Raw genomic sequence first — 68,969 nt, forward strand, 5'->3', positions numbered from 1 at the left:
GCGCTTGCCCATTCGTTGCGAGGCCGTTCGTTGCGAGGCCGTTGTGTGGTCGCGGTCGTGGGCCGCGAGGAGCTGCGCCGGAGTCTTGCTGCCACTCCCCCGCCTCGGTTCTGCCGCTGGACGTGGCGGCGCCCCCTTCCTTACTCACGTCCCCGTCACAGTCACGGCGGCAAAGTCGACTGTGTTGACTTCGACTGTGGCTGCGGAAATGTGGGTAGCGGGCTGCTCTCAGTACAGGTCTGTTTTATTTCCTGGGGCAAGGGGGTGGGGGGAACTGATACACGAGGGTCCGTTCTTTCTGGAAGTCTATTCCCCATCAGGATCCTCCAGTTCTCAGCCCCCCCCAGCTTCCCTGCCGCCACCCACCCCCCCCGCCCCCCGCACACACACTGGCCTGGGCAACACAGGCAAGACCACATTCCCACTTTCTCAGGCCACGAGCCTTGGGACCATCCTGGACACCCCTCCGTCCCGCTCACATTCCGGCGTCAGCAGGTCCTGCGGCTCTGCTTTCAGGGTGGGTCCAGCACCCTAACGACGAGGGTGACCGCCTCATCGCACGCACTCGGGCGGCCCCTCCTCTCCCACCTGGCCCGTTGTCGTGACTCGCGAACGGGTCTGCCCGGTCCCCCCGCCCGGGCCTGCAGTCCGTTCTCCAGAGAGCGGGCGGCCAGAGGTCTCCCGTGTCCCTCGTCCCCAACCCCCGTCCACACCCCTCCCGCCTGTGACCTTCTGCCCAGGCCACCCCCACCGGCTCTGTCAAAGTCCTCCTCCTCAGACCCCCACCGCCCTCAGCATCCCCCACCTGCTTTGTTCGCCTCACGGCACGGGCGGGCAGCTGACAGGTTGTGCCCGTGTTTCTGGTCTGTCCTGCCTCTCAGGTGTCGACCCCGTGCCGCGGGGGTTCCCTGCTCTCGTTCCCTGCCCGTCCAGGCCCCCTGTGCTTGATGTGCGCAGGGCCCGGGGCACCTGTTGAGGGAGCACGCTGGGAATGGCCTTGTGGATCCCCCCGGACTTGGTGACGGTAACGGCCGAGAGCTGTAGGGCTCCTCTCGCGAAGATCAGGCTCAGGAGGTAAATTACTTTTCCGGAACCACCGAGGAGTCGGGAGGTGGTTCCCGCAGGTCACGTTCATCCAGTCACGGCAGGGCGTACGTGGTTCGTTCTTGAGCGCGGGGGTGTGGGAAGAAGGTATTAAGTCCGGATCTCTGAATACACCGGGGCCTGCCGACGGGCCCCTCAGGAAGGCGTGCACACAGGAGGCAGCTGTTGCATAGATGCCTCCCAGACGTCAACCTCTGCGGTCCTTGCTCTTGGGTTGACGGTTTTTCTGGAGTGCCCCCCGCCCACGTTCCAGCTGAGGACGAGGAAGAGGGCGAGCCGGGCCCCAAAGCCCAGCAGGGAGTGGGTGAGAGGCATGTGTGGTCTTGGGGCCCGGCATGCAGCCTTCAGTAACGGGTGATCGACTGACTGATGGGCTGAGGCGGCTGGCGCTCGCCTTGCGTTGTGCTCTGGATCCCCGTCAGAACGGAACCCCTGCCTGCGCCGGGCCAGAGAAGGGCCCCTGAGACACTCCCGCTGCTGGGGATTCCTGGGCTCTTCACTCCCTAAGCTACCGGAAGGTTCTCTTTCTGAACCAGCATTTTTCCAGCAGCGCCCCCCCAACACTGCCGTACGCACGGAAGTTGCAGGCTCCTAGGCTTCGCTCTTGGCCGTGCGGACCCTCCACCCTCTCAGCCTGTGCGGCGGTCACCTTCCATCGGAAGGCGCCTCCTCCACCGGTCCCTCTGGGTTTGCCCCTTCTGTTCCTTTGCTCGCATCTCGGTTTTGCTCAGGGGCAGAGAAAAGTGGCACACGTCGTCGGTCAGATTTAACCAGAGCTGTAGACTTGTTTCCAAAGTTTCCAATTCTATCTGAGAGAAGCTCAGTTAGTCATTATTATGACTTTAACGCCTCTCAAACAATTGCTGGTCTCTTTCTTAATGAAGGAAGAGGAAGCCGCAGGAAGCAGGGGTATCTAACTGGAATTTACGCACAGTGTGTCGTTTTCATTGTATTTGTCTTCGTGGATTCCTTGGTTTGTTTTTTTTTTAAAAGCAAATGATACTGATTCCCCATTGGTAGTAGTGACAAAAATTTCTCTTTAAGATAAATTTAGATGTTTCTGAAAGAAGTTGATTTTAAGGAAACACGGTAAGGGAAGAATGAGGTAGGTATTATTGAGATTTGGCAAATGTCATCGGAGGGGTACATAAATGATTGGTGTTTGGGAAACCCTCAAATAGCAGGAAGTGCTCTGAGCTTCTGCTGGGCAGACCCGAACTCCAACCCTGGCTTCCCCTGTCATGGTGGTGGACCCCTACCACCCATTACAGATCATTTGGGGAATTCAGTATGAGGTCGATACGGATTCCTTACCTGGGAGCACCTAGAGGGGTGTGGAACACGTTTTGGAGATCGCTGTCCTAGGAGCTCGGTGACAAGTACCCGTCCCTAACTGTGCCACCCCGGCGCCCGCCCACCTGGCACACCCAGCAGCCCCCAAGGCAGAGACCTGCCATTAATTCCTCCAGGCTTACGATAGCTGCTTCCAACATACATACCAAATAGTGATACCAATAGCCTTAACCCCTGTCGCCAGGCACGGTATCTCCATCATCTCTAATCAATATTGTCCTCAAACGTCAGCCTGGGGAAAATGCTCCTAGTCTGTGGTTAAATAAGGACGTTGCAGAGTTTATAAATTGCCGTAAAGTCCACAGCTGCCCTACCTTGGGGAGAAATGCCCTTTATCCTGAAATTATGTCCTTTTCGTTATTTGATGAAATGATCATGTTAGCAGGGGGTAATAGATTTTTAGCGTTTTTAGTTAAAATGTGGAAATAACAAATTATCAACCTGGCATTAAACCAAAAAACTCATCTGAAAATTTTACTGCTTTGGGGGCATCTGATTCTGGCCAGTCTGGAGCAACTGGAACGGGCTTACTTGCCACTAGATTTTCACCCAGAAAATGGGGTGAGATCGACAGAGCACGGCCTCACACATCGGGAGGCGAATGATGTGAGGAGGGAAGCACACAAGGGTCCCGTGACTGCACCAGCCCCTCAGGAGGGAAATGAAATAGAGGCGGCAGGCTCACCAAGTGGGGACACTGGAGTTCGGGGAGGCCAGATCAGCAAGAACTGAGGGCAGGGGACCGGGGGCCTGTAGAGGGACTCCACAGCGTTGTGCTGAGTGCCGAGTGCACCTGTGTGGGGAGGAGGTCCCCGGAGGGGCAGGCGGAACAACCCTGGGAGCTCGCGCAGGACTGGCTAGTTTGTGTTTACAGCAGGCAGAGTGGGAAGGACCTTCTAAGACGCTGGCATTGGGCGGAATCTCAGAAGAGCACTCTCTGCATGATGGTGGTAAATTAGCTCTCACCGAAGTCCGCTCTGGACCCACCCTAACAGCATTTAAGAGCAGATCTCGGGAGGATATGACCGACTCCAAACGACTGGACTGCACACCTGAGTGAAATCCATCACTCTTTAAAAGAGCACAACAGAAGCCAGAAAGCAACCACGGACACGGGCGATGTCTGGCATTCGATCAAAAATAACCAGGCATGGGAAAAAAAAGCAGAAACTTAAGACCCATAATCAGGGAGAACATGAATCAACAGAAAGAGACCCAGAAGCGGCAGAGGTGATGGAATTAACAGACAAGGTTAATACAGCTGTTGGAAATATGCCCCACATGTTCAGGAAGGAAGAGAAATACGTAATGAGAAATGAAAGATATAAAAAAGTGACAAATGGAACTCTAAGGGATGAAAAGTTAATATTCGAAATGAAAAATGTGCTGGATGGGGCTCACAGCAGATAAACACCGTGGAATTAAAGATCAGTGGGTTTGAAGCTATAAAAATGATCCAAAACAAACCAGAGAGAAAAAAGACTGAAAAACAAAATAACAGAAGCCTGGTGCCCTGTGGGGTAATATCCAGTCCTCCAGCCCATGTGTAACTGGGGTTCTGGAAAGAGGAGAGAGAGAAGCAGGGACAGAGAATGTTTTGAAACAATAATGGCCAGAAATTTTTTGAATTTACTGGAAACCATAAACCCACAGATCTAATGAGCAAAATAAACCCCATGTAGAATAAACATTGAGAAAGCACATGAAGGCACATTATAAACAAATTGCTGAAACCCGGTGATAAAGCAGAAACAGCCAGAAGCAGCTGATAAAAACAGCACTGTGGATGCCCGAGCGGAGCTGTGAGGGACAGCAGACCTCCTGCCAGGAACCATGCCACCCGGAACACGATGGGGCGACGTCTTCAGTGTGTTAAAAAGGGGGGAAACTGTCAACTAAGATTTCACTGCCCAGTAAAAATGTGGTTCAGAATTGGAGACAAAGTCAACACTGTTCAGACGAGCAAAACCAGGTAGAATTCATTGTCAGCGTATCCACCCGATAAGAAACGTGAGAGGCGTTCTTCCCGCGGAAGAACGGTCCCCGATGGAAACAGCCCGACACACAATAATTGCACAGGTGACCGGAAAATGTGGTTTTCTCGTTTTTCTATCTCTTGAAATGGTAATTTGCTGTCCAAAGCAGAAATAATACCAACGCATTTTGGGGTTCATATTATACACGGAAGAACCATCCCCGATGATAACAGCACGAGGGACGGGAGGGGGACATGGGAGTGTGTTGTCCTCACACCGTGCGTGACAAGGCGTAACAAGATGAGGAGGCAAACTGTGATGCGTTTCACACGTACGTCGTGACCTCCAGAGCACCCACTGAAAATAAAACGTGAAGGCGTAGCTGATAAGCCCATGGTGCGGATAAAGGAGAATCATTAAAATACGTCCCTCAGTGAACCCACAAGAAGCCATGACCGTGGGAGCAAGAAAACAAGGAAGGGACAGGAGAACAGAAGCCAGATCACGGGGACGGTTTTAAAGCGGCTCGCACCGATAATTACGTTAGTGTCAACCGTCTAACGCTCAAAGCAGACACAGACCGCGAGACGGGACAACGCGGGGACCCCCAGGAAGCGCTGCCTGCGAGGCGTGTGGCTTCACTAGGAGGGCACACGTAGGTTGGAAAAGACAGACCATCTAAACCAACCAGCACGAAGCTGGAGGGGCTGTGTCAGTGCCGGATGTCGCATCAAGGAAAGTTTCCGGGGATAAAGAAGTCGATTCTCGGCATAAAGGGGCCAGTTTGCATAGAAGACACGAATGCTAAAAGTGTGGGTCCTTAGTAACAGCTTCAAGTGTGAAAAGGAAGCCTCAAGAGCGTTGTGGGGACACAGGGAGAAATGCATGTTTTTAGCCAGAGGCTTCCACACCTGTGCCCTGCAGGGTCGTAGCTGGAGGGGGGGGGGGGAGTCCACAGCCAGGGCAGGTGGGGGGGGTACCAGGAAGAACACAGAAGTGGCTCGTGGGGTGGTGGGCCGACCAAGCAAGCCTGACGGCAGGGGTGCGGGCACAGGTACAGCCGGCACTGTTATCCGTAGGGAGACAGTCTTCTTTCCCCGCAGAAGCGTCGGCCTGCCTTTCAGAGTCCTCCGACGGGGTCCCGCGGGCCCACGCAGGCTCCTCCCCCTTACGTGAAGCCAGCTAATTAGGGACTCAATCACATCTGCAAACCCCCTTCCCAGCAGCGCCTAGACGCGGGTCTGGCCGCCCGACTCGGGCTGTCGCCCAGCACAGCCAGCACAGCAGCCCTGTCCCAGCAGCTAGAGGACAGGCGGACAGAAGATCGGTGACGACACAGGAGACTCAAAACACGTTACCAATTAACTGTACCCAGCTGGCACCCCTAGAACATTCCAGCCCACGGCAGAGCGCACGTCGAGCGTTCATCCAGATGGGCCATATTCCGGACCATAAACCAGATCCCAATAAATGGAAGATTCGAACCATACAAACTGTGTTTTCCGACCAAGGGGGTTAATTGCAGAGAGGTCGGGAGACTTCTCCAAGACCAGGTCGCTAATAAGAGAGGAGGCCAGGGTTTGGACACAGGCTTTCTTCCCACTTCCTGTGCCCCTGGCTCCGGGCGAGCGAGCAGGTCTGTGCCCCGGGGATGGGACCCGGCTGGCACCGGGGCAGCACCTGCGTCTTGTAAAATGCTCCACGTTGCTGGTGACCGTGTGTTATTGGTGCCAGGCTGCACAGTCGGTCGTCGAGCTCAGCGTCACACACATCGTCAGAAGGGCCTCACGGGCTCCACCCCGGGTGCGTTTGTCTTTGCAGACAGACCCCCGGCATGCACTGACGTCGTGGGAGTTTCTCTGGAGGACCCAGAGAGGCGGCGGGGACAATGTGATGGATTGGAGCTGGCTGGGGACCCTGTGTCCCTCCTGGAGGTCCAGAGGCACCCCCCAGACACTGCCAGAGTCGTCTCCCGACGGAACACGGGGTGGGGAGGCGGCGGCCGCCTGGGCCGGCGTGGAAGCCTTCACCAGCCACCTCCTCCCCTGTGAGATAACGGAAGAGGTCCTGCCCCAAGATGTCTTGACCTTGGAGCTCTAGCTGAGATGTGAAGGTGGGGACTCTTTCCCTGTTATCACTGAGTCTTTGTCCCTTGGCAGGCTTCCGGGCTGCCTGTGGTAGGTAGTTCTGGGCCCCGTCCGTGCAAACACAATCCCATCATCCACCAAAACTCAAATGACCCAGCACATCGTCTCGCTTACTCATCTGCTTTTGTGGCAAGTTCGGGTAAAAAAGCGGCTGTGAAAAAAGACAATTAAATCCAAACCAGATGTTGCACGAAACACGTACGTGAACCCTAGATGACGAAGCGACGTGCCCAAAAAGCCGCGGCGGGACGGGGACGTGGCCGTTCACGCATGGCATGCTGCACTGAGGTCCGGCGCCAGGACCGCGTGAGCTTTTCCGAGGCCACAGAAATCCCGAAGCCGAGGCGATGTACTTATCTGCTGATTGGCAGGTGATAATGCTTTATTGGAGCACAGACATTTCCGGAGTAATTTATCCCTTCACTCATCTGGTTGGGAAAGGGGAGCACTGCGGGGAGAGGGGGACGTGGAAGCGGGTTAAGGGGGCCGAGGTCGAACTCGTTTGCCAAACTACACAACTACAACGAAACGCTGAATTAATCACCACAAATTAAGACACTGTTTACCGAGGGTTGGAGGGGTCCATCGCTTAGTAACCGTGGGGTTTCCTGCGACCCCCCTCCCAGCCCCCGCTGCCCGCTGGCAAGCCGGCGTGTTTTTCTTGCCACGTGAGTCCGCTGGAATCGGGACTCGGGTTCTCTTGGGAGCAGCGTGTTCTGCGGTTACTCTGAGCGGGGACAGGGCGTCAGTTCTCCATCGTGGTGCTGAGCGTCCCCAGCGCGGCCACGGGGACACCCCAGGGAGCCCCGCTCCTCTGGCCGACAGCCCCTGCGTGGGGCCTGGGGGCCTGTCTTCTGCTGCGCGAGGTTCTGTCTGTGTGGGCTGCAGCCCAGCGAGGTTCTGACCACGGTGGCCCCGACTTCTGAAAGCCCCCCCCCCACCCGGCCTGTAATGGGCCCACGGATTCCACTCTCCTGGGAGTGTGTCCGCTCTCCTGGGAGGTTGGTGACTTTCCGTTCCTTATTCCAGTGGTCACCCCGCCCACCCACCCCATGCTGCAAGACACAGAGCTGGAGAAGGGCAGGGGCTCTGCCCACAACGGGTGCACAGGTGGGAAGGTTTGGGGGGGCCCTGGTAGCAGGGGCTCCGGGAGGCTGCGGGGTGGGGAGCAGCGCACTGCAGGATGGGGGCCCCCAAGGGGCTGGGATGCAAGGGCTGCGTCTCGTGGACACCGGCCCAGGCCACTGGCCGTCCCTCCCCAGGGACACCAACGTACAACAGGACGGCCCTCAGTTCGCCACCGGAGCGTGGCGCCTGCTTTGGACTCTGCGTGTGTCTCTTTCTCTGCTCCTTCCCAGCTTGCACTGTGTCTCTCAGAAATAAATAAACGTTAAAAAAAAAATTTTGAGAAAAGAAAGTAAAAGGACAGAAAAATTGCGGCCTGAACACAGCATATGAAGTGGCTGTCAGACGGGGATTACCAGACGGGAGGATGGACGTTTTGTGGCCCAAGCGTCGTTCTGCACGTGCACCAGCCCCACACCTGAGGCCTGAAGCTCGTGTCCGCCAGCTGTCGCGAGGCGGGGGGCAGGCAGCCCGGGGGCAGCAGGGTCCCGGCACAGCACCGTCCACGCGGACCTGCCAGACATCCACGGGACCGTCCTCCCCCAAATCAGCGGAACGTGCCTTTTTTACGAGCGGGCACGGAACATCCGCCAACGGGCCACGTTCTGGGCCATAAAACAAATCTCAGCGAGTTTCAAAGAAATGAAATTCTGTGGCACGTGTTCCGTGGCCACAGCAGAGTCAGAGTGGAAATCCGGAGTATCTCCACCCACCCCGAAGACTGCCCGGGACCCCGCCTCGTCCCACTGTAACAGGCGCAGCGGAGGACGGAAGCCGCGAGAAGCCACAGGCGGGCGAGGGCCCCGGTGATGGGCCCACAAAGAGTGGCCGAGTGGCAGAGAGGGTCTGAGTGGAGGCGTCAGTATTTTGCCGCAGAGGGTGGGACAGACGGAGGCTGAAAGTCAGTGTGTCTGTGCCCCAGTCCTGTGTGGACAGGGTGGGGGGGGGCATCTGCGGGGGGCCACGTGTGGGTCGGAGCGGCCGTCCTTCCTGCCCGCGGGAGGGAGAGCCCACATCGCCTGCATCGACTCTGCGCCTCTGCTCCCCATCCTGGCTTCCCCGGGGCCTTCTGGGTGGCTCCGTGGCCCCGTGGGTCCCCTGCCCGGCACCAGATCTCCCAGGGACACGGGGCGGGTGCCGCTGACTGATAAGTAGCACCTCGCGGTCTGCCTGCCGCTGGAAAACCTTCTGGAAAGTGGGAGGAACCAGCTATTTAACATATTATTTCTGCCATGTCCCCAAAGATGCAGCCAAGGAGAAAGCTATTTTAGCAAGAGACTGGAAAGAAAAAGGCCATTTTTCTTGGCCGCGTGGTCTCAGTTTCCTCTGCTTCTGGCGATGGGTCTGTTTTCTCTCTCCTCGCTACGGAACGGCAGCACCGCCTGCGTCCGCCGACCCGTGGTCCTCCCGCCTCGGGCTGTGGGCGGTTGAGGTCGCCTCCGAAGCTTCCAGTAAAGCAGGCCTGCTCCGCGGTGACCCGGGGGCCATGTGCGCGGGCCGTCCCGTCACGAGGGTGCTGGACCCTGATCAGGAAGCACGCGCTGCTCACGGGCTTATTCAGGGGACACGGTCTCTCTCAGCCCCGTGGCTCCTGCCTGCCTCAGGCCAGGCTCGTGCGGAGACACGCGCGCACGGGCTCGCAGAAACATTCGCCCACTCTGACACACGCGTACACGCGCTCACGGGTGGCGGCCTGGGGAAAACGGGAGAAACGTCCTAAACTCTCAGATTAGCCATCACCCTCCACCAGTGGATGCCGTTGGTAGTCGTTTCTGCGTATTCCTCATAAAACCGGATTCGAGAAGGGGGTGCGGCCTGGCCCAATGGCCTTCCTTCTGGGACGAGCTCCCAACCCCAGGCCGCAGCGTTCAAGCGTGTCTTTTTCCGGTGGGATGCTGGATTTGTTAGAGGGTCTAGATCAGGTCCTGTTGACGGGTGTCCACGGTTGGCCTTTTTTCCCCCCCCTTTCCTTATAAGTCGGCCGGTAATGGAAGGCCATCCCCGTAGCCAGAAGCCTCTGGACACCAGAGCTGCTCCCCCCGAGCCGGAGGATCTGGGCCGGCTACCCCTGCAGGCTCCCGCGCGGTGATGTGTTCAGGGGAAGGTGAGCCAGACTTGTAGCCGGAGAGTTGTCTTTGGCTCAGCGTCCTCACGAAGCATTTAGCCTTTTCTCCGAGAGACCAGCTGGGGCGAGGAGTCAGAAGACATCCCTAAAGATAAGTGCCAGCCGCGGTCCCCCCAGAAGGCCGCAGGGGCCCCCTTCCTCCTCACAGAAGTCAGCTCAGCCCAAGAGGCACCGGCTGCTGCCGGAATGTGCCAGCCGGGGCCCTGCCGCATGTGCTCAAGCCTCTTTGTGTGGGAAAAGTGTATGCAAAGTAAAATAAACAGGGCTGCGGTTGGGCTGGGGGCTGTCGCCTGTGATTGAGTCGGGGCGGGTCCCAGACCGGCCGCTGCAAGACAGACCCTCGGGGAGACATGGACTCCGGACACTCGGCTCGACTCCCCCCTGCAGGGCGGAGGGGGGGGGTGGTTCTGGGGACGGTGGGGTGTGGAGGTGCCCCGGCCAGAGGCGGGAGCCCGTGGGAGTCCGGCCTGCCGGTCCCGGGATGCGATCGCTGGGAGGGCCAGGTGGGCTTGGCCCAGACAGGCCCTCCGAGCCGGGAGCCTCGGCGGGGTCCCCGGAAGCCCGGCGGCGGCCTCCGCGCCCGCGCCCTGGGGGGACGCCGAGCCTGCCCCGACGCGTGGCTGCAGTCTTGTGTTCAGCCTGGGAACGCGCGTGTCAGCGCAGGAAGGACAATCCCCGAGTCTCCTCGGTGCAGCCCCACCGTGTCTCTGTAATGAGAACGGTGCCGGGTGATGCCTCACTCTGCGGGACGATGCTGTCTGCGGTGACGTCTTCCCGCCAAGGAACCGGCCACACCGTCCCCCGCCCCGCGTTCGTTTAGGGGATTTGGGACCCGGAGAAGGCTCTGTAAGTTGAATCTCAGAAATGCTGAGAGCATCCCAAATGTGGTTTATAGAAACAGGCTGAAGTGGTCCAACTCAATGCCAGACTGCCTGCATTTTCTTACATCTGTGAAATCAAAACCAGACAGAATGCTTTATTAGAATGCACTGCCTGATGCTATTTTTTTCCCATGGCGAATATAATCGGCCCCAACTTTTTTGTTTCTCTGCGTGTTTATCTTGGAGGGTCTCGAGTCCCGTGATAGATCCTTCCTCCTCCTCCAGAGCCACTGCCCAGCCTTTTCTCCCCGGCGGGGTCTGGGGAGGGGCCTGGCAGGCAAGCGGGTAGGGGGCCTGACCCTGACCCCCCTGCAGAGATCACGGCCTCCACCCTGCACCCGCCCCCCGCGGCCTCTCTCACACAGGCCCCTGGCTCCTGGGCTCGCCCTTCTTCCTTCCGGGACCTGGCCCACAGGGGAATCTGGTCTGGCCCTAAGCGGATTCATGCGCCCTGTTTCCAAGCAAAGCCTGCTGTCCACGCTGCCCGGACCGCCCTCCCTTCCTGCCCTGGGGGCTCCCACTCATCCTCCCCCACCCCGAGCCGCTCCCTCCCCCGAGCCCCCATGACACTTTGTGCATCCTGTGATTGTAGCATCCACATCGCGGGTGGCCGTCTGTTGTCTGTCTAGCGTGGACCTGGGACGCCACAGCTGTCGTCCTGAGGGCCGGCTCCCGGGGGCGCCTGAGCTGCCGTGTCGAGGATTCACGGAGCGTGTGACTCAGCAGGACAGGACATTCTTGTTTAATGATGTCATCGTGTGCAAGGGAGGAGGACATAGTCCAGACCCTGCGACGCTCAAAGTCGCTAGAGCATCCGAATCCGCTGGAGGGCTCGTTAAGCCTGGACTGGCGGCCCCTCTCCCCAAGCTTCTGCTTCCAGAGTTCTGGCTGGGATCCCAGGGGCTGTCGGTCCTGCTGGTCCCCAGGCTGGGGGGCACTGACCTGCGTCCCAGGCCGGCAGCCTCAGCGTCCCCTGGGGCCCTGCTAGAAAGGCAGAGCCTCACCCTGCTCAGACCTACTGCATACGAATCTGATTTTAGAGACCCCTCGGGGGGCTGCTGTGTGTGTCAGAGGTGAGGAAACGCTGGTTTCGACCCTGAGCTCCCTGGTGCGGGAATCACATACCGTTCATCCTGTGCCCTCTGCACGCGGAGGCCCCTCACACACACGTGTCGACTGAATGCTCAGTAAGCCGAGTGTCCCCCGACTTTCCCTTCGTTCCCAAGTTGTGTATGAAGTGTCCCCGCCGCGGGGAAGACGCTCTGTCAGAGATACCGGAAGGACACTGCTTACGGCTTGCGCGTGTTCAAGGACACGTAGCTTCAGCAAACACACGCAGGCCTTTCCCGGGCCTTCCCGAGGGCGGCTCGGCCACCGTCATTTCTGAGGACAACCAAAATCTGAACGCACTTCCCCAACTAGTGCCAGAGGGAAGAGCTAGAAAGATAAACTCGGCCACGTTTGGGGGCCCGGACCCAGCAGCAGAGGGGCGCAGAGGCCTCGGACGCCACCTTGGTTCTTTCCGGTTGAGTCTCTCGTGGCGCCACCTGGTCGCCATCAGGGAGGGATGTTGGGACCTGTGGCCACGATGCCCGCACGGCTCTGGGAACCCCTCTCTGGAAAGCACTGGGTATGTTTATGTATGCAACGTGCGTTGATTGTGCTCCTGCTGTATACGGGGCCCTGGCCGGGGTTCAGGGGGCCTGCCCTTCACAGAAGGCATTGCTCCCCGTGCCGCTTGCCACTGTGGAAAAAGCCACAGGAGTATCAGCCAACCAGGATGGGACGTTCGAGAGCCCCATCTGGACCCCGTGGCTGCCCCTCCCTTTCTATCTCGTCTCCCCCTCTGATTCTTTGTGCTGGGAAGTAGGTTCTCATACGTGGGACTGTGGGCTTTGGAGCAGTGGGCGGGTGGGTCCCGATCCATATACATAGCTAATCTGGACAAATCAGGCCCAAACTTTCCCGGTTTTCCGGGCATGTATTTTCGTGTGTTCTGGAACATTCTGAGCATCGTAGACTCACGGGAACAGGGAAAACGTTTGAAGGCTAATTTCCGATCGACGTTTTCTGGAGAAGAAAGGAGGAGCCCATGAGCCCCGGCCACGCCAGGCCCAGTGTCTTCCGCTCTCCCGCCTCGGCCCCTGCGCACCTGGCACCGCGCCAGGCCTCACCCTCTTCGTCATGCGCTTTGTGACATTAGCGGCAGCTCGCTGGACGAAGGAAGGTGGGAAGGAGGGGGCGCAGACACTGAGCTAGAGAAGTAAACTGGGGTGAGATCGCCCATACCCCGTAATGTGCTTCTGAGATTAGTTCTTGGCCTAAAGGCAGTAGGGAGCCATTAGAGACTCTAGGCTGGGAGCAACCCAAGCAAAACTGTGTGTTTGGAGCATCCCTGTCGGATGTGGTGGGGCTGAGCTGGAGGCTGAGGTGAGGCGGGTGCAGAACCCGGGGGAGGGGCGCCGCTGGCTTGAACTGGGGAAGCGTGGGTCTAAATGCACACACAGAATGATCGCTAATTGCTACAAAGTCACGCTTCCGGTTGACGCAGTCGTGGTGTTCGCTTCTTGTTGCCTCTGTAACAAAGGACCACAAACCAGGTGGAAGTTTATCCTCTTGTAGCCCGGATGCCAGCAGCCCCAAATCAAGGCGTGGGCAGGACGGACCCTCTCCAGGAGAGGGTCCGTCCTGCCTCTCCCAGCTCCTGGGAGCTCCCGGCACCTCCTGGCTGGTGGCCGCGTCCTTCGCGTCCCTCCAGCGTCTCCCTCCGTCCCGCAAGCACACTTGTGGTCACAGTGAGGGCCCACCCCGCCACCGGGTAATCTCAGCTCCCGGGACCCGCCGGGCAGAGCCTTGGCCACGTCGGCAGCCCCTCTGGGGTGTGGGTTGGGACGGGGTATCTCTGGGGCTGTGGCTCAGCTGGGCTCACGCGGCCGGCACTCCGTCCGTGTGGCGGCTCACCGGCAGCTGGAAGCGGCTTCCACGGTCGGTGACTCAGCGGGACCTGCCCCCGGGAGCGCGTCGGGGCCCACACCTCTGATCCTCTCAGCAGTCCGAGGAAGGGCCGGGCAGCTGCACCCCTGCGCGGGCAGCGGCGGGACAGGCTCCGGGGGGGCCCACACGCCGCCCCGCGGCACCCAGCCAGAGGCGCGTCCACGCTGTGAGCGGGCCAGGGGCGGAGCGAGGCCCGGGGCTCACGGGCAGGGCAGCGGGGAGACGGGGCCGCCGGGAGGGGCGGTTGCAGAGAAGCCGGGCTACCCCTTGGCTGGGGAGGGGGGCCGGCGGAGAATCTGGGCCTCGAGCACAATCGGAAATGCTGACGGGGTGTCTGCTTCCGAGCTCAGGGGGCACGCGCGGTGGAGGGTTTCCAGCCCCGCTTCCTTCTTGAGACGGCCCTGGCCTCGCAGCGGCAGCATGGCCTCTGGAAGCTTCCGGTCCGAGCCCCAGGGGCGTGAGCCGCTTCCTCGGAGGTCCCCAGCCACGCCCCGGCACCTCATCCCGTGGGCCTGACTTGGGCCACGGCCCCCGAGACCAGGTGATGGATGCTCTGACGGGCTGGGCCCCGCGGCCGTTCTCGGAGCTGCCCCGGTCCGCCCGACCTGAGGAGGGGAGCGGGGAGGACACCCGAGGAGCCGGCACGGGCGGCCGGGGCACGTGGGGGTGTCCGGCAGGGCCACCGCCGTCGGACCAGCACGCCTGCTGGCATCTACGGCCCCGGCAACCACGGCCAGCGTGCACGGGGCAAGGCCTCCAGTTTCACGCGAAATGAATTCGTAGAATCACACGCGTCCAGGGGAAGGGGGAGGGGAGGGAGTGTTCCCTGGGCACGTACCGCGTGGGAGGCGCCGTGGCCCCGACGGAGATCTCGCTTAATCCTCGGCGACCTTGAGAGGAGGGCGCAGTCATCCCCAGGCCCCGGTGAGGACGGCCAGCGGCAGGTGCTACGCCGGGATTTGAGCCCCGGGAACCCGCGTGGGCCTGTCAGGTGCCTCTTGTCAGTCAGAACGTCTGCGTGTCCTCGTGCGCTGCCGGGTGAGGACGTCGTCACCTCCTAGACGATCTCTCCAATGCCGTCCCTGCCCAGCAAGGGAGCCAGGCGGGGCTCGAGAGCCTCTGTGGCCCTCGGGTGCTGGTGGAAGCCGTCTGGGGAGAGGGCTCCATGGGGCTTAGCGCAGACACTGCCTTTAAGGGGTTCTCCTGGGGGAGCGGGGTCTGGATACTTCGGGAGAGTCTGGGGGCGGACGCTGTCTGTGGGGGATCGTCTCAGCCCTCAGTCGAGCCGTGCCCGGCGCCAAGGCCTCGTCGAAGGCGGGGCGGGTCCCCACCCTCCCGCCCACCCTGCTTGGCTGCTGTGGCCCCGTTTCCTTAAGCAGGGGACGGGGGGGGCCAGCAGGGCGGGGGCGAGGCGGGTGCCAGGGTCTCCACCTCCCAGATGGCGACCCCGGGCCCGGGGCTCACAGGCTCTGCAGACTGCGTGCGCGCTGCTTTTCGGAACACCCCAGCGTCCCTGCGGGTCGCGGCTCCACAAAATAAACTTGCTGAGTCGTGGTCCGTTGCGTGACACCTTCTCGCTTTGCTCCGTCGTCTTATCCAGAGGTTTTGTTTCCTCCCCGCTAACGAGTGCCGGGCACAGCAGGGCCAGCGCTCAGCGGCTCTGCCGGCTCCGGACGGCCCTCCTGTCACACGGTCCCTCCGCCCACGGCCCTGTGAGGCTCACCTCATTCTCGCCCCGCAGGTGACACCCCTGGGACACCCGGGCCTCTTTCCGCCCCGGAGCCTGCGCCTGGCCCGGCGGCTGCGCGAGGCCCCAGAGACGAAGGATGGTTCGTTCGCGTTCTAACCGCTAGACAGGGGCGTGTTATCACTGAGAACAGGCGTGGACGCAAGCACGTCCCCTCCCCTCCCTCCTCTGCCCTTCCCCGCCCTGCCCTCCCTGCGGGGAGAACTGGCTGGCACCCTCGCTCCTTGGGTGGGGGGCCCTCTGGCAGGTCGCCCTCTAGCTTGTGAAACCAGTTGCTTTGGCCTCAGCGCCTCCGTGGTTGTCCAGCCCATCCTTCATCGCGTCAGGGCCCCTGGGCCGAGCGCAGGGTGTTGCTGGTGCTTTTCTGCCAAGTACGAGAGCCTCTGAGGATGGCCAAGTCGTGTGTGTCCAAGAGGACGTCAGGGCCTGGGAGGTGATGTGGGGGCCTCTGGTGTTGCCGAGGGGGAGTGGTCAGGCCGCCGTGGCTGGTGGCTCGGCCTCAGGATACGAGACACTTTCGTGACAGGCAACCATGTCAGCTGTTGGAAAGCACGTTGCACGGATGGGGAGCAGTGAGCGAGTCTCCTGCCCAGCTACTGAAAGGGCCACTTGCTTTCTCTGGGTCTTTCTCTCTACCTAATAGCTCCATGCTCCTGAGGGCTCGTGTCCTGATCTCCCTGAGGTCCCCTGTCCTGATCTCCCTGAGGGCTCCTGTCTGCATCTCCCTGAGGGCTCTTGTCCTGATCTCTCTGAGGGCTCCTGTCCTCATCTCCCTGAGTGCTCTTGTCCTGATCTCCCTGAGGACTCCTGTCCTCATCTCCCTGAGGGCTCCTGTCCTTATCTCCCTGAGGGCTCTTGTCCTGATCTCCCTGAGGGCTCCTGTCCTGATACCCTGAGGGCTCCTGTCCTTATCTCCCTGAGGGCTCCTGTCCTCATCTCCCTGAGGGCTCCTGTCCGCATCTCCCTGAGGGCTCTTGTCCTGATCTCCCTGAGGACTCCTGTCCTCATCTCCTTGAGGGCTCCTGTCCTCATCTCCCTGAGGGCTCCTGTCCTCATCTCCCTGAAGGCTCTTGTCCTGATCTCTCTGAGGGCTCCTGTCCTGATCACCCTGAGGGCTCCTGTCCTCATCTCCGTGAGGGCTCCTGAAAGCAAACCCTCCTTACCTTGCCTGTCCCCACATAGTCTCAAGAGGCAGGAGCCATTGTCACGTTAATCCTCGCATAGGTTAAATGATTTTCTCAAAGTCAGCTGGATGGGGCCTCAGAGCCTGCGCAGCAGCAGCAGCAACAGCAGCAACACTAGCTAGGATCCCAGGGCCGTGACCTCCCGTGGAGGTGGCCAGTGCTGATCCTGACAGAAAGGGGCAGATCTGAGAGCCTCAAGTGCTAGGGTGGGCAGGGCTGTGGGCCCACAGAGGTGGGCTCACTGAACTGCCCAGCAGGGAGGACGGTAGCCATTGACCCGGGGCTGGCCCAGCAGCCAGTGTGGACAGGAAGTGGCTGCTCTCTAACTCAGGCGACATGTGGCAGAAATGTTAAGATGTCCCCTCCTCTTGGCATGCGGACACTCTCTGTCCCCTGGCCTCTGCCATCTAGGAACTCATAGTACCTATGAGAAGGAGCCTCAGGACTAAAACTGCGCTCGAGGACCACAAGCCGACCCGGCGTGGAAACCAAAGGAAGCACCGGGTTGGGACGGAGCTGGAGGCCACAGGGGCTGCCCTGCTCTGCCACTTGCCGGGGACCTTTCCTGACCACAGCAGGAGGCGGCCAGGCCTGTGAGCCCGTCCTGCGTCTGGGGCTGGTGGGTGCTCTTCCTCAGCACTTCAGCGGGTCAGCGACAGTGCAGGTGACAGTGCGGGGGCAGGGGGGGAGCAGGTGGCCTCCGGGGGAGGGGCTGGGCGCCTTCCTGCAGCTCGTCACCTTTCTCCACGAACGAGCCAGCTGCTGACAGCCGTCCCCATTTTCTAAGAGCTGCGGGGCCAGAGGAAAAGAAATGGGAGCCCTGCAGAGCCCCGGTCCCACCTCCCCGCACCTCCCTGCGCCTCCCTGTCCCTCCCTGCGCTTTCTTGCCCCTCTCTGCGCCTCCCTGCAAACCGCCTGCTCTCAGATACAGCTGGGCACGGCTGTAACCACATGACCTCGATAACGTGTGCACAGAATGTGCTTTCGGAGCAGCATGGATTTTGCAGCGTGTACAAACAAGGCCTCCCGCTTTAGAAAAGCACAAGGAGGCCAAGAGGGTGAGGGCCCTGCCTTTCTGGGCTCAGGCAGCGTCTGCACCAGGACTGTGCCACTGAAGACAGCCCGTCTGGGGGCCTTGGGTAGTGGTTTTGAAAATCCACGATTCGGCCCCCACTGATGGTTTGAAACGAGGCTGCTGAGCCTAGGATTTTCCGGGGCGCCGCGAGGACTTTGGAGGCCGCCGCTGTCGGCCGGGCCTCACCCCCCACCCCGCCGCCCCGCCCGGGAAGGCCTGGCACACAGGTGGTGACGGCCCTCGCGGAAGGGATGAATCCGCGCACACAGAATTCCATTAAAAAGGGCAGTGTGCGTGCCCTGGGGGGCCTCGGGCTGTCACGGAGGCACAAACACGAACAGAGCCAGGACATCGGGAAGAAGCCCCGTGGCTGTTTCGCCGGTTTCTGTACTCCGAGCTATCTAAACGGAAATCTCTTCCGGAGGAATTCATGTTCTGTGTAAACTGGTCGAGGCCGTGCTCTGTGGGTTTGGGGAGACAGGACAGAGCTCCAGAGAGAGAGCACTGAGGGCGACTGAGGGCCAGATAGCCAGGCCCACGGTGCCTGACTTGGGAAGCCGGGACCGTCCTGCCCGGAGGAGACAGCAGCGCTGCACCCGGACGTCTCCCAAATCAGCAGCGCTCTATTCTTGCCGGAGACTGGTGCTCTGACTCACCTCCGTCGGCCCCGCTGCATCCGGCAGCCAGCCTTACGCTTTCCGTTTGCAGGCGGGGAAAACTGAGGCCCAGAAGGGACAGTGACGATGCGAAGGGGCGATCAGGAGCTGTGTGTCCAAGCCCCAGCCTTAATTGTCTGGATGGCACCGAGCCTCACCGGCCGGCCCGGGTTCAATCTGCCGCCAGTGACAGCTGGCACTGGGGCAGGAGGGAGGCTGCCGAGGCAGGTCAGACACTGGCCCCCAACGGGGCAGCGTTCGAGATTCTGGCGAGGGAGGGGCTCAGCCTGCGGCAGCTCTCTCTGGACCCGCCCGCAAGGGCCTGAGCACAGGAGAAGGGGATCCCTGAGAATTAAGCACTGTGAGTCACTGGAAAGATGCTAAGGGGACGGAAGACACCCACAAGGAGCGTCTCACCCTTGCTCTCCTCCGCGGTCCGCACGATGTCCCTTTCCAATGTGATGTCACCCCCCGCGTGGGCAGGAAGGGGGGTGCTCAGAGAGAACAGCCCGTTGCACGAGGCCCCGTGGCTGGAGAGAGCAGGGGCTGTGCGTGGTCCGTTCCTGCCAGAGCTCGATCCCCCGGACCACGTGGCGTCCGTGGCCAGCTTCTCCCTGCTCGTCGGGGGCGGCGGGCCTCTGATGGACAGCTCGCTCTTGAACCGCCATTTTCTCCTCGTCTGGGTCACGTTCCACCTGGGCTGCCCAGAGCGGGGACGTCTTGCCCAGCCGGTCATAATGTGCATCTGTGGCAGCCGCCCACTTCCCCGTGATTTATCGGGCTTGGTCCGCGCTGCAGAGAACGACACGTCTAGGAAGCTGGCCGTCTCTGCTCCGGAGGCCATTGGAGAAACCGTACCTGTCAGGAGAGCTGCCCTTTTGGCTTTGACGGTAGAGCAGAACCATCAGGAAGGACACACGGGTAGAAGGGCGAGGATAGCAGGCCAGGCCAGCCTTTGCCGTGGGCGTCCCGCCCCCTTGTGCAGCGGCAGGGAGGGGGCTGTCCGGCCATCGGAACAGCAGGCTGTTCACACCGAGCCACCCATCAGACCGGATTTCTAACCTCTGCGTCCTCGGCACTGGGTACACACCAGCGGCACAGCGTGTGGGGTCCCGTGGGATTAAACGCTCAGTGGAAAGCAGAGGTCTTCCCCGAGGACGTGGGGGCCAGAGTTTGGGGGCGACGTGAGCCTGTCTGCATTCTAGAGAAAACCCTTGTCCGTGGTGTCAGTTACGCACTACCGTGTAACAAACATCCCCGAGCCACAGCAGCTGAATGCAGTCAGCATATACCGTCTCCCCGTTTCTGTGGGCCAGGGGCCTGGCAGTGGCTTGGCGGTGTGGTGCTGGCCTCACAGCGTCTCACCCAGCCTGTCAGCTTGGCTGCAGGCGTCTGGAGGTCGCCTGGGCCCCGGGGCGTCCATCTCCAAGCTCGTGTCTGGAGGCCTCAGTCACCGGCCACACGGACCCCCACCGGGCAAGCCATCTGGGGGAGGGGGGGCGGGCGGGGTGATCTCGTCTTGTACGTCACGCACCATCACGTCCACGGCCTGCCGTGCGTCAACAGCCAACCGCGAAGCCTAGCCCACCCTCAAGGGGAAGGGACTTCGTCTCCACCGCTGAGGGCAGGGGCGTCCAAGTATTTGCAGGAGTGTTTTAGAGCCACCGTGCCCATCGCAGCCGGATGGAGCTAACCATCCGTTTATTCAGAAAGTACTTAAAGCTGACGGTGCGGCGGGCGAGGTAGGCAGTGGTTGGATGTGCTCCTCTCCCCGTGCCGGGGGTCAGTGCTGCGGGGAGCCGCCTGTTTTGGAGAGAGGGCAGGGCCGGCTCGGAGCGCATCCCTGAGGGCCCGGCAGTGGGGTGAGGCGGCGAGGGGCTGGTGCAGCGGGGGCGCCCCTGCTCCTGCCCCCGGAACCTTCTGCCGAGACGGAAACCTTCTACACCCAATCCACACGGTTGCCCTTAGTCACACGTGGCTGCTGATCGCTCGAAATGTGTGTCCGGGAACCAAAGCACTGAATGTTCGGTTTCATCGAATTCTGACTCGTTCTGAATGAGTTAAGTAGCCGCCGTGACGAGCGGTGACCACCGGGGACGGTGCGGGTCAGAGAGCAGTGGCTCGGGCTCACGTGGCTCGGATTCAGCGAGCGGTGGCCGGCCGGCCCCCTCCTTATGGCACTCTTCCTCCACATCGAGGGGCATCGCCGCCTCCTAGTGTCCTCTCGGTGACCCGTGTTGGCCTAGGTTCTGCCAGGGCCCCACTTGGAGCAGGCGGGGACTCACCAGGAACCGGGGAGGGGGGGCGTGGCTTAATGCCCCAGCTCTGGTCTGCACACACCCCCCGAAATGCCTCCCACATTCCCGCTCTGATGTCACCAGGGGGAGGCTGCAGAGGACGCTCACAAGGCTCCGCGGGCTCTCTGAGGCGTTCGTGGACTTTGTCCAGGGACACCTGTCAGCCCCCGTGCGCACCTGGTGGTCACACGCACGGGGGTTCTGCACGTCACAGCCAGCCCGGGCCCACGGCCAAGTCCTGGGTCACCCGCCCCCATGGGTTCCGAGTCCCTCTCCCAGCCCTGGAGGCTCGAGGGGCACCAGCCCGGCCTGCGGGAGAAGCTCTGTGCTCGTGAGCTTGTCCCCAGGGCTTCCCCCGCCTCTGAGCCTCCCACAGCCCGGCGGAGTTTGCCAGAGAAAGATGAGAACTTTTAGTCATAAAAAGGGTGTTTTCAGAGGAAAAAGGCAGCCGAGAGCAGGTGAGTGGCTGTAAACCAGAGCAGGGTCCGCACGGCCCCTCGGTGCCCCTGTCTCCGTGGTGGGAGCGTGCCAGCGGGAAGGCATTCGGGCCTCCAGGCGTGCCGAGGGCAGGTGGGTGTGAGGGGCCGGCTCCGGCCTGCGTGCCAACTGTTGTTCGGGTAAAGACCCCCTCGCCCCCACCTCTCCCAATATTCGTTGTTGAGCGGCCCGTCTTCCCGAGGATCCAGCCGGCCCGGACCACCCGCAGGCTTTTGCGGCAAAGCAAGATCTCGTTTCGGGGCTCCTGCTCTCCACGGCGCATTTGTTCTGGGGGTGTGGGAAGGGGACGGTGCCCCCAAGCAGGGTGCGGACAGGAGGGACAGCGCACCCCCGCGGGGTCTCGCAGACCCTCCGCTGCTCTCTCCGGGGGTGGTGAGGAGCACTGAGCTGCCCACCGGGGACGGCAGAGGGCGGTGGGGGGGCGGGGGGCGGGGGCGGAACACACGCTTGCTCCCCACCGGCCAGCAAGCTGTCTGAGCGCACACCTCTGGGTAAGGGGCCTGCGGCAAGGTTCCCGGCGCTGGGGGCCCCAGAGCTTTCTCTCTGGGCGGAGTCCAAGGTGATGCCCCATGCGGCTCCTAGAGCCCGCCTCCGATGCCCGGGTCGTTCCTGCAACACTTTTCACTCGATGCCTCATCGTCCTTCTGTGCAGGCTTCTCGGGTCCCCGAGACCGAGGACAGCATGGGGGTGGGGGGGGCGTGGAGGTGCGTGAGGGGCAGCGGTGTGGGGTTCAGAAGGGCCCAGGGTGGGCTTTGAGCCCCAGAGGGCTCTATGCCTGGCAGGTTCTCAGTGCCCCTTCAGAGGCTCCGGGGAGGGTCCTTCCTGCCTCTTGCGGCTGCTGGGGGCTCCAGGTGACCCCTGGCTGTGGCCGTGCCCTCCACCCCTGCCTCTGTCTTCACGTGGCCTCTCCCCTATACGTTTCTGCGTCTCCGTCTGGCTTTCTCCTGGAGACACCAGTCTCTGGGTGAGGGCCCACCCTAATGGCCTCATCTTGACTTAAACACATCCTCAAAGACCCTGTTTCCAAATGAGGCCCCCATTCACAGGTACTGGGGGTTAGGGCTTCCCCGTGTCTTCTGGACGGGCCGCATTCACCCCATAACAAGGACAGATTCTGAAGGTAAGAATTTCTTAGGAAGTGCGTCATAAGCCCCGTGGAGTGGGTAGAAGTGACCAGAACGTTGGCTCGGGGACCCCTGGGAACCTGAGCGAAGCATGTGTGCGCCTGCGTGCCGGGCGCCGTCCCACGAAGCCCTCTGGGCGTTCGGTGATGCCGAGCCCTCTTCCCACCTCGTGCAACACTGTCCAGAGCGGGCGCGCGGAGAGGAGACACTCGGCCTCAAGGTCCTGCAGGGTTTTCCCGCACGGACAAAAGAGACGCTCCCAGGAAAGGTTGAAAACCTCACGGGCCGGACACGGGATCGCCCTTCCGAGAGGAAGTCACGCGCGAGGTGCAGGCGGAGGGAGGGCGGTGGGGCGGCCTCCTTCTGTCCCCGCGGGTTTAACTTGGCCTCTCGAAGGCTGAAGGTCGTAGGGGCGTCGGCTGCATTTTTCCTGAGAAGCCTGCAGCTTTGCACTATCATTCCAGAGACCTGGATCCGGCCCGACGCGGAAAATGGAGCGGTTTGCTGTGAAGCTAACGCTAGCGGCCTGACTGCAGGCATCTAGGAAGTTGGCGAGCAGCACCCCGTGCGTGTGCCAGCCCTGCGCGTATGATGCGAAAAGCAGCGGGGCGCGAGGTGTGGGTGAGGGAGCGGAGACCTACGCGTGTCCCTGGAGCGCCACGGCTTTCTGTCATGAGGCATCCTTTCTGGCAGCACACGACCCCCCCCCCAGCACCCCGATTTCACCCCAGACGTTACTGGAAGCCCTTTGCCACAAGAATCTGAAGGAGCTCATTATTTTAGGAAAGTAAATGGTGAATGAGGAAAATAATATCCGAATACATAACCTCAAACCACGATGGAGAGGTTTCCCGATCGAAAGTCAGCCTCTCGTGACCCCTGATTACTTTCCTGCTTGCTCCAGGAGGTTTGGGGGGCCCCCCCGCCCCCCACCGCCCCCGGATCGGGGTGCCCGGTGCTTTCTGCGAAGGGAGGACGGCTCCGTGCCCGGAAACTCCGTTCCAGGCAGACTGCCCCACTTTGGCTGCGTTTTCAAAGGGCTTTGTTCTTCAGGGTTCCGTCCGTGTGCAAACGCCGTGAACAGCAGCGATCCCGACCCTGACGGGTGAGCGGAGGGTCACGTCTTCTCCACGGAAGCTGCCCCTTCCCGGGCAGAGGAACCACCCACAGACGGTGCGGGCCGTGAGCTGTCAGAGAAGCGCTGTCTCCTGAGACGTCTTCTGCGCCGTCGTGAGGAAGAATGTTGTGTCTCAGGACACACACAGGCCAGAACAAATGATGAATTTAACATGGATCTGGAAAGAAGTCCTGAAAACCAAGGAAAGTCAGCAGGGACGCCAAGCCTCGGGAATGTTCCAAGAAGGAAGGAGGACCGTGGCCGAGGAGGGTCCCAGATGGCGGGAGGGCCGCCGGGGATTAGGGGTGAGGGTGGGGCAGCCCAGGGGCGCTGGGTTCCCAGCCGAGGGGCAGGTGCGGTGCGTGTTAGGGCAGGGCGCGGCCTCACGCTCAGGCTGCAGGTCCAGAAGGAGGCCCCGGGGAGAGACCCCGAGCGGGACGCAGAAGGGCCGTGGACACGGGGCCTGCCCGCCTCGGCCGTGTGGGCTCTGTGACCGCAGTGTGGTCTGCACCGCGTCGAGCGTGCGAGCGCAGCCGCGGGAGGAGCGCGAAAGCCAGCACCTCCCTGCAGGAGGGCTCCCGCCGGCCTTGACCTGGGCCTCGGGGGCGGTGTGGGCTGCGGACGTCTGCCGCCCCGAGGAAGGGGCACGGGCGGGGTTGCGGGTTCCTCCGCGCCCTGCACCTGACTGAGCAGACATGGGACCAGATGAAGCGGGCCGGGCGGCGGGTAGGGGTGCCCCCCTCCGACATCTCACTTAGTTTCGCCTCGGAATACTTCAGGGGTGCGTGTCCCCTCCGTAAGCACAGCTCAACTGTGAGATTGGAAAATTCCACGAGCGCTCGGTCACACTGTCCACAGACCTTGTTCAGACCCTGCCCAGTGTCCCAGCAGGGTCGCTGATACCGGGGGCCAGTGGGCGGGCACAGGCCTGCTGTCTGTGGGATGCCCCCCAGAGGCCGAGGTGCCGGCCGAGCTCCTCCTCCGTGCGTCCTGTCTGGAGGTGCCTGACGCCGGGGGCCCCCACCCGGTTAGGGTGTCCCCTGGGCTCCTGCCCTGGGAAGGGGCTGCTTGTCATAGGTTCTGGCACCACCACAACGAAGGACCACAGCCTGGGCCGCTTAAAACTGCAGGCGTCTTTTCCCCCACAGTCCTGGAGGCCGGAGGTGTGGCAGGGGCCCCGCTCCCTCTAGGGGCCGCGGGGGAGGGTCCTTCCTGCCGGGTCCGGCTCCCTGGGGCCCGGGCATCCCTGGGCTGTGGCCCCGTCCTCCAGTCTCTGTCCTGGCTTCACGTGGCCTCCCCTCCTGTCTGAAATCCTCCTGTGCCGCCTCAGGTGGATGCATCCGGGGCCCACGTGTGGCCCCATTCCCAGGCTCTGGGCGTCGGGGCCCACGGTCACCGACCACGGAAGCTACAAGGGTTTTGTGGGGTGCCTTGGGCACGTGTAAGTGTCCTTCGTCAGACCTCGATAAATGTCACCGTTGCTAAATGATGATTTTCCATTTCTGTCCTTCTCCTCTGCTTATGCATTCGTATCAGTACGGACTCATGGGTTTCGTTTCGTTTTACGGGTCATAACCCATGGCCATTATTCTGTGTTTTGGCGCTGAAATCGTCCCAGATTTCTGTGTCCCTTTGACACGTCCGTCCTTCTTTGAGCCAATTCCTTACTTTCGCGTAAAAACAGATATCCCGGCTCACCTTGCACTTCCTCTGCCACAGCCCTGCCGTGTGGCATTTTCCCCCAAAATCCTTTTTTCCGGGCACACGGACTTCAGAAACCCAGATCTGGGCTCGGGGCTCCGCTGCCCCTGGTGCTCGGCTCGCGTGAGGACAGGTGCCGGGAACACACCTGCATCCGCAGCCCCTCCCCGGTGTGGCTCACACGCGTGTGGGAGACCGCGAGTTCACACCCACACCCCCAATCCCAGCGCCTGACCCCAGACCCCGGGGCCATTCCTGTTCCCTCCCTTCTCCTCCAGGGAGGCGCCTGGCACCCACCGTCGGACTTACTTGCTTGGTCCCGGAGCAAACAAGATAGTTTCAGAAGTGCCCAGCACCCCACCCCCCCCCCCCAAGAAAACCAAGGCTATTACCCAGAGTTTACTATTGCTTACACTTTTTTTTGTCTTGAAGAAAATGTTGTTCAGAATTGACTCCGGTGAGTTCCTGCCTCCCCACACGTTATTCCTTGGAGATACACTTAGACTCTTTTGTCTCTGCCATCCTGGGGAGCCCCCTCCCCATGTTTTTCATCTTCGGGTGTGTAAACTGCTGTCACGGCTCCCCCAGACGACACGCGAGCACCCTCAGAGGTCCTGCACCGCTCCCAGCTCGTCGTCCCTCCCCTCTGCACATACACCGTCTCGTGCGTTTCTGGCTGATTCCTCCTGAGATTCTCTCTGCAAAAATAGTCATGGTCTGGGGCGCCTGGGTGGCTCTGTCGGTTGAGCGTCCGACTTCGGCTCAGGTCACGATCTCACGGTTCGTGGGTTCGAGCCCCGCGTCGGGCTCCGTGCCGACGGCTCGGAGTCTGGAGCCTGCTTCCGATTCTGTGTCTCCCTCGCTCCCTGGCCCTTCCCCGCTCACGCTCTGTCTCTCTCTAAAAACTAAGTAAAGGTCCACAAGCTGGACTTGTCAGCCAAAAAAAGAAAAATCATGCTCTGTTTCCTTGTTTCCCCTTCCTTTCGCCCAAAAGACGGCACTGAGAGCGCATCCTGGAAGCCGCTCTATATTTGCTCCCGGAGGACAGCCTTGCTCTTTCTCACGGCCTCGTGGAGCCCCGCGTGGACGTGTCAAGCTCGTTCAGCCACCGCCGTGCCCACAGGCGCTCGGCTTCTTTCCGGGCTCTTGCAGGCACAGTGTTGCGCCAGATCACCTCGTGCACGCGTGCTCTGGTGCTGTCGTCGGGGCGGCTACCGAACGCATCCTAGCAGGGAGCTTGCCGGAGCGCAGGTGACGGGCTGCGTTCCCTGCACGGGGACCCCGGGGGGGGTTTGTGTTCCTCCCAGCAAACCTGGGAGGGTCGGCAGTGACGCTTTTAAATAGCTGCAGCCCGAGAGGTGAGCCCTGATATCACAGGGTAGTTTCAACCTGCACTTCTGTTGTGAGCGACGTTGAACAACGCTATGTGGATAGTGGCCATTTTTATGTATTTTTGGTGAATTATGTCTGTGCATCTTTGCTCACTTTTCTATTGGGTCTGCCCTCCCACCTCAATTTTTAGTAGTTCCCCCTATAGAAGGATATTCTCCCTGTATTTTTTTGGTATATTTTTGTGTATATATCCCTGTATATTTTGTGTATATTTTTTTTGTATATTTCTGTATTTTCCCAGTTTGTCATTTGCCCTTTGAATTTCCTTAGGGTGCATTTTTTAAACCATGGAAATAATGCGCTTTTAAAAGTATTATTACTTTTGTTGAATTCTTGGCTCATAGAGATTTTTGGTTAAGACTTTATTTTCTTTAAAAAATTTTTTTTAATGTTTGTTTATTTTTGAGACAGAGAGAGACAGAGCATGAATGGGGGAGGGTCAGAGAGAGAGGGAGACACAGAATCCGAAGCAGGCTCCAGGCTCTGAGCTGTCAGCACAGAGCCTGAGGCGGGGCTCGAACTCACGGACTGTGAGATCATGACTTGAGCCGAAGTTGGACGCTTAACCAACTGAGCCACCCAGGCACCCCAAGACTTTATTTTTTTAGAGCACTTTAAGATCCCCCAGAAAACTAGAGGGGGCCGTACCAGGATTTCCCATATACCTCCTCCCCTACACACACAGCCTCCCCCACTGTCAGTGCCCCCACCAGAGTGGCGCGTTCGTTACAAGCATGAACCCACCCTGACTCGTGCTGATCACGCACGGTCCATAGTTACGACCCGAAGATTCACGCGTGGTGTCGTACGTTCTGTGGGTTTGGACAGGTGTATAATGAGTGTGTCCACCTGTACAGCATCACATAGAGTATTTCCTCTGCAGTCTGTCCATTCCTCCTTCTCCAGCCCCTGGCAAGCACTGATCTTTTTACTGTCTCCAGAGTTGTGCCTCTTCCGGAATGTCAGAGTCGGAATCATACCACACGTACCGGCTTCTCGCACGTCTTCTTAGTAAGACGCATGCAACTTTCCTCCGTGTCTTTTCATGGCGGCTCATTTCGTTGTGGCACTGAGCAAGACCCCGCTGTCTGGATGGACCACAGCTTATTCATCCATCACCTACTGAAGGACACCTTGGTGGCTTCCGAGTTTTGACCATTAGGAGTGAAGCTGCTAGAAACATCCCTGTGCAGGTGTTTGTGTGGCTGTAGTCTTCTGTGCCTTTGGATGAATGACCAAGGGGTGACACTGCTGGGTCTTATGGCAAGAGTACGTTTAGCTTTGTAAGAGATCACCCAGTTCTTCCAGAGTGGCTGCCCCATTTTGCCTTAACGAGAGCCCCCAGTGTTGTAGATTTGGGCCGTTCCGATGGGTGTGTGGTGGTGTTCCCGTTGTTGTTTGAATTCGTACCAACACATCGCTGAGTGCTGTAGCCGCATGCTGCGTTGTGAGTCTAGCAGTGTCGTAGTAGCCCTTGACTTTGTTTGTCCCGTTCAGTATTGACTTGGCTATTCTGGTCTTTCACCTCTCCATATAAACTTTAGAATCAGTGTGTCTGTATCCACAAAATAACTTGCTGGGATCAACTTGGAAAGAGCTAACATCTTGATGGTCCTGAGGTCTTCCTATCCATGAACATGGAATATCTAAATGGTATAACTGTTATTTAGTTCTTTGATTGTGTTCATCAGAGTTTTGCGGTTTTCCTCACGTGGATCTTGTACATATTTTGTTAGAGGGGCGCCTGGGTGGCTCAGTCGGTTAAGCATCCAACTTCGGCTCAGGTCATGATCTCACGGTTCATGAGTTCGAGCCCCGCGTCGGGCTCTGTGCTGACGGCTCGGAGCCTGGAGCCTGCTTCCGATTCTGTGTCTCCCTCTCTCTCTGCCCCTCCCCTCTTCCGTGTTCGTGCACATGCGCACTCTCTCTCTCTCTCAAAAATAAACATTAACAAAATTTTTTTTAAAAGAATCATACCTAACTTTTTTATTTTGAGATGCTGATGCAAATGGTATTTTTTTAAATTTCACATTCCACTTGTTCAGTGCAATTGACCCTTGTGTATTAACCTCGTATCCCTCAACCTTGTTGTGATCACTTATTAGTTCCAGGAGGGATTTTTTTTTTCTATCAGTTCTTTCAGATTTTCTACATAAACAATCACGTCATCTGTGAACGGTTTTATTTCTTCCTTCCCAATCTGTATACCTTTTCTTGTCTCGTTGAATTAACTAGAACTGCCAGTGTGATGTCGAAAAGGCGTGCAAGAGAGGACATTTTTGTGCTTGATCTTAGTGGGAAGGTTTCTAGTACAATGTTAGCTGTAAGCTTTTGCAGATAGTCGAAAAAAATCAAGTCGAAAAAAATCCTTCTATTCTTACTTTACTGCGAGTTTTATCATGAATAGGTGTTGGGTTTTGTGAAAGGTGTTTTCTGCATCTATTAATATGACCGTATGTTTTTTCTTTCTTAGTGTATTGATGTGACTGATACTTTCATTAATTTCTAATTTTGAATCAGTCTGGCATATCTTGGGTAAACCCCACTTGGTCATGGTGTATAATTCTTTTATACATTGCTGGATTCAATTCGTTGATATTTTATTGAGGGTTTTTGCATCTGTATTCATGAGAGATAATGGTAATGTCGTTGGTTTTGGTATCAGGGTAATGCCAGCCGCATAGAATGAGTTAGGAAGTGTTTTCTCTGAAACAGATTATAGAGGATAATTTTTTCCTTAAATGTTTGGTAGAATTCACCAGTGAGCCCCTCTGGGCTTGGTGCTTTCTGGTTTTTAAGGTTATTAATTATTGATTGAATTTTCTAAATAAGTGAAACCTATTCAGATTGTCTATTTCTTCTGTGAGTTTTGGCAGATTATGTCTTTCAAGGAACTTGTCCATCTTGTCTAGGTCACCAAGTTTGTAATCACAGAGTTCTTCCCAGTATTCCTTCATTACGCTTTTAATTCCGTGGGATCTGCTGTGATTCATTTCTTTTTTAATATTTTTATGATTCATTTCTGATATTAGTCATTCATGCCCTCTCATCTTAGCCCAAGGCTCCCTGATTTTATTGATCTTTTCAAAGAACCGGCTTGTGGTTTGTTGGGTTTCTCTGTTGACTTCCTGTTGTCAGTTTCATTGACTTCTGCTCTAATTCTTACCCTTTTCTCTGCTCATTTCCTATTTGATTCGCCCTTATTTTTTTCTGGTTTCCTGAGATGGAAACATAAAGTACTGATTTTAGCTCCTTTTTTTCTTTTTTTGTAATATGTGCAGTCAATGCCATAAACCTTCCTCTAAGCACTGCTTTTGGTGCATTCCACAGATTTTAGTAAGTTGTATTTTTATTTTCTTTTAGTTCAAAATATTTTTAAATTTCTCTTGAGATTTCTCCCTTGACCCGTTTGTTATTTAGACGTGTGTTGTTTAATTTCCACATAGTTTGGGATTTTCAACTTATCTCTCTGTTACTGATTTTTGGTTTAGTTTTCTTGTGGTTTGTATTCTTTAAAAAATCAAATATTTCAAATGTAACTAATATGCCATTTAGCTCTTGGACACCGTGATAGTTCTTCGGGTGTGCATGGGTTTTTGAGGTGGGTCTGTTTTACCTGGCAGTTCATACCGTGAAACAGATGCAGGCAGAATTCAGGTGTCAGATAAGGATTTGGGCAGAGTTTATACACAGCATTCTGGTGCCTCCCCCTTTCTCTCTCTCTCTCTCTCTCTCTCTCTCTCTCTCTGTTTTTGTGTTTTCCTGGATTTCTCCCATCACTTTCCAGCTCTGCGATCTCTGTAAATGTTGTCCTTTGCTTTTCAACCCAGTGAGATTATGTGCCTTCTGCTAGAATGTCAGCCATCGGCGTGGTGCTGACTGGGTCTTGCCATCAGGCAAAAACATCATGAAGTGGGACTCACCCGGCGTCACCCCCTTCATCCACGTGCAGACACGCTTCTGTCCTCTGCCACTGGCCTGTGCTCCCCACTTCCTTCAGGGGCCGTGTTTCCTCCGTTGTCTGGTGTTGGCGGCTGTGTGGGGAAGAGAGAATCTTACAGAGGCTCGTTCTCTGATACGGGATTTCGGTCGTCTTTGTACAGGGGTTGGGGCTCGTCCTATTTACTTATTGAGCCTTTTCAGGTTGTTGGATACTTTTGCCCAGAGGACCTGGGAACTTTTTCTTTATCTTTAACTTTGATAGCTTCACTGAGGTACGGCAGAGCCGGAACTCCAAGGGGAATTTTCCAGGAGCCCGGTGGCTCTGGGCATGTAGATTCAGATCGTCTACCTCTGCAGTTTATACGTGCTGGCTCTTCCCGCCTTCTTTTCCAATCTCTTTTTCTCTGACACTTTTTGCTTTTTGACTTTATCTCATTTCCATTCCCTTGGTCCATTTTTCTTCTCTCCTTCAATGGTATCATTAAATTGTACTCAACTCTGCTCCTGTTTGGGCATGTTTAATGAAGTCTTCATTGCATATGTGACTTTGTCTTCTTTCTTTCTTTCTTTCTTTCTTTCTTTCTTTCTTTCTGTCCATATTTACTTCATTTCTTCCTGGATGCGTGTGTCTATATGTGTGTGTATCCATGTTTGTTCTTAGTCTTGGAATTTACGGCTCAAAGCGATTGTCATACACTCAAGTGCTTGTTTGAGAATATTTAGTCTCCTTTGGAGTGTTACGTTACTGTTTTCTTCTGTTCTGTTTTGATTGGAGGGGATGGTAAGTTTTTCCACCTGAAATGTTTTGATCCCCATGCTCTGTTTCCTTTTTATAACAGCTTTTAACTTTTTCCAAAAAATTGCTAAACAGGGTCCCCAAATCTCCGTTCTTCACATCTACACACATCCACACATGTGCATGCACACACGAAGAGAGAGAGAGAGAGAGAGAGAGAGAGAGTGAGTGAGTCTGCTTATGATGGCTCTGAAAGTACCTGAGCCAGTGTGAGAAGGGAAAATCTAGAAGTTTGGACTTCTAGACTGTTTTTTTCTCTCCCTTAAGAGGTGTTAAATTCTTCATTATCTAGGTGAAGAATTCTATCTGCATTTTATGGACATGGTGGTCAAGTTGGGGCGGCTTATGAGATTCAGAATTGCCCTTGTTTTCGGATAGCGCAGAGCCCCTGGGTGCACACAGACAGGGTGTGTGCTCTCCTGTGCTGTCTGGCTGTGAGACCCGAAATTTCCCTACAGATTTTCCCCACCGCCTTGGCATCTCGGAAGGGCAGCTCTCCCTCTCCCCCCCTGAAGAATTGCCTTTCTGAGGCTGCGTCCTCAAACCCTGCATGCATTTCTGAGGTCCTTTCCTGTGGCCACTGCTGCGGGTTCTCAGAACTCTCTTTCTGGCACTTTCCCAGTTGTGACGGGCTGCCTCTTCCTGGGGGTGTTTCTAGCTCGGTCCTCTTCTGTTTCCCAAACTCATGCCGTTCCCCACCCAGCTTTCTGAGGTGGGAACGCAAGAAACAGCTCTGAAGTTAGTGCTTATTTTTCTGTCTACAGGATAATTGTAAGTTTTTAGTATTCGTTGTCACGTGGATATGCTGACAGCGTGGAACTTGCGTGGGCCTTGCTCCCCTTCAGTTGCGTGAGTTTTCGAGGGTGTCTGGAAAGATCCAGATTTAGGTGGCCGCCGTTATCTTGCCCGCCAGGAAGCCCCAGCCCCTGCCCCACATCTTTTTGATAGGAAACTGTTCGTATCTTGAAACGCGTAACCTTGGGACTGAGGTTACCTTCAACTAAAAAGAGCAAAGAATTTGGAAGTAAGTCCAAGGGGCCGTGTGTCCACGCAAAGCCCGCCTGCTCCATAAAGAGGCTGTGTTCCCTGCGAAGGATTCCTCGGTCGGCGCCTGACAAGGGCCAGCTGGGCTCCCCGCGCTGCCCCGTCTGTGGTTGGCTCCAAGCAGAGATTTCCGACAAAGAGGACGTGCTCCGCGAAGGCGCGATTCACTTTCTGCTTGGCCTTTTGAGAAGCTAGAGTTTCCAGATGAGAGGAACCAGGGCCGCTCCTGGTGTCCCGAAAGAGCCGTGTTAACATCCCCACCGCGACTGTGGATCTTTCCGCCCCTGCTTTTAGTTCTGTTGGCTTTTTAGTGAATAAATACAAACTTCGGATTCTAATATTTTTCTGGCGGATTCACCATTTTATCACGAGGAGAGATGTCCCTTTGTGCCTCCGGTAATCCTTCCCTCCCGAAGGCTTCGCTTCCGTCGCGTTGGTATAGCTACGCGAGCTTTCTTTCGGTTCCCGTTTGAGTGGTTTTCCATTCAGTGTGCTTATCTTTCAGACTTTCTGCCTTATAATGAAGGCTTGTCTGTGGTGACCAGCACAGGAGATGGTCAATTACTGAGATGTTTGGATTTATACCGGCCATATTTCTTGCGATTTGACTTATCTCTTTTATAAGCTCTTTTCTCTCGTGTCTTGCCTTTTGTGGATCAATAAACATTTTAGATATTTCACAGTTTCCCTGTATTAACTTTTACTGGTCCTTTAGTGGTTACTCTAGAGGCACATCAATCTGTAACAATCTAAGACACTTAGCCACTCCCCATTCATGCGGGAAACGTGGAATAACTTAACTCTCTTCAGACCCAGCCGCTCCTTGTGTTTTGTGACCATGCCTTCTAACGCCCCACGTATTTTGGACCCCACGACTCATCCTCATCGCGGCTTCGTGCAGCCGGCACTCAGGAAGCGTTCGTTCGCGTGTGTCCACATATCCGCCCTTGCTGTTGCTTCCTTGTTCCTCCCTGAAATTCCACTTTTTTCTCTGGGGTCATTTTCTTTTTGTCTGAAGAACCTTTAGGACTTCCTTTGGAACAGCTTTTCTGGCAGGAAAGCCGCTCGGTTTTTACTTGCCCGACGTGTCTCCATTACACCGTTATCGTTAAGAGGGTAACGGAAGCGGGCCAGCGCTGCTGCTTCGGCATTCTCAAAGACGGGACCTTATTGTCTCTGGACCTGCCCGCGTCTCTGCCGAGGGGTTGGTCGTCAGTCTCGTTACTGTTCCTTTGAAGGCGAGGAGTCTTTTCTCGCCACTTCCATGATTTGTCTTTGGTTTTAAGACGTCTTAATACGATGTGCTTTCAGCGTGGCTTTCTTCATATTTATCACGCTTCTGATGCTGCGGGTTTCAGGGGTTGGTTTCTTTTATTATCTTTTCAAGTATTACTTCTTTATCACTCTTGATCTCTTCTCCCAGGACTCCAGTTACCGCATGTTTAACCTCTTAACCATGTCCCGTCTGTCTCCGACGTTGTTGTCGTGAATTGTTTCCTCCTGCTTCAACGTGGTTAGATTCTATCAGCCTGTTTTCCAGTTTACCAATTCTGTCTTCGGCTGTGTCTAACCTGTGTTCTTCCTCTTCAGATAGCGTATTTTCCCCCCTCGGTTCTAGAATGCCCTCTGCTGAGTTTCTCCATCTTTCCGTCCCTTTTCTTAAATTTACTCAGCATGGTAGTTTTTAAAGTCTGCCTTTTAAATCTGATATCTGGATCAGTTCTGGGCCTGTTTCTAAGATCTGTGTTTTCTCTTGGCTTTTGGACATGTGGTCCTGTCTTCTGTCACAACAAGTAATTTTATTATTGTTATTATTTTAGAGAGAGTGTGTGAGTGGGTGGGGGAGAGGGGCAGAGGGAGAGAGAGAGAATCCCAAGCAGGCTCCACGCTCAGCATAGGGGCTAACACGGGTCTCAATCCCATGAGCCTGGGATCATGACCTGAGTCGAAATCAAGAGTGGGACCCTCAACCTACTGAGCCCCCCAGGCACCCCACACACACACACTGGTGGGTCCTAGAGTCTAAACTTTGCTTCTCGAGGGCCCTCCACACAACCCATTTCCACCTAACCCCAGAACTTACCACATCACCTCTGGGGAAAACTGGCTAGTCCTTCCAACACCCTACGTCGCCGCTAAAAGTTCCACTGATTCTCTGTCCCTGGTGGGGATACCCTCTGGGTGCAGCGCCACACGGCTCTCGGCCTCCCGCCAGTGCCACAAGCGACAGGTGCCCCCAGAATCCAAGCAGGTGCCGGTGGCTCTCCTCGCTGGTCCCCCTTCTCTAAGCCCATCCTCCTGACGCCCTCCAGCAGGCGGCCCCTTGCTCTCTGGTTGTTCTCAGTGGGAATCGTGGCCTCGTACTAGCTCTCATTCCCACCTACAGCCTGTTACTGGGATTCTGAAGCGGGCGTCTCCACAGGCCCTCTGATGGGTGCGTCCTTCAGGAGGCGGGAAAGGCCCACAACGAGAGCCAGATCTCACGCTCGCCCGCTGTGCTGCAAAACCGTGAGCGCTGCTTCTAAGTGGAAGCACTAACAGGTCTCGGCTCCCCTCGGGTGCCTGGGGGATGCCATCATGAGGAGCGAGTGTGGTGAACCCCAGGCTCCCCGCAGCCAGAGAACGATGCCAGCCCCCTCCTCGTCCCGCAGAAGGGTGCTGGAGGCGAGGGACAACCGGATGAGAGTTTGACCCCCTGGCCCATGATGGGCCTGGGTGATGGGGTGTTGTCATTCAACGCTCACGAGCCCCTGGAGCTCGTTGAGTCGTGCGATTCATCTCATTTAATGCTTGTAACGGCTGTGAGACAATTACCCTTGCCGTCCTGTTTCGCAGACGGGGCAGCCGGCCGCACTGCTTGCCGGGGGCCTGGTACTTTAAGCGGCGGGGCCCGAATTGGAGCCTGGGTGTATTGGCTTCAGGGCCCGAGTTCGGACGCGTACGGCTCTCGGGTGGCCGTGGGCCGCGAGCACGGTCGAAGGACTCCCGGGACCTGGCCTCCCAGACCAGCCCCACCTGCTTTCCGCTTCCAAGGCTTGGCTGAATCTGCTCGCTCCCTTGAGCCTGCAGATTTCCACACGCTCTGGCCAGACGCCTCGCTGCCCCCGCCCTCCCACCACCCAGCCCGTGCCAGGTACCAGTCCCTGGGAGGGAGATCAGCCAGAACCCTGGGGCAGGCCTTGGGCCGGGACTCCGTTCTGTCCACACTGCTTGCCGAGTGCCTGCTCGGCGCCGCAGATGAGGCCGGGGGAGTGCTCGGACACAGAGCCCAGAGCCGTCTCACGTGTCACTGTTAAAGCAGGACTTGGGGCGAGGCCGGACTGGGGTCAGCTTGGCCGCAGGACGCCGGGTCCTCCCGGCATTGCTTCTCTCGTCCGGGAACCCACAAAACCAGCTCCCCACAGCTGTGAGGGCGCAAGGGCCATGACATAGAGGAAGCGCTTTGTCACGTGTAAACTCCCCGTGGCGCTACTCCCCGTGGAGGCTGCTGGGCCTCCCTCGGGCCAGCCCAGGCTCCCTGGTCACGGGGGCGTTTTTCCCAGAGGGGTTTCAGGACCAGGGAGCAAGGCTTTTCCAAATAGCCAGAACGTGGCCATGTCCAAAGACAGGGAAAGCCTCCTGCACACCCCTGCCAGACCGGGGCACGGGGTCCTCGCGCGGGGTCCTCGGCCCCAGGCGGGAGCCCCTGTCCCGCTGTGTGTCCAGCACGTGCCATCGGAGACCAGCGGGGGCCCAGGTGTTCATGCCTCATGGTGACCACGTGCCAGGGTAAGAGCGTTGCAGACCTGCTTCCTCAGCGTAGAGGCTGGAGCCTGGAATCAAGGCGCCACCAGGCCGCCCTGGCGGCCGCATCCCAGCTCCGCCTGGTTTGTCCCGGGCCTCCGGTGTCCTTTCCTCTTTCTCTTTAAGGACGATGAATGTGGGGCCCACCTGAATCCAGGATGACCCCATCGCGATAGCCTTTACTTAATCAACCGCAAAGACCCTTTTCCCGGATGAAGTCAAGCTTCCACGTTCTGGGCAGGAGACCGTCTTCCGGAGCCACCATTCAACCCAATATTTCTCACTTTCACACTTTTTAAGAACTTTTTTCACGGTTATTTATTTTTGAGACAGAGGGAGACAGAGCGCGAGCGGGGGAGGGGCAGAGAGAGCGGCAGACACAGAATCCGAAGCGGGCTCCGGGCTCCGAGCCGTCGGCACAGAGCCCGACGCGGGGCTCGAACTCACGGACCGCGACATCACGCCCTGAGCCGAAGTCGGTCGCTGCGCCCGACGGAGCCAGCCAGGCGCCCCTCGTCCACACTTTCTTGACTGAGGTTCACAGCAAGGAATACATCGCTTCGCCTCGACCGTAAACGACCCGCACTCACAACCACAGATGGAATGTTCTGTGCGGCTCCGCTCTGCTTCTTCTCCCCGCTTCTGTCCAGTTGCAGACTCGCTCAGTTGACCCCCCGACCTCCTCGCGGCCTGCAGCCTGGATCAAAGGCTCCTCTCGGGAGGGGCGGACCCTCTGTGTCGCCGCCGGCCTGCCGGTTCCACGCCGAGGGGGTGGGGCTCGCTGTGGAGGGGGGTCCGAGCGGTTGCCTGAAACCCCACTGTCGCGGGTGGGAACCTTCTGCCTGAAGGCGCTCGGGGCAGTGGTGCTCGTAGTGGGGACGGACGGGGCCACCCAAGTGTCCAGTCACAGGGGAGGCCTTGCCGAGCATCACACGGCCCCTACGAGCCTGGTTAGAAACGCGTCGGGAACGTGGAGAACGGCTCCTGACGTAACGTGGGCGAAGAGCTCCAAAGAAGGATGCGAACGCGGTCAGTGCTGTGGCCATGGGGCCCAGAGCGGCATCTGTGTGGGCAGATGTGTGTGTGTGTGTGTGTGTGTGTGTGTGTGTGTGTGTGTGTGTTTGCCGAATGAGTCAGTGAGCGACGTAGGGGAGCGGCAGGAACCCCTTCCGGCCCCCTCCAGGCCGGTCTCCAAGCGGGGACAGTCCGTCTCCTGTCGGCCGTGCCCCCGAAGTGCAGGCCGCGCAGGGGTGCGGACATACGCCGGGGCAGGGGGCGTTTGCGGAGTGACGGGTGGGTGACAGTTGGGGCGTTTTTAGCGTTTCCCCTTTTTGCCAGATGACTGGTAACGCCGGTTTCGTCGGGGCTGAGTCCTTCTGGAGACTGGGCCTGTAGGCAGGCCCCGAGGAGGGGCTGGGGGGAGCAGGTCCGTCAGCACACCGGCCACATGGTGGAATGATGCCCCGCGGCCCAGGCCCGCTCATCCCTCCCCTGCGAGGCGGGCCCGTCTTCCCCTGACCCTGGGCCGGCGGCATCCGGGCCCAGGGCTAGCAGGCCACACGCGCTGAGCCCGGACCCGGGGCGGCGAACCCCCGGGGGAATCGTTTCTTCCTGCTCTAACGTCGCGGCCCACGGCGCCTCACCTGACGGGCCCCAGCTGGGGAGGTGGCTGCTTGATGCCCCTGGCCGTGCCCCACCCCCCGAGGTCCGGGACACCCCCAGGCCGGGCCCCAGCAGGCGTGTCAGCTGGTCAGGTACGGTCCTCACATCCTTCCCTGCTGCCCGCGGGGGTGCTTCCCCAGGCCTCACACGGGAGGCTCAGCCCCGAGTGGCGTCCTCACTCATTGACTCAGCCGTGACTGCAGGCCGACCTCGAGGTCCACACCGCAAGTGCTGGGCTCAGAGCCTCGGGAGCAGCGGTCGCCGCAGACTCGAAAACGGGCCGCCCTTCCCACGTGCCGCAGAGCAGAGGAGGGCGCGACATTCCCACCAGGAGTGGACCGGGGATGGCGGGGGGGTGGGGACGGCAGGGGAGTCCTGAGCGTGAAGGTCCCGGTGCCGCCGGCCCCCTCGAGACACAGCCCGCGTGGAAAAACCCATCAGCCTGTGGACGGTGCGAAAAGCGCGCCTGGTTACGGCACCCGCGTGGGGTCTGCAGCCGTGCCCGCAGCGGGAACAGAGGGCACGGCAGAAAAACGTGCCGAGTTCTGGGGAAAACCGGGTGGCCGGAGGAGGACGGAGAAGAGCGTGCGCGTACGTGTGTGACTGTTCGTGTGGGTGTGTGTGCCTTGGGCCCTCGGCTCCTTTTCCGTGAAGCCTTGCGCGTGTCTCCTGCTGTGGTCTGGTCACTTGTGGGAGCTGAGCTGGAACAGGTGTGTGCTCGCCCTGGAGCAGGAGGCCACCTCGGCCTTGGTGGCAGGACTGACCCCCACCCCCGCCGCCCCGGCCTCTGCCGCACCATCGGGGCCGTCCCCATCTGTCTCTTCACGGGGCCTCAGATGCCCCGACTCTGCGGACTCTGAGCCCGCCTGGCCCCGCCTGTGCCCGTGCTCCCCGCAGCGTCCTCAGGCCCCTTGCCCCACAGACTGGTCTTCAAGTTTCCTTAAATATTTTAAAACTCCCGTCGGACGGCACCCTGGTAGGACTGTGCTCCTGACTTCCGCAGCTGGCCGAATTCTGGTTGAATGCCTGCTGTTACTCGATGCAGATTTCCCCAAGGCTTAAACTGGAGACACATTCTTTATCCTTATCCTGAAATCTTGTACAGAGCCCTTCAAGGGAGGGTTTAGATAAAGGGGCTCTTTTTAATGGAAAGGAGGAGATGGGGTCAGGGGCCCACGGAGATTCCCCAGGGGAGGGCGAGTGACTGCCGTCTGGGGAGCAGCCGCGGTGCCACTGTCCCCGAAGTGCGCCGGGCTCCTGGCACAGAGCAGGCTCCCTCCCCGGTCCCCACCCCTATGGCGCTCCGTCCCTCCGTCAGTCTCCCTGGGGCTCGGGCAGGGAAGCCACAGCCAGAGGCTTGCCCCAGGTGTGTGTGGGGAGGGATCCGAACACCTTCCACATCTTCGGGGGCCTGGCTCTCTGCACAGTTGCCGTGGGCTGAACTCTGTCCCCTGATGAGGTGCATTCTGGTCCTACCAACCCCCGGCCTCGTTTGGAAATAAGGTCTTCGCAGGTGGAGGAAGATGGGGTCATTCCGGTGGGTCCCTTTAAGAGGAGGAGAGACCCGCGGGGAGAGGCCGCGGAAGCTGGGGCCCCAGGAGCGGTTCTTCCCCCGGAACCCAGGCGGCAGCCAGCCCTGCCGGTGCCCCCCGGGGGGAGTAGATCTCCCCCAGGATGGGGGGCACCAGTGTGGGGCCCGTCGCGGGTCCTTGGGAAGAGGGCTGGCGCTGAGACGGCCCGTGTGCTCTCCGCAGCTCGTGGCCCACACCCCGTCCGCGCGCTCGTTTGCCTCTCCCCTTTGGCCCTTCGGTCATTTCACAGCCTTGTTTCCACCCCGACTCGTTTCACCAGCGAGTCCGGAAGCGGGGATTCCAAAGCGACAGACATTTGGAAAATCATCACAGCGCAGGGTCGCGAGTGGAGTTCTCGCCAGGGGCCGGGGCCGCGTGCCCGAGCGTGGGAGGGGAGCCGTGGCGCTGAGCTGGGCCCCGCTCTGGGCCGTCTCCACCCCTCCTCACCTGGCCCAGGTGGTCCACACGGGGCCCTGCAGTCCTCTCGCTCCTGCCCTGGCTCCATATCGGCGTCTCTGAGGGACCCTCACCCCTCACCCCTCCCTCGATGCCCACACGGACTGAAAGCGCGTCGTGTCCTGCCGCCGACGTGACAAAGGACCACTGGCGGGGGACTTGCGACCTCATCCATGTCGTCTCTCCAAATTCTGGGAGCAGAATCCAAACTCAAGGTTCCTGCAGGGTCTCCGGCCGGTGGCCGCGTCGCCCGGTGGCCCGGTGCGGGGCACACGTGTGAGCCACCTGGGACCCGGGCCGTGTGTCTTCGGGCCTCGTCTTCCCCGTCTGGACGTGGGGGTCTCAGCGCCTGCATCCCAGGATTACGGCCGGTCCCCTGGGACGGGGGCTCAGCGCCCCCTGGATTCTTGCTCTGCTGGGAGATGGTTCAGTTGGTAGCGCGTGCTGAGGCTGACCCTGAACTTTCTGAGCCGGTAACTTCTGTTTTCTTGTAACACGTTCTCCGTCTGAAGTATTTGGAAAACACAGAAAAGTAGATAAAGAGCAAACAGACACGCGAGGGAGGCCGTCTTTCATGCTTCCAGCATTCTTCCCCCATGAAGTGTCTCCGCGGTCGGGATTGACCCGGAAAACAGTTTTCGCACGGCCCCGGGGAGGCCCGCCGGGTCAGACACCGCAACGGCCTTCGTTTTCGGTGAAGACACAATCTGAGGGGTTCGTCCCTCTGAGGCTTCAGACATAAAGGGATTTCCTTGCATCTCACCAGACGAATCAACCCGAGGAAAATTCAAAAGAACCGGGCTAAAGCGATAAAATCAACGTCGACGTTTTCACCATCGTTCCGATATTTTTCCGCGAGAAGAGATCGCCGCGGACGCGGCCGAAGGCCCGGACGTGTTTGCGCAGCGTCCCCGCCGGGCCCGGCAGACGCGGGGAGGAAGTCGGGGAGCCGCCGACCTCTGAAGGACACAGAGGAAGCAGGAGGAGGCTCAGGCAGCGCGTGTCCCGTTTGCGAGGTGACCCCCGAGGCGTGGCGGCCGGCATCCAGCAGCACTGGCCTCGCGCAACTTGAGTGCCTCGTTCCGGAGGTTTCTATGACGAGGAGGGACCGGTGCACACAGGTGCCTGGATGCCCAGCAGGTAGTTTCTGCACCACACGCAGTTTGAAAACTTATAAAACCCCCCAGCCAGGCGTAAAACGGGAGCCTTGCCTGAGCCTGTGACCGGCCCACGTCCTCCCCAGCGGCGGGGACTGTCCCTAATGGGATACAGGACGCGGGAAGCCAGCAAGGGCCCGTGAGCTCATCCACGTGGTGAAGGGTGAGCTGCTGTGGTTCAACCCCATTCTCTTGCTGCCCCCCCAACCCCAGAACCACGAGAACCCACGGCGGGTTTGAGCCTCCGCTCGGAGGTCTGGCCCATCTGTGAGTGGGTCTCCCTTGTGGTTTCCACAGGACCTTGTGCTATTTAAGTGCTTTTCTGAAACATGAAAGTGAAATGCGAAATGATGGTTTTCCTGTTGGAGCGAGCTCACTGGTGTTGGTGGGGTGCACTCTGAACCCGCGTGGTCAGTGACAGTCTTGCCCAGCAGCTCCGTGGGCTCCTGAGTTCACCGCTCGGCACTCAGATCAGCTTCCCCCCCAGTGAGCCGAGGCGGGGGGGTCTCAGAACCGGCAGCTGAAACATGCAAACGGGCTGGGGTTCAACATCCACAGAAGCCAGCAGGCAGCGTGACGCTGGGGCAGGGAGGCCCCTGCTCCGAGGGCACAAGGAGCCAGGCCAAGGAAGGTCACGGCTCAGACTGTGGCCCAGGGCACTGGAGGGACTGGCCGGGTCGGCCTGTGGGGACCGGCGTGCTTGTGTGGGGTGGAGAGGCCTCTGCCCCTGGAGTCGCCTGTCTAGGGGAGACCGGCGTGTTGTTGGCGGGTCTGTTTCGGAGCCTCTCGGTCAGCAGTGTTCCTGCTGTGTGTTTGGAAGCGCTGACAGTCCCCACCTGGCTGTCAGCAAAGCCTCGTTCCCATCACATGACGGCGGGACGGTCTGGACCGAGTGCGTGTCAGATCAGTAGGGTATAAAACAGGCATCCTGTCAGCAGCGCTCATGCCTTTCCCCCTGGACTCCCGGGGCCGCCCTCCCCACCCCCGGCACTCCCACGTGTCCGCGGACGGAGGCTGCCCGTGCCCAGGGCTGTGCGGAAGGACAGAAACCTCAGCCGGGCTCTCAGGCCCCCAGGGGCAGGGCCCTGATGCAGCACGCACCTGTGTGACCGTCTGAGGCACCATCCCGGCCCCGGCCCTGTCCTCCAGCCTGTGGCCTTAGGGGTGAGTCCCCACGTCCTTCCTTTGTAGTCACTCGTGTCTTTGGGTTTGTCTTCCGCTGGGATCGGCCCCAGAACAGGCTTGCGTCCCCGGTTCCGCCTGTGAGCCGCCCCGACCGCACACGCCAGAGTCTGGCCTGGACTCAGAGTCTGCATTGCCCGGTCCTTTCAGGGGGTGGAATCTGTGCGTCCCCGACCAGACCGGGAAGCTGGGTTTGAAGCCACCTGTGGGGCCCCATCCCCTGCTCTCCCTCAGCTGTCCCCTGGGGGTCTCACTAGAGGGAGACAGGACCTCCACAGGATCCCCGGCCCTGTCGCTGACCTCTGTCGCTGACCTCTGCTGCCCCAGTTACAGTCCGGAGGCGGGAGCTTCAGAGGACCTTGGGATCTGAGGGGAGACACCAAGCACTGTTCTCGGTCGGGAGGACAACCCCCCGCCCCTCTCATGTTTTCCCTTAATTAATAGACTTTCTTTTCTAGAGTGGTTGTAGGTTCAGCCACTGCTGAAGCCTCTCCCGGCTCAGTGCCTCCCTCCTGATCTCTTGGGGTTGGGGACCGAGGTTTGCAAATCCCTACTTCATTTAAACCCCGAGGCCGCAAAGAGACCGTGGTACTTTTCTGTCTTCACTGGAGATGGCTGGACCCCCATCGTCTGTAGCACTGGAGGCCAGAGCTGGGACACGAGCATGACCGGCTGCCCCAGCCTGTCCCAGTCGGCGGGGGAGGAGTGGACTCACCTGTCCCCAGCCACGGCCACTCCTGACGTGTAGAAGTGACGCACTGGAGGGACGCCGGGGCAGAGGTCCTTGTGTGACGATGGGTGGGAGTGAGAGGGCGGGGGAGGGGAGTCGTGGCGGGCGGGGCCACGTCAGGGGTGGGGCCGCTGGGCTTTCCTGTGCGGCCGCTGTGGTGAACGTGCTGACCACTCGGCCTCAACGTCCCCCCTGCGCCCGGCCTGTGTCGGAACCGAGGGGGGTGTAGGGATCAGCACAGCACGGACCTCGGGGTCCGGGGGGACGGAGGGGTGTGGACCACACCCTGCGGAGAAGCTGAGTTTCCTCCCGAGCTGGGACGGACGAGCACTTGAGAAACCGGGCGGCACAGAGGGGTCTCTGCGACTCGGACGAGCCCCTCCTGAAGGAACTGTGGACACGGGGCGCGTCATCCAGCTGTCGCCCGTGGCCCCGAGGCCTCCCGTCGCCGGAGCCAGGCTGTCGGGAAGAGAAGGGCACCGGGGGGGGGGGGGGGTGCTGTGGGAAGCCCCCTCCCCAGTTTGCACCAGGGGCCCCCACGGCGTCCAAGGCCTGGCCGCCGACCCTCTCTCGGTGGCGTGGGAGGGAGACACCCCCGCCGCCTTCACCGGGCTCCGTCCGGGGCCGGCACAGACGCCGTGGCTCATGGCCCGGGGACAGCTGCTCACGCGCACGTCTGCACGTGTCCCACACGAGTCCTCGTGCACGTGTTGTGCACCCGCTCGCAGGCACATCTGCTCACGTGCGCGTCTGCACGCCACGTGTGCGCTCACACGCTCCGCTGGCGGGCCTTCCCTCGCGGGGCAGCGGCGGGGGCCCCGAGCACTTCTGTTGCCCCAGGAGAAGTGTGTTTGCTTGGGACCTGGGAGGCTCAGGGGGACGGACCCCAGACCTCGCGTGTCCCCTGCCTGGGGCCGACTGTCAGTTGTTGGGGGGTGAACTCGGGACTTCTCAAGGCCCAGGTGAGGACCAGGGACGTGGCCCAAAAGGCAGGCGTGCCGGTACGATTGGAGTTTCTCCCCTCGTATGTGTGACTGCAAGAATGTGCCTGAGTCCCCCGGGCGGGGAAGTATGACACCAGGTCACCGACGTCTTCTGATCTGGAGGCTGATGTCCCACCCGTCCTGCCAGGACACCGCATGGGCTCTCCGCCATGCAGACCTGGAGGGAGGTGGAGGGGAGGTGACAGAGCACGGCTGGGCCCGGTCTTGCCCCCATCGGCCCCTGGGGAGGCGGCTGGGGAAGGCACCCGAGTGCCCGGGCTGCAGGCTGCACCCTCCCCCCCCAACTGAGGAAGGATGAGAGGCTCACGGAAGCCCGTTCCTGGGACTCCCACACTCTGGACGGAGCAGCCTGGGGCTCCTGGAGCTGGGCTGGACCCGGAACCCGGGGGCCTCTGCCCAAGAGCCCCAGAGAACTTGCAGGCTGGGAGCCGTCCCGTCCTGAGGACACGCCTTCAGGAACAGCTTCCCCGAGCCTGCACCCCTGCGCCCTGGAGTCTGGGCGGCTGGCTGGGGTCCCGGGACTCTGCGTCCCCACTTGCCCCGCAAGCCTCCACCGTCTGCCCCAAGGGCCGGGAGGGGTGACATCAGCATCCTTCTTTGTGTCCCAGCCCACACCCGCACCCACCTGGGGACGCAAGCCTAACTTCTCATCGCCCCCCCCTCAGCCTGACTGTGGAGAAGGCAGGAGGCCGGGCCGCGCTCCAGCACCTGGAGGTCGACGCTTCCTGACCAGGGGGCGGGGGCCACCACAGCAAAACCGGGACGCGGGGCGTGGGTGCCCTCCTGAGCTGGGCCTCCCTTGCCCGATTCTGGTCGGGCCCTCCCTCGGCACCCACGTGCACTTGGGCGGAATGGACCGTCTGCCCCAGAAAGACCCCGCAGGAGATCGGGCAGGCGTTTCCAGAGGCGCCCCAAATGCAGGAGGCGGTGGCTCCGTTTCCGAGGGGCCTGGGGGACGTGACAGCGGGCAGTGAGCCCATCCTTGGAGCCGCTTGCTTCGGGGCAGGGGTCCCTCCGTCGTGGCTGCTGGGGGCCTTTGGGGCACTCGGCAGGGCTTTGTGCAACCAGGACAAAGGCACCTTCCCCAGGACACAGCGCTGTCGTGAAGGCATCTGACAGCCGCCTGGTGGCAGGGACCCCGGGCCCCACCCCCCGCTGGAAACGGCCGCTGCGATTATAAGACCTCGTGCCGCCCCACAGGCTGCCTCCCCACCTGCCTGCGCCACAGCCCTGCCCTCCGCAGAAGACACGACAGTGTCCTTTCTTAGGTCCCTGCAGCTGCCCCAGCGAATGACCAGGGCGGGGCCTGACGCTGCGGACTTCAGTCTCCCCCAGCCCATCTCTGCAGAGGCTCCGGGAGGGTCCCTCCTGCCCCTTCCAGCTCCCGGGGGACCCAGGCGTCCCTCAGCCTCTTCTCGGTGTGCATCTGGCCAGCTCCCCACCTGGAATAAAGACTCCAGTCTTGGGGTGGAGGACGCACTTAATTCACTATGACCTCTGAATCGCATCTGCAAAGCCCCTGGTTCCAGAAGGCCACGTCCTCGGGCTCTGGGGGTTGGGACTTGGACATACCCTCTGGGGGACACCGTTCAACTCATAACAGGCCCCAAACGTCAACAGGGCTGAGGCTGAGAAGGTTGCCGTCCACAAAGAACCTGGCGCGTGCCCCGTCTCTCTCGTGGGGGCTGCCCGTGCGAGGGACCGGGAGCCGCCCCCCGCGCCGCCCCACCCGAGTCCGCACCGCCCCCGCCTGCAGCTGAGACTGTACGGGAGACCCGTGCGTCCCCAATCTGTGGCCCCACGGCGGGGGTGGCTGGAGAGGATCGGGGCGCAGGGTCGTCTTCGTGGCCCGGAGCGTCTGGTGCAGAAGGAGGTGGGCCAGGGTTCTCTTCCCGGAACGCCCAGCTCTGTGGTGTGCGTGAACCTCCCAGAAAGGGCAGCCGCTTCTCCCTCCACTCCCAGCCCTGTTCCCACCCCGTGCAATGCCACTTCAGGGGGAGTGTGCCCGGCAGACTGCCAGGTGCGCCTTCCCAAGGCAGTGGCGGGGAGAGGCCGGGGCCGGGTGGCGGGGGAGGGGGGAGTCCTTCCGGAACCAGGGCCAGGCTGACGCAGCTCCTCCTGGCCTCGTTCTCTGCGTGGGCCTCACCCCCCACCTGGGCCTCTCTGAGCCGCCATCTCCCTGGGCTGGAGCAGGGCTGGGTGGGGGCCCATCCGTCACACCTGGGAGGGGACTTACTGCCCAGGATGGGGCCGGTGGGGGCAGAGAAGGCCCAGGTCATGGGTGCAGAGGAGGGAAGGACGGTGTGTTAGTCAGTTCAGGCTGTGTAACAAAGCACCACAGACCAGGAACGTAAACCACAGATGTTTATTCTCTCCCAGTCCTGAAAGCTGGGATCAAGGTGTGGAACCAGACAGGGCTGGTTCCTCCCCAGGCCCGTCTCCTTGGCTTGCCGATGGCCACTTCTCCCCATGTCCTCCCGTGGTCGTCCTTCTGTGCGTGTCTGTGTCCCGATGTCACTTAAAAGGACACTTCCTGTTACGTTGGATCAGGGACCACCCTGGTGACTCCATTTTAACTTAGTTACCTCTTTAAAGACCTTACCTCCAGATGTGGTCACATTCTGGGGTTCTAGAAATTAGGATTTTGACACATTTTGGGGGGCCATGGCTCAGTTCACAACAGATGGATCTGAACTTCGAGTGTGGCCAGTGGCACCCAGGCCGGGGTCCCCGGCAGCGTAGTGATGGTCAGATCTTGCCACAAGGGTCAGCCTGGTTTCCCCGGCCAGGACGCCAGCCATTGCCCGAAAGCAGGAGCCTCCGACACACGGGGTCTGGCAGCTCATCCTTAAAAACCCAGGGTGTTTACACATTCCTGTAATGAAGGAAAAAAACCCAAGTAGCAAAAAACCAGAGCAATTATTCACTCTTGCTTTCTTAAGCTACAGAAGGAGCTGGTTGGGAAATCATGAGTCAAGTGAAATCCTTTATGGAATGAACAAAACAAAAGGAACAAAAGCCATTTGACTTGCTCACTGAGCCCCCCCCCCCAGCCCCCCGCGGGGAGACGCTGACTGGGGCTGGGAACGATTACCATCCTCGCCGCCCCCAGCTTGCTGCCCCGTCCCGGCGCTGGCTGTCTGCATTCCCCTGTATCCTCTATCCAGATGCTTAAGTCACTGCTTATAATGGCACAAAATGTCAGGAGGTGGCTCTCAGAGTCTGGAAAAACAGTGGCGTGTCCTTGGCCGCCTGCTGCCTCCTTGGCTCCACACGGAAGCTCCATCCCAGGGCACCTACCTGAGGCACTTTGCGCTGCACCGTGGACACGGGGGCTGAGCAGGTCCGTTCACAGCCTGCGAACGCTCGTCTGTGAGCCTGTCCTGCTGAGCTGTCCTGCGCCCACACAGACGGGGTCCAGGGCCTGTCTGCAAGTGGCTTCTGACTTTGGGATGCAAGATGTATGTAACCCCGTTTCCCTAAGTTCCTCCAGGAAGAGCGAGTGCCCTTCAGTCGTGTTCTCACTTGGCCCTGGTCTCCTGCTCTGCAGCTGTTTGCTGATGGACCACCCGAGGACTGCACTTGTCAAGGATAGAGAGACGCATCTCATCCAACCTGTGTTCCAGGAGAGCACAGGGAATTGAGTATCTCATTCAACCCTGTGTTCCCAGGGCAGGTGTAGAGAAGTAGAGAAAAAGAGCTACCTTGTGTGTGTTTTTGGTTGGATGGATGGATAGATGAGTGGATGGGTGGGTGAATGGGCGGATGCGTGTATAGACAGGTGGATGGATGGACGGGTGTGTAGACGGGTGGGTGGGTGGATGGATGGATGGATAGATAGGTGGGTGGGTGGGTGGATGGTTTGGTGGGTGAATGGGTGTGTAGACGGGTGGGTGGGTGGATGGATGGATGGATAGATAGGTGGGTGGGTGGGTGGATGGTTTGGTGGGTGAATGGGTGTGTAGACGGGTGGGTGGGTGGATGGATGAATGGATGGATAGATAGGTGGGTGGGTGGGTGGATGGTTTGGTAGGTGAATGGATGTGTAGACGGGTGGGTGGGTGGATGGATGGATGGATGGATAGATGGATGGATGGATGGATAGGTGGGTGGGTGGGTGGATGGTTTGGTGGGTGGATGGATGGATGGATGGATGGATGGATGGATGGATGGATAGGTGGGTGGGTGGGTGGATGGTTTGGTGGGTGAATGGATGTGTAGACGGGTGGATGGGTGGATGGATGGATGGATGGATGGTTTGGTAGGTGAATGGGTGTGTGGATGGATGGATGGATGGATGGATGGATGGATGGATGGATGGATGGATTGATGGTTTGGTAGGTGAACGGGTGTGTGGATGGATGGATGGACGGATGGATGGATGGATGGATAGGTGGGTGGGTGGGTGGGTGGATGATTTGGTTGGTGAATGGATGTGTAGACGGGTGGGTGGGTGGATGAATGGATGGATGGTTTGGTAGGTGAATGGGTGTGTAGACGGATAGATGGATGGATGGATGGATGGATGGATGGATGGATGGATGGATGGATGAGTGGTGGTTGGGTGGATGACTATAAAGCAGTCACCTAACTGTGACACCCAGGCCATGTTAGGTGCCCAGTGGTGTGGGTAAGAAAGTCCATGATCTGGGAAGGCAGAGAAACCGGCTGTCCCCAAAAGACCTGGAATTCACTGCCAGTGACAAGAAGATATCCTCACCAACACATCACTGCTGCAGGGAAGACCATGAACCAGTCAAAGGACTTACCAGAAGACTAGACTTTGCCCTCGATTCCCACACATATGGTCTCCATGTGATGTCACTGGCTTCATCGAGAGTCTCATTTCATGAAGGAGCAAAGGGAGAGGGGTGTATTCTGATGAGGTTGTCCCTCTGGGGTGAGCACAGGCTCACTGCAGCCTCAGCAGCTTGGGACAGACACAAGCACGGACTCCGGGATGTGACGAGGCTGAGGAAGTACTGGCCAGACCGTGATGGTCTCTGGCTGTGGAGGCAGGACCGTTTCTCATGGCCCAGAAGAGTAGGGGAGAGGATGTGTCAGCGCCTGGCCTTTCCCACCCTGGACTGTATCCTCCCACGGCCCCTGCTACCGTCCCCTCTGTGGGTCTGGAGATGTGTCCCGAGGCCAGGAGGTCAGCTGCCCGGGAGGAATCAAAGGCCTCCAAGGGTTCCCAGATGAGTCACCGCGTGACAGTCACCTTCCTCCTCTTCCACCAGCCCAAATAAGTCATCTCCAGAGAGGGGAATTCTGGACCCCAAGTGCTCCCCCCTCCATGAGTCAAGCCTCCTGGCCTATTTTTAGGCCATTTCTCCAGATTGTCATGACAGACAAGGCCTGTTTACACTGGATCGGAGCTGCTCTGGGAATCATCCATCCAAGCATGGACCTCAAAACAAAGAGCAGTGAGGACGGACAGAAGCCATGTGCCCTGGTGACAATGGCAGCCCGGCATGACCACAGAGGCCGAGGGCTGGAGCAGCCTTATGTCACTGGACACCTTCCAACAGCCAGAATGGTTGTTTTGGCTCACCCGACGAAAGTGGTTGGAAGTGCCCGTCTGGGCACCGCGCACACGTCACTGGACACGGAAGGGTCAGCTGGTGCTCCCCCAGCCGTCGGCCCTGGCCCCGTGTTCCACGAGGGCCCCATCCAATCCTTCTCTGCCTCCCGCAGCGGACAGAGAGCAACCGGACGGTATGAACTTCACCTTGTTCACATTCAAAACCCTGGCTCTGACCCCGGGAAAGGCTCGGTACGGCCCGGATTCTCTCACCCTTTCACCCATGCGTATCTTGCTCCATTCCACGTTTGTTGTGCTCCTGCCGTGCTGGGTGTGGGTTCCTTCCTCGCCACTTACCTTGGGAGACAAGCAGGCACGGGAGTGACAGCTGGCATGGCAAAGGAGCACGGGGGCTGTCCCGGCCAGATCCAGGAGGAGAGCCCTGGTGAAGCAGGCAGTTCATCCAAGGCTGCCAGAGGGCTCGTCAAAACACAGATGGTTGGGCCTCAGCCCCTAAGTGTATGAGTCACGTTTCTAATGAGTTTCCAGTTGTGCTGATGCTGTGGGTCCAGAGCCTCACTTTGAGAACCACCGTTGTAGGGAGAGAGAGCAGCACGTTCGAGGCCGGAGGTGAAAATGTGAGTGAGTCAGTGAGTCAGTGAGTCAGTGAATGAGTGGCTGAATGAATGAGTGAGTGAGTGAATGAGTGAATGTGCTTGGAGTTGCTTGTCTCATGATGTAGCTTCCTGTCTCATGTCCAAGGGACAAGGTCGTGTGTACAGGCCTGAGGCTGGCGACCTTTAGCCGCCTCTCACCCCTGCTTATTCATCAAACGCCGTCCCTGCCCGTGTTTGTTGACCTGCAGGACCGGCTTCAGGCAACATTGTCACCAAGAACAGGAGGGCTGTGTTGCTTCCCAGAGAAATCAGCAGCCTCTTGACCTAAGAGAGGAACTGTTGAAGGCGGAGAGGCGCTGGGGAAGCCAGTGGTTAGGGACCCCTGTCCTGGCCCAGGCAGGTCAATTCAAGGTAATGCACGTGCCCTGGGAGCAGCTCGTCCACCGAAGTCCAAATTCATGAACTGTTACACAACTTCACCAGGCGTCTTCCACAAGTTTCTAATCAAACCACTCCACAAGATTGGAGATTAAGCTGCATTTCCAATGGTAAAATCTGTACTGGCCTAGAATAAATACTCATTTGGAAAGCCCAAGGCAGGAGAATGTACCAGAACTTTTTTTTAAATGTCTGTGTTAGGGCACGACCCACTTGTCTCCCCAGAATAACAGCTGCCATGTGGATAGTTGGCCGTCATCAGTGTCAGACCCCGGGCGCTCATGGGCCATTGGGATGCACAGAAGAGAAATATAATTGTCCACATCTTAAGACAGAGACAGAACTTTCAGGGTGAGTGAACTTCACTGAGATGTGGAGAGGCATTGAGGAGGCACTGTGGAAATTACCAAGAAACAAGTTGCATGGATGAATCGGGGCAGTTAGGGGCAAATGTGAGAAAGTGGGTTGAGGGCGTCTGCGTCTGATGGCAGCTTTGAGCAGACATTCTTGAATCTTCCGGCACCCCGGGACTGGCCCGGTTTCTCTCTCAGGGTCATAATCATCTTAAAATTCTCTCCAGTTAGTTTTATTTACATAGAATTTATAAAACTGAATGTATGCTAGAATATGAGGGCGGGCTCCTTGTGACATGGCATGACAGGGAGGGTGTTGTAGGAGCACGTGGGTGCTCTCAGTGTAGCAGAAACCTGGGAGCTAGCAACCTCACTGGTCTCAGCTCCTGTGTGTTACGCACAAGGAAACAGGTGCCCAGAGGCACAGTTACCTGTGTAAGCAAAACAGCTGGGCTGGGACCATGCCCTTCTCTCCACGTTACTGTGCCTTGAAGTGGTTTCCTTCTCCTCCCCACCCCCATGATCTTGCCAAGGGCCCATCCACACCCAGCCCTGTTTCCCTCTGTCTCTCTCTCTCTCTGTGTGTGTCTCTCTCTGTTAGGTCTTCAGTACCTTGCAAATTAAGATTTGTGTGCAGAGTGAGGTAAGCGTTCACTTTCTTTCACCTGGATGCCCAGTTGTGCCAGCACCATGTGTTGAAAAGACTTTGCTTTTTTCCATTCAGTTGCCATGACACCTTTTTAAAAACTCAATTAATTGCATATGTGTGTTTTATTTCTGAATTCTTTATTGTGGTTTTGTTGAACTGCTCACCTATCCATACTCCAATATGATAATTTGTCGATCCCTATAGATTTATAGTGAGACTTAAAGTCAGATAGTGTAGCTCCTCTGAGTTGTTTTTTGTAAAGATCCTTTGGTAATTCTAGATCCTTTGTGTTTCCATATAACAGTTAGGAGCAGCTTATCAATTCTACCAAAAAAAAAAAAAAAAAGGATTTTGATCAGGCTGCTTTGAATCTATAGACAAATTTGGAGCAAGATTGACATCATGGTGGCATTGAGTGTTTGGATCCATGAACATGGTATATCTCTCCATTTATTCAGGTTTTCTTTAATCTCTTTTAGTACTGTTTGGTAGTTTCCATGTGGACTTCTTCATCAGCTCCTTGAGACGCAGACACAGAAGATACAGGTCCTGTTCTCAGGTTGTTAGGGACAGGTAGCAGAGACAAGCCCAACACTGGGACATCAGCCCCGAGCAATCTAAGACAAGTTGTCATTCACAGCCGGGTTGTGGGTTGCTCTTGCCGACGTGTAGATGCAGGCTGTACACGTTGCCCTATTCGGTCTTCAAATACTTGTCAGGCACCACCTATGTGTCCGAACGCTGAGAATATGGTGCTAACCAGGTGCAGTCCTGTAACGCAGTAGTGATCATTATTAAATACTGTCTGACACTCCTTATGGACCCGGCATTGTCTACACACCTCCCTTGTGTTCTCTCAGTTCATCTCCACAATGCCGTAAAGAAGTGCTATTTTTTTTTTATAGCAGATAATGTATTGGGCAGTTAAGTAACTTGGACAAAGTCCCCCAGCTGATCGGGAAAGGGACCCCAGGCCTCGCTCTTGCCCACAGGGCCAAGCCGGGCATGGCTTCATGGAAACTGAACGTTGTGCAAGATGCCAGGGAAGGCTCTGGAGTCCGTTCCCATTTTGAACACCCACCCTTCCTTGAGTCCAGAAGAACAGACTGGGTGGCCCAGAAGCTTCCATCTCACATCCTCCATTCTCTGATCACATTGACAAATGCCACAAGGGCTCTGGTGCTCTCTGTGAGCATAAGGAAACTCATAAGATTACTAGATGTGCGGTTGGCCCAACCAGCGGTTATTTCCAGAGAACCTCGTTCAGACCAATGGAAAGAGGCGTTGACAATTGTGGGGGGACAAACAGTAGACACAGAGTGCGGGCGTGTGCACGCGAGTGTGTGCGCGCATGTGCGTGCGTGAGTGTGTGTGCACGTGTTAAAGAACAGCCACCGTTTTACCTTTGGGGGCACATCATCAGAATCTGAATCATGGGGTCACAGCGGAAGGAGTTCAAGGCCATGCGGATGATGTTTAGTTATTTTGTTCCAGGAAGGTTTCCTGGCCGGAAAGGGATGGCTCCCACGTGATGGCGTAGTTCAGCAGGGCAGAACGCCTCCCCTCGCTGCCTGGGGGCTCCATCCTTCATCACTGATCAGCTTTCGCGGTCACGGCCAGGACCCTGGAGCCATGGGCTGGAGGAGGTCCAGCCCAGAAGGGGTCCGAGTTCATTCGAGGTTCTGGGCTTGAAATTTCAGTCTTGTGGGAGGGCAGATTTCCTTAGGGCTAGAGCTAGCTTTAGGGATGCTGAGCAGTGTGTCGTTTGGCATGAGCCTTCTGCTTCTTTTAGAAACTTGGAAATGGAAGGGTTTGGGTTAACAGTGATGATAACCGGCACCGTGGGAAGGAGTTGCCACCGGCCAGCTTGCAGCAGAGAACAGAAGAGGTGCCCCGGCCTCACGGAGCTCGGATCCCAGCCAAGGGGGATGTGCACGCAAACAACATTCCTCTCTAGTCCTGGACACAGGGGTTATTCTCACAGCCTGTCACACCCAGGGGCCGAGCCTCAGATGCGTCAGAACGCGCCCGAATTACACAGCAGGGCCCTGCGGAGCTGGATTCGAAGCCCCCCGGGTGCAGGGTGTGCACAGACCCGGGCTGAGCACACGTACCTGCCCCGTCCCGGTTCCTGGAGCACCTGCTCTCTGGAACGAGTGAGCCGTTTCTTCCCCCACCCAACGTAGCCCTTTGAAGGACCAAAGAACAGCACATTTGTTTCTTCCTCTTTAAGCAGACTTAAAAAAAAAAAAAAAAAAAAAAAAAAAAGTCATGCCCACAAAGCAGAAGAAAGTCTCGGGAATAGAGCTGTTTGGTTTCGGGCCTTGTGGCCACCCGCCCCACCGGGGGAGGCGGAAGGGACTCTGGGCCTCTCCGGAGGAGGCCGCCGAGGAGGTGTGCGGGCGCGGGATGCGACGCGGGGACCACTGTCCGGCTCGCGGGCTCCCCGCCTCCCTGCCCGCGCGCACAGGCCCTCTCCCACCAGGAAGCCAGCCAGGGCAAGTAAACAGCCAGATTTCTCCCAGAGTCTGCGAAACAAAACCGCCATTGTTTCCACCCAAGCTGCTTTCAGGAAAAACAACAGGTTTTTCCACTTTGGAGCCTTTATAGATGGAGATACGCTGCGTGCTTTCTCCTCCACAGGCTGAAAGTTGTGGTCTTCTGTTCAGCTGGTGAGGAAATACTCTTGGAACTTGGAACAACAGGGCTCTGCGGCCCCAAAACAGTCCCCATGCCACAGCAAACAGCCCGGCTCCCCGAGCCCCCGGGATGACCCCACGCTTCTTGTTCTCTGAGACCTCCAGGGTCCCCCCGACCCCCAGGATCTCTGTGACCCCCAAGGTCCCCTTGACCCCCAGGGTCCCCCCGACCCCCAAGGTCCCCGTGATCCCCAGCGTGACAGCCACACCCCCAGTCCAGCTCCCGTGTTTTCTCAGGCAGCTCCTGTCCTGTCTCCCATCCCCGGCTCCGCCCGGCTTGCCGGTTTGCACCTTCTCAAACTGAAGCCTCCAGGGTCCCCAGGGTCCCCTTCCTGCCTGAAGGCCCCCCCAGATGTCTTCCCTGGGTGGGCTGCAGGGCCCGCTGAGTGATGCAGGAGGGGGACCCTGTCGTGAGAAGGCTGTGTAGACAGAGGCAAATTGGAGGGACACACCCACGGCAGGCGTTGCCGTCGGCCTCCCGAAGCTGGAAGACGAGATCTCTGTGAGGGCTCAGCTGAAGACGGGGGTCTTGGGCCCGCGTGCGGAGGGTCAGGTGGCCCTTCACCCCACCTCGGAGCGTGGCCACGCGAGGGAATGCTGGTCCCACCCAGAACCCAGGCTTCCTCACGGCCTCCAGGCTCCAGGGCTGACCCCTCACCTCCTGTGTGAGTTACGGCTGTTTGGAGAGGCCCCGTCCCTCCCGCAAAGGACCTGCCTCCAGGTCGCCCCGGAATCTCGACCTCTTGGAGCCGTGAACCTGTACGTGGAGGCGAGGCACAACCCCGCGCCGCCGTCCTGGCCCTGAAACTGATTTCGACAAGGTAGAGAGCACGGAGGCCCGTAGGCCGCCCCTTCCCGGCCCTCCCTGCGTCCTGCGGCTGGGAAACCCCTTGCTGTGCGAGCAGTGGGGGCCGCCGGGGACCATGCCTTTCCCTGGGCCGGCGGAGGGATGACAGCCCTTCCTCGGAGGCTCCCTACTGGCTGGAACGGGGCCCTGAAGGCACTTGGTGCCTCGGGACGTGGGGGCTGTCTGCTCCCTGAGCCGGGGAAGCCCTCACACCCAAGAGAACCGCAGAGCAGAAGCCGGACGCAGGCTCCGGGTGGAACCACCACCTTCCCCAGCGAGCTTCCCGCGTGCCCAGGGCTGGTGTGCAGATTCCAGGGCTCACCGCCCGCCCCCCACCCCTCACCCCCGGGCTGGGCAACCTCAGCTCCGAGCCGGCCCTTCCCGCCGCCCACAACCGCCCGCCCCCACACTCTTCTGGATCACATAGGCTATTTCTGCCCCAGACCGCACTCGGCTGTATTTAAGGAGCGGGAATCTTGGGATTGTGGGCATCCGATGGGGAAGGCCTTTACCACCCCGGTGGTAACGGAATGGAAATCTGTGCTGGAAATACAACAACCTGAAATAACACAGGAACTGGGCCTTCTCCAAAGGCTTTTGGAGAAAACGTTACCCCAAATGGGAAGGGCAGCTGGTCACCGAGAGGAGTCGAGGGCATCTGGGAGCCAGTCCCACGGGTAAGGGGCTGAGAGAGCAGGTGCCCCAAACTCAAGCGGCTGGGGTGGGGGGAGTGGGGGGTGGGGGCAGCAGGCCCTCGCCCTGAGCCGCAGCTGGAGGCCAGACGTGGCTGTGAGATGTACCGCGTGGAAAACATAGCCGTGCGGGGCCCGGGGCAGGCTTCTGCTCTGGAAAGACAGCCGCGAGCCTGTGGGGTCCCTTAGGGGCCCCTCCTCCTTCTGGGCGTTCTCTCTCGGGGACCGAGTACAGGCCGATGACCTCACTGCCCAGCCGAGCCCCCGCCAGTGGGTGCTGATGGCAGGAGGAAGCTTCAGGGGGTTCTAAACACTCTTAGCGGATCAGAGATTCTCATAAACAAAGGCCTAAGTGCTTACAAAGAAACTCTCAGTGGTTTATCTTGGGGAATTATTCAAAGCGCAATAAAACAGAGGCTTCTGGCTGACGAGACACGCGCCACACGGTGGCACGACCGTCACGGGCCCCGCGCAGCCAGGCTCCGACCCACGTAACCAGGCTGGGTTTCTTGGTGGAGGAGCGTGCGTTTCCTTAGAGACAGCGCGTTTTGTGGCTGCTGTCCACGAAAACATAGGTGTGGCCTCTGAGAGGACCCGGTCTTCCAAGATGGAGAAAACAACCGGGAGCGTGTAAGGGCCAGCGTCCGCAAAGGACTCGTGTCGGGGCTCCTGCGAGTGGGGGCCTGCCTGCCCTGTTTTCCCCCCGAGGCATGGAGATTTGGGGTTCTTGGCTCAGTCTTCCCACTGCCCGTGGACTCACTGGCTGTGGCCCACCTGTCGCTGGCCGGGCCCTGCCAGAGCTGAGCGTCGTGGGGGTCCCGTGGAGAAGTAGGGACCGCTGCTCCCCCGCCTTCCCGCGGGGGCGGCACGCGGCCGGGTCCCACTCGCCGAGAGCCTGTCTGAGCAAAGGGACGTTTGAGGATGGCGAGGCTGGGGAGGAGTGGGCCCGCTGGGCAGGTGGGCAAGCACCTGTCGGGTCGGAGGCCCCGCCCTCCTCAGGAGCTCGGCTTCCCTGCGGACGGCGGCTGGGAGCTGCTTCGGGGCTCACGGGGGGTGGGGGGGGGGAGCAGACAGCTTCGGAGTTCCCTCCCAGGGGCCCCGTGGCGTCCATCGTGTGGCCTGAACACCGTCAGCAGGTGCACAACGTGCCATCCTACACGGGGAGGCTGGATCAGCGGGGGAGCCCAGGCCGCAGGGAAAGCACCTTCTGCAGGGAGCCGGGCGGAGCTCAGACAGCAGGCCTCCTGGCCCCTGGCAGGACCCCAGTGCCCTGCGTGAGACCTGGGCGGGGGGTGGGGGGCACCTGGGGAGAGGTCCGGACTCTGGTTGACCGGGGAAGCCGGGTCACGCACAGCGGCTTCTCCAGAAGTCCCTCCTCACGGCTTCGCCCAGGAACGCGTGGTCAGTCATGTGAGGAGCTCGGGGGTCCCTGCCTCCGGAGAAGGAGCTCACGGGTCACGTGGGGCGGCCGTGGTTCCTGAGGGAGGGGAAGCTTCACGGGGCTCCGCAGGTGGGTGGATGTGCACCATGGGGACCCCAGGGTCCAGGCTTGGGGTGCGCGTGGGGAGGCCTGGCCTGCGGGGCACCTTCCCTGTTCCCAGGGGGCCCCAGGCCCGGCCGGCTGTCCTTGCAAGAGGAGCCAGGGTCACTGCCACGAGCCCACAGAGCCCAGGCCTTGTCCTGCCCGGCTCTGGCTCAGACACGCCGGGAAGGCTGTCCGGGCAGCACTGCCCTGTGTCCCTCTGCTTTCCTCCTCCCCAGCGCGGGAGCCAGCAGAGGGGAGGGGATGCTCCGTGGTGCCCTGGCCCCCCACCCTCTCCCCAGTCCTCCTCCGGGTGGGGCGTGGGGCGCCTCCTTCCCTGCCCCAGCCCCCCATCCAGACACCCGCCTCCTCCATCCTGGGAGTCCTTGCCTGCCCCTGCTCCGCCCCACCCAACCTGCTCCCGCCCTTTCGGCCGCCTGGCCTGCGGCCCTGAATGGCCCCTCCTCCCTGCGCCCTCCGTGTCCAGGCTCCCGCTCGTGCTTCTAGAACTCGGCCCGGGCCCCGCACCAAGCCTGGCCTCACTCCTGCCCCCAGGCCGCACACGTCGCTGCCTCCTCGGGGCTGCTGGGCGGCGTTCCTGGTGGCTCGTGGCAAGCGTGTCCTCCACGAAGTTTCACGAGCCACGAGCCACGGCCTCCCGGGTTTTCCGTCCTCATCTGCTCGCCGAGACGTAGCCCAAGGCTGGAGGCAGGGGAGGGGTGAGGAGAGACCTTCGAGCGGCCTGTGTCCCCACGCGGGACACCGAGGCGCTGAGGAGGTGTGCCCCGTGGGCCTTCCCCCGCCCGGTCTGGAAGCACCCCGTCCCTCTCGTGCGGCTGAGTCACCAGCCCTGTCCTCCAACAACCCCCATGTGTGACTTCACCAGCTTGGCTCTGAGACCCGACATCCTCCCAAGAAAGAGAAAAGGGCCCGAGGAAGAGGCTCCGAGGACTCAGGGAGCGCACCGGGCGCACCCCGGGAGCCCCGCGAGCCAGTGTCCTGGGGAAGCGGCCCCGACACGGCCCGGCCGCCCGCGGAGCCCCAGCCTCACGCCCCAGGGCAGCGAGAGTGTCGCTGAGCTGGGCTCCCATTGGTGCAGTGGGGCCGGCAGACTGGCCCGGCCTGGCTCACGGCTCCGTGTGCGGGCAGGTGACCTCGGCCTCCGGCCCCAACAGGCAGACACGTGGCGCCCTCACCCGCCCAGCCCCACCGACTTCCTGTCCAAGCCCACGTCCACGCGGGACAGCATGAGAGTCAAGTGGTGTCACAGGAGAAACAACTCTACCGGCCGTGGTCTGGATGCGCAGCCGGGTCCAGCCTTCGGCGTCCGTTTCCGTGGTTACCTGGGTCGCTCCCTCCTCTCCCCCCTCCACAGGGAGGGTGTGTCCGCATGCGTGATCCGGTCAGGGGCTGGGGGCACCACTGCGTCCCATCCTGGGGTTTCCCATCTCCCGGTTGGTTGATTTTCAATTCGCAGACTTTCCAGTTCACTCTCGAGTGAAGCCCGGTTCTCCGGGCGGCGGATTCTTGGGGTCGTGTATCCCCCGGCCCAGGATCGTTGCACCCCCCTGAACACCCCCTGCCCGTCTCCGTAAGCGACCCCCGTGCCCCCGCTGGCCCCGCGCAGTCACCAGCCTGTCTCCCTCCCTGCAGCATCACGGGAACGGAATCGTGCGATCCACGGCCGCTTGGCCCTGCTTCTGGCTTCTTCCGCTTGGCAAAGTGCGCCTCAGGGTCCCCCGTGCTGAGCACCGCGGGGGGCCGTCCCGTGGGGCGGTGGCACCAAGCCGGACCCTCCACGAGCCTGGCGGAGGGCACGTCGGTTACCCCTGGTGTGTGGCGAGGGCACGGCTCGCGTACGCGCGTTTCTGGGAGCGTGCGTTTTCCGTTCATCAGGTTAAACACTTGCAAAAATGCACGTGCCGGACCGTATGGCCTGTGGTGCCAGACTGCCTTGCGAGGGGCCACCGCAGGCGCCGTCCCTCCGGCCGCGAGCGGGGGGCTCCTGATGCCGCGGTGCCTGGCCAGCGCCCGGTGCGGCCAGGGCCCTGGGTTCCAGCCGCTCTGGGGGGTGTAGACCGGCACCTACGTGTGTTAGCTGGCGTCTCCCTCCGGACGGGTGACGTTGAGCATCTTGTCCTGGGCCGTCTGTGGCTCTTTGGGCAAAGCGTCCGCTCGGGTCCTTTGCCAATTCTCTAATCGGCTTGTTTCCTCATGGTTGAGTTTTAAGCGTTCTTTGTATATTCTGGAAATGAGTCTCTTATCAGAAGTATGGTCCACACTGTTCCCTCTTGGGCCGTGACTCGTCTTTCCGCTAGGTTAACGGCGCCTCTCACAGCGCAAGTTTAACCCTTTTGGTAAAACCCAACGGGCTGGGTGTTTGTCCTTCCAGATTCCGCTTTTGGTGTGTCTGTCAGCCTCCGCCTCTGCGCCTTTGCAAAGCTCGGGCGTGTCGGTTAGCGCCCGTTCGGGTAAACGCAGTGCCTTTTGCGAGGTTCCGTGTCCTCCACACGTGACACCACAGTGACTCGGCGTCCGCCACTCGCTCATCAGAAGGTGCGGGACGGGGGATGGACGGTGTGGGGGTCTCGCTTTGCAGAGAGCACACGGGGTCCGCTGACCTGGCTCCTCCAATCCGAAGCCCCCGGCGGCGTGTCATTTCCGAAAGCTGGCGCAGGGCACCACGACGAGGACTCCGCGGTCCCTGCGCCACCGTGGGGGGCAACGGTGACCCTGCCGGTGTCTGCGCCCCTCCGCCCGGTGCCAGACCGCACACATGGAGCGAGAGTCGGTGGGGAGGGCGGGGAAATCCCGCCGCGGCCCTCAGGCTGCCCGCGGCGTTGGGCCTGGCGCCGAGGTGGGCACGGGGACCCGCGGGAGGCAGGGGCGTCTCACTTTGGGCCTCAGCAGAGCCCAGGGGCTGTGGCCTCCGGAGGTGTCGGCGGGGTGATGGTGGGGGGGGTGCGACGTGTTTTCCCAGAGAGTCCGCGGCGCTGGGGGAGAGGAGAGACACCCACCGTTCACATGTGCGCCGTTCGGTGTCGGCACTCGGCAGTGGGGCTTCCCCGGCGCAGTTCCACGGAGCCCTGCCCACGTGACCGCCACCACGTGGCCGCCACACCAGCGCCACGGAACCATCCAGGCTAATTAGGGAAAGCCAGGGGAGGAGGGAACAACTTGTCTTCCCAGTTGTTCTGTGAACCGAACGGACCGCTGGCTGCCAGTCCGCCCGGCCCGGGGCAAGAGGGGGGAGAGAAACGGTCGGGGCGCAGGTCCGGAGGCGCCTCCCTCCCCCAGGGCCGTGGGCTTGTGGCGGGCCCCACTCCTCGGCTTCCGGGGGTTCTGGGTCTGGGCCCCCACACAGAAGGGGAGGTGTGGGCAGCTCTGCCTCTGGGAGGAAGTCCTGGGGTCCAGCTGCGGATGGGGACACGGGAGTGGCCACGTGCTGGACACGGGGTGGCCTGGCCGGGTCTCAGCGGGGGCACAGGTCGCGGGGCCTCCTACAGAGGTGGGGTCTTCAGGGGTCTCAGGAGGGAGCGCGTGCACGGCTCCGGGAGAGGGGGGCCCTCGCCACCTGCTGCCCGGCCAGCCTGTCCTCCGTCCCTGGCGTGGACCCAGCGCCTCGCCCCGAGGACAGTTTGTCTGAATTTTCTGAGTCTCTGGCTGTAGCTGTTGCGGCTCTGTCGCGATTTGTCTGCGTGGTGCGTTCCGTGCGTGGCCGCCAGCCGCCTCCCGAGCAGGGGTCGCGCTGACTCTCCAAGGGCCCGTCGGGTCCGCTCAGCCTGGCGAGGTCCGGTGAGGGTGAGGGTCTGTGCTGGGGGCCGAGCTGGGGGGACCCGCGGGCGACGAGGGTCACACCGACGGCCCCCCGCCCCCACCCCCACCGGGTTTCAACTGTGGTTCGTTTCTTCTTCCCAATCCTCAACCTTATCTTTTCTCAACGTTCAGTGCATTTGGTTGCAGACGTCCGTACCTTTTCTCCCCGAGTTTTTCAGCGGGAAGATCATCGACCAGGGTCGGCCTCTGTTAGTGGTTCTTTCTGTTCTTTGACGGCAAAGTGAACGTACGGAGACTCTTAAATACAGAGGGTTGTGGGGGGGTGGGCGGGGGGGATGGGTGGTGGTCATCGAGGAGGGCGCTTGTCGGGATGAGCACTGGCCGTTGTACGTAGCGACAGATCACGGGAATCTGCCCCCGAGGCCAAGAGCGCACCGTACGTTAGCCAACGTGACAGGGAATTATACTGAAAAAAGTGAACCCCCACATCTTAACGGTCCTGTTGGATAGGTTCAGACGAGCGCGTCCAGCCAGCCCCCGTCGAGACAGAGGCCCGCACCCCAGGACGAAGCTGGCTGGGGCTCGAGGCCAGGGGCCCCGGGACATCCCTCTTCCCTGTGCCCTGACACACACGTCCAGAGACTCCAGCTCAGTCAGTGCCCGAGGACACACAGACCGTGGCTGGCCCCGAGCCCCTGCCTTGGGGACGGCTCTGGGACACGGTCCCATTTCCAACGAGTTCCCAGGGCGCTGGGACCCCATCTGGAGAACCGTGGCTCTAAACACACAGTTCCTGCCCAGAGGGACCCTGACCCTAGTGAGAGGAGAGCCCACCCTCCGAGCCCGCCACGCCGGGCTCCCTGCTCCCTCCCTGGCCCCGCGCCACCCCGGGGAGCTCCCTTCACGGGTGGGTGGCGGGGGAGGGCCTGCTGACCGCAAGCTGCCTCTCCCGCGGGGACAGCATGCCCGAGACACAAGGTGCACACGTACCTGTGGGCACACGGACGTTCGTGCGCGTGTTGGTCAGCAAGGATCTCCCCCGCGTGGGTGTCGGGAGGGTCAGCAGTGCTGCCCTCGGGCCACCAAGGCCGCCGGGGCAAGGTGTCAGGGGAAGCCTGAGGTCCCGCTTCGCCCTGTGGGTTTGGGCCCCCGGTCCCTGTGCCAGAACAGCAGGCGCTTTCCCATCTGCCTGTCTCGCCGCCCGGGCGCCTGTCTGGACGGAGCCGGGCGGATCGGGCGTCCGGTGCAGGAGACAGCGTGACCTCTGCTGTGCGATGACCTCGCGGGCGGTTCCCTCTCGCGGTCTCGTCCGTGCCGAGACGAGTGGGGTGAGGACGCCCGCGTCTAGGTTGCTCTAGAGATGACAGAAAATAACGCCGCACGTCCCACCCTGGCGGAGCCGTGGGGGCGCGTCTGACCCCCAGTTCCGGGCGGGCGGTGGCCCCGAGCGGAGGTTTGCGGGTCGCAGCCCTGGGAGGGCCGGGCCTCCCCCAAAGGGCCGGGTCGTGCCTTGAATCGACAACGGAAACGCGGCGCCCTGGAGTCTGGAGTTACCTCTCCGCTTCTCAAATCCCTCGATCCTCGCTTTATCTGAGGTGTTTCTGGGCCCAGGGGACACCCGAGGCAAGGAAGGTCTCTGTTAGCGGGCGGCTCCTCCCGACGGGACCCTCAAGTCTCTGCGAGAGCTCTGCCCCGCACCCACCCATGGCCTGTGTCTGCCTCTGTTTCCCCCTGTCTGGCCGCAGTCGGGCACCCCGCGGCAGAGATCTGTGGCTCTGGGCCCGTGGCCTCCGGCCGCCGTGGCCACTGCTGCGGAAGGCTGAGCTGAGGCGCAGGTCACGGGCTCCCGCTTTCACCTGGGGAGGAGGTGCCAACAGTGCGAGGGGTGCGTCTCCTTCACGGGGCCCCAGAGCCAGGCGGTTACCTGGTTACCCCGGTTTGGCCGCTCGGGGAGCCCCCGAGGAGAGAGGGAGGGAGGGCGGACCCGCCCACCCCCCAGGACCGCTCGAGGGAGCACACAGCCTGGAGCCTCCGTCTGAGAGCCCAGGGAGGCTGGCTGGGCAGCAGGCGAGCCGCCTGGGGTGGGGGTGGGGGGCTGCCTGGGGGAGCAGGGGACCGAGAGCCCACCTGCGTGCCCCCTCCCTCCCGCCTCCCGCCTCCCACCCTCAGATCAGCGCTCTGTGACCCTTGACCTCCGGTTCTCCTGCCTGCGATGCCACAGCCGGTTCCCCGGAGAAGCGCGGGGAACCCGGCGCGTTACGTGGGTTCTCCTGTTGCCCTCGCACACCTCGGGGTGACTGTGAACAGCCGCGCCCCGAAGGTGAGGCTGCCTGCAGCCCCCGTCCTCCCCCGCAACAGAGACCGAGGCCCCGTGGGGGGAGCGGGCCCTCCAGCCCGACCTGGGGCTCACACCCCGACCTCCTGGCCTCCCAGCCCTGGCCGCGGCCCCTTCTGGCACCGATGCGCTCTGCGGCTGACGGCCCGCGCCGCCCCGGGGTGAGGGGGGATCGCGGCACCCCTGTGCCTGCAGAGTGCGCTCGCTGGGCACGGCCCGACGTCCACGCAGCTCCCGGAGCGGCCTGTGCGTCACCGTGGCTCCCTCCGGCCCTCGCTTGGTCGCTGCCGCACCTGCGGCCACTGAAATGAGACACTCGGGGTGGCCCGCTGTTTCCCTGAGTGCGCGCAGGGTCCAGAAACCCGAGGATCTGGGGCAGCTTTGCGAGGCGGCTTGTCTCTGCTTGTTACTTTTCTCTCGGCTTTTCCCTCCTGCTTCTTCTCTGTCCCTTCCAGGAAGCAGGGCCGGTCGCTGGGCGGGCCGGCTCGCGTTGGGATATTCCAAGCAGAGGCTGACTGCCGGGCCCTCTGGCTCTGCGATGGGCGCCTATTGCCTGAGCCTTCGCTCCTTCCCTGGCTCGAGCATCCTGGCTTCCTGCTCCGGGGCGTGAAGACCGCTCAGGCGGGGTCCCTGTGCACCGCGACTCAGCGCTGTGCTGGCTCGCTGTGTGGCTTCCGGCCAGCTGCTTGGCCTCTCTGAGCCTGAGGGTCCTCGTCTGTGAGATGGTGGGAAGAACAGGACCCGCCTTACGGGGTTGCGGGCAGCCGGTGACACGTGGCGGGGAACGTCCTGCTCCAGGGCGGGCTCGCGGCAGAGCTCGGCCGCGTGAGCCGCTGTCACCTTGGTCCTTGCTAACGATAACCGTCCTGTGGTAACGCTGCTGTCACAGCTTTGAGGGACCACACGGGAATGCAGGGACAGGCGTGGCGGTCACCGGGGAGGGGTGGGCAGGGGCTCGGGAGGCTTCAGGGGCTGTGGACGGTGGGTTCCCGGGGAAGGCGCCGCGGCCCAGAGGTGCGCGGCTCGGTGCTCCAGCGCCCGGGGAGGGGTGGGAGGGCAGGGGGGCAGCCTCGGAAGGGAGAGGGAGGCTTGCGCAGCTCGGAAGAGGGAAGCCGCCTGCCCCGGGGGGACCGTGTCTGAGACCAGAGCGGGGGAGGGGCGTGGGGGGCGGCCGGGGCTGTGGCACGTGTTCTCGATCGCAAGTGAATGAATGAATGAATGCATGAATGAAGTTGGTGGTGGAAGCCGGTTCCTGTGCCGGCGAGGGGGCGTGTTAGGGAAAGAACGGCATTCGGAGGGGGCCAGTGGTGGCCCTGCCCCGACAGCATCTCCCCGGGGTCATGTTCGTCCAGCAAGGGGCCCGTATGCACAACACAGGCTTTGTAGGAAAAGGCAGACACCCCGGAGAAAAATGGACAAAAGCGTTCACCGTCCATCTCACAGAGAAGAAACCCAAATGAATAGCAAACGTAGAAAAAGGCGCTCAGGTAATTTATCCGCCGTTGGGAAACGTCGTTAAAGACCCATGAGAAACACCGCCGTCCGCTCGCCAGAAGGTCTGGGTGACTCGGAGAACTGGAAGGTGTGCGCACCCTCGGGGGACGTAAGCCGGGAAACCGCGGGCCGTCCTCGCGCACAGCCGAGCCTCCGCTCCCGGGTGGGGGCGGGTGGGCTAGTGGCACTGCCCCAAGTAGCCCCAGGCTGGGAACACCGACGTGCTCATCAGCCCGGTAGAACGTGCGGAAAAACGTGGGTGAGTCCTGCACCTGTCAAGACGTGCCCCCCCCCCCCCGTCGTCGTCGGGACGTGCAGATGAGAAGCAGAGAGAGGCACCGCTCACACCCGTTGGTGCCACCACTGTTAGAGAACGTTAACGATGACCCACGCTGCCCCCTGCGCTCACGCGCCCACGAGACGTGAGAGCGCGTCCCCCGTTGGCACACGCGTTCACAGCAGCCAGCGGCGGACGCGACGGTCAGCACGGTGTGCGCGACACGACGGGGCGGCACCCCGCCTTGCGGGGAAAGGGAAGCCCGGCGCCAGCCGCACCTCGTGGGTGGACCCGAGGACACCCCTGCAGGGCGAGCCCTGGTGGGATCCATGGACACGAGGCCGGGGGCGGGCGTCAGATTCACGGACACAGAGAGTAGATGTGGGAGCAGGGGTGTGAAGGGCGGGCGGCGAGTCTGTGATGGGGACCGGGCTTCCGCTTTACAAGCCGAACGGTCAGGCCGCGGGGATAGCCGCTCGGCATAGTGAACGAGCGTCATGCCACGACCTCCACCCCTAAAAGGGGCCAGGACGGTGGACGTGATGCCGCGTGCGTTCGACCCCGTGACGCTCGTAAGCACACAGTTGAATGAGGGAAGCCAGGCTGGTTCCACCAAGAAAAGCTGCCCAGCTGAGCGCCCCACGCCGCGTCCGTCAGGCTGGCCCCCCACCGGGGCCTCCGCCTCCACGCGGCTTTCCCCGAGGGCCGTGTGTCCACCTGTCTGCGAGCCCGTCACACCCAGGGAAAGTCTCAACAGCACGGGAGGGCCCTCGAAATCAGGCAGCAGCTTCGCGGGGGACTCAGCACACGCCTCTGCTTTTCCCTCGCCACCGCGGACCCAGAGCAGGTCGTCTTGGCCCCGACGGGGCCTGCAGGACGCTGGCTCACGGGGCACCGCCAGGCGCCGTGCAAACAGCTATTTCACAAACGCACACGCACGCACACCAGCGCCCTCCCACTTAGAGATTTCAAAGGAAGACCGAGGCAGAGGGTCTCCGAGAGCCGCGCGCCCCTCCCTCGAGGTCTGGGGCCCGGAGCGATGGGGCCCAGATGTTCCCACAGGCCAGGGCGGCCTGGGAACTGTTAATTAGACGGCAGATGAGTTAGAAGCCCGCGCTGTATTTGGGCTCGGCAAACAACTATTTTTTACGTTTTGCTGACAGTCCGACTGATTCCAGATAAAGCCGGGGGCGGCGGGGGCGGGGGGGAAGGAGCCCGCCGGCTTCGCGAGGACGCGGCTGAGACTGAAGGTTCCTTACTGATGTGAAATGTCACCGGAGGGTAGGAGACCACGTCTCCGGGGGCCACTTCAGATCGGAGAGAGTCGGTTCGAGGGGCGGGTGCTGGGGAGGCACAGAAGGTGCCCCCGCAGCCCCCAGACCGACCACCGCAGAGCTTCACGCGTCCCCACAGCCTCTTCCCCCTCCCGGGAGGGAGGCCAGCGCGGATCTAACGTTCCTGCCCTAAGTGCGCGGCGGCCTGAGGCTCTGAAAGACAGTGGGCGCCGGCTCCCTTCAGGTCCGCCCAGAGGCTGTGCCGGGACACGGTCGACTCTGAATTCCTCGCGGCTTCTGAGTGTGTGTGTGTCACGGTGTTGACTCGCCCCTCCCCCGAAGCCACCTGGGACCGTGGACCGGGAAGAGTGTCTGGTCGGCGTCCAACTTCTTGGCAAGACGATGAGCAAGCTCACAGAGGACCGACCGAGAGGGTGGGGGACGCTGGGAGGTTCCCAGGCACAGCTGCTGGCCGGGAGGTCCGCAGTGACACGAGGATTCCTGGAGGAGGACGACGAGAGGGCTGGCCGAGCAGCAGAGACCCACGTGGGCGAGGGTCCGCTCGCGAAGCCTGCATAAGGTCCCCTCCCTGGGCAGGAGCCCCTGCTCAGGGCAGCCAGCAGACACCCGTGGTGAGGGGGGGGCCGAGCGGGATACCCCTCCTCGCAGGGACGCCACGCGGGGACCGCGAGAGCACGTTCGATTTCTGCCCAGGTAGTTGGGTGAGAAAAAGAAGGACATTGTGCCGGGAGCAGTGCCGAGAAGCTTGATCAGACTGTGCCTGCAGGCGACCCCTTGTGTCCGTGGGCGTCTGCGTGTGGCCGTGGCAGTGTGCAGGGAAAGCCGAGCGCCACTCAATCGCTGACGTGGATCTGGGTGGGGACAGGGAGGGTGACCGTGGGGAGAGCCTTTAGCTAGGGTCCTGTCCCTGCGCGCCTGGGACTGGAGCGTGGCAGTCGTGAGGCTGGCAGGCCCTGGTTCTGCGGCTTGGGGCTGTCTGTCTAAACGCTCGCTTGTAATCCACAGAGTCTGCTGGTGGCTGAGAGGCAGCTGTGTAGACAGTGACCAGCGGAAGAAGCGGCTGTGACCGCGGATGGCAAAGGTAAGGAGTGTGCTCTCCTCTCCGCCGTTTGATTCGGCCCCGCCTCCCGCCTTATTTCACTGACGCTGTCGCCGCGGGTCGCGTTGCACGTGTGTTGACGCTGGTGCGTGGTCGGTGTTGAGCGGACGTTGGCGCGAGGGTCGGGGTGACCGTGGACAAAGAGACGTGACCCGGACTCTGAGTGGTTCTCGGAAGGCACCGAGGGTGGAAACCGTCTTCGGCCCCATCCGGGCGATTGATGGGGACGCCTTGGCGGCCGTGCTGGCTCGGGAGGGCGGGAGGGCGGGAGGAGCCCCGGGTGGGGGCCGCGGGCTACAGACGGGTCAGGAATAGCGCCTCTGGGCCCTGCGTTTTTGGCCTGAGCCACGGGGGCCACGTCAAAGGCGGAACCTGAGCGCCGGGTAGCAGCCCCCCGGTGCCCTGTTGAGAAGCACCCGGGGTCGTCGCCGGGCCTGGAGGGGACGGAGGTGCTTGTGTTGCCTCGGCCTCCGCCTGTCCGACTTCCGCCGGGAAGGGAGCGGTCTCCCGACGTCCACCCTGCCGACGAGGCCGTGGCAACATGTGGAGCCAACGTGTGCGGCGGGAGCGTGTGCGACAGGTGGGTGCGGCCGGGGGGGCTTCACAGAGCACGCAGCTGGCGCGTGTCCAGACGCCCCCTTGTGACCCGACACCCTCACCCGCCAGCTGGTCCGAGTGCCCGCCCGAGAAGGCACCTGCGCGCATGACCTCGTGAGGTCGGCCGGCCCGCGGCGGTGGGATGCCCGTGGCAGGCGGCCTCCACGTCTCACGAACCCCGCGGGGACCAGCTGCTGGTTCCTGCACCTTGTAGAACCCCGCCCCCCCCCCCCCGGAAGTGGCTTCCTGGCCTCCCAGGCTTCTTTCTGATAAGGTTTGGGGGGGGGGTGCAGGGTGACCCGGGGGGGGGGGGCCCTGCTTTCCGGCTGGCACACGGGCTCCAAAGCGCCTTGGCATTCAGCTTAACGGGAACCAGTGGGGCCCGTGCGAGGGCGTCAGGAACGGGGCCAGCGTGTTACGTCACATCTGCCAGCTCGTTCTCTTCTCTCGTGTCTGGGGATGCGAGACGCTGCCGCACGAACGGTCTGTTTCAGCCTTTGACCTTCACGGGAGCCAGCGCCGAGTGCAAGCGGCTGGCCGTGTGGGGCGCTGGCGGGGGGGCCACAGGCGCCTTTCCGGGGCGACAGAGACGGTCCGTATCTCGGCAGGGGTTGGGCCGCGCCGGCCGTGGTTAGCACGCTCACGACGTGCGCACTTTCCGTCTGTACATCTTCCCTGAAGATAAACCGCACAGGCAGACACCGTCACCCGTAGGTGACGTCTGCGAGCCGGAGTGTCCAGGGATGCCGTGTGTGGCTGTCTGCCCTTCTGCTCTGAAATGTGTCAGAGACAAAGACCATCGAGGAGCAGACAGGGGGGAGGCCGGGCGGACGAGCCGGTAACAAGGCAGGGTGAGCCGCAGGGGTGAATGATGCCCCCGGGGTCTGGCCCTTCTCTCTCACCTGCCCCCGAGCTTTGCGGGGCTCCCTC

The 68,969-nt window shown here is 60.3% G+C and overlaps 1 protein-coding gene and 1 long non-coding RNA gene across 2 annotated transcripts; both read right to left on the reverse strand.

Moving 5' to 3' along the window:
• Positions 1-12,693: 12,693 nt before the first annotated feature.
• LOC109245552 (uncharacterized) lies at positions 12,694-36,230 on the reverse strand. Its single transcript, XM_019412957.2, has 7 exons — positions 36,065-36,230; positions 35,563-35,683; positions 35,295-35,422; positions 21,304-21,429; positions 13,673-14,050; positions 13,001-13,287; positions 12,694-12,781 (listed from the first exon to the last, which is right to left on the reverse strand). Exons 1-7 carry the CDS (start codon positions 36,228-36,230, stop codon positions 12,761-12,763), a joined length of 1,227 nt encoding a protein of 408 aa, XP_019268502.2. The 3' UTR covers positions 12,694-12,760.
• A 9,945-nt stretch (positions 36,231-46,175) lies between these two features.
• On the reverse strand, positions 46,176-48,927 carry LOC109245551 (uncharacterized). Its single transcript, XR_002070944.2, has 2 exons — positions 48,594-48,927; positions 46,176-46,699 (listed from the first exon to the last, which is right to left on the reverse strand). It is a non-coding gene; the product is annotated as an uncharacterized LOC109245551 (long non-coding RNA).
• Positions 48,928-68,969: the final 20,042 nt, after the last annotated feature.

This window comes from Panthera pardus, unplaced genomic scaffold, assembly GCF_024362965.1.
Source record: "Panthera pardus isolate Hobbes unplaced genomic scaffold, ASM2436296v1 HiC_scaffold_19, whole genome shotgun sequence".
Lineage (NCBI taxonomy): Eukaryota > Metazoa > Chordata > Mammalia > Carnivora > Felidae > Panthera > Panthera pardus.

Excerpts from the sequence above, each read along its gene's own strand:
- LOC109245552 (XM_019412957.2), bottom strand. The coding sequence starts at position 36,230 with ATGGGGTCATCCTGGATTCAGGTGGGCCCCACATTCATCGTCCTTAAA. Across the intron at positions 35,684-36,064 it reads CCTCTACGCTGAGGAAGCAG|CTGTGGGGAGCTGGTTTTGT; the intron begins GTCTGCAACGCT and ends GCGCCCTCACAG. Across the intron at positions 14,051-21,303 it reads AACAACGAATATTGGGAGAG|CTCGGAAGCAGACACCCCGT; the intron begins GTGGGGGCGAGG and ends GTGCCCCCTGAG.